General features: G+C 35.8%; 1 protein-coding gene across 1 annotated transcript; it reads left to right on the forward strand.

Annotated features, from left to right (window-relative positions):
- The first annotated feature begins 2374 nt into the window (after positions 1-2374).
- Positions 2375-53081, forward strand: LOC130641600 (uncharacterized). Its single transcript, XM_057448470.1, has 3 exons — positions 2375-2777; positions 32044-32272; positions 52310-53081. Exons 1-3 carry the CDS (start codon positions 2479-2481, stop codon positions 52826-52828), a joined length of 1047 nt encoding a protein of 348 aa, XP_057304453.1. The 5' UTR covers positions 2375-2478; the 3' UTR covers positions 52829-53081.
- The last annotated feature ends 19008 nt before the right edge of the window (positions 53082-72089 follow it).

Raw genomic sequence — 72089 nt, forward strand, 5'->3', positions numbered from 1 at the left:
GAATGCATCCAAGGCCAACACTTTTTTACAATTTGGGCATCTCTTGTTTTCTTCCATGTTGATTTGTATTTGCCTCTGAGGACAAATATAAATTGTGGTCACTAATATTTCACGGAATGGAACCTACCGTCCAGGATATTTAATTGGGCATCCTGTAAGAGGTAGACGTAAGTCCTAAAATCACCGATTCCGTATGCTTTTTTAGTGATGTGCAGCGTGATACCATCCCTTGGACGTTGTAGAGGCCTTCCGCTACCATGTAGGGTATGATCGGGAGACGCCCGAAAGTCTACAAACAGGGCATACCTTTCATTGAAAAAACGTTCGAGTCGTGACTACCAAAGACGTTCACAATCTGTTCGAGGTAGTCCTTGGGGAGCATGGCATGAGAGTACAAATCATTGGGTCTCCCTCGACAGTAACGCTAATTTTTTCAATTTTTGGATTGTAAAAGACCTCGTTAACGCCGGTGTAAGCCTTCACTTTTCCAGGGTCTATGAAGAGTAGCAAGACACCTTTGAGACTCTTGGCCGGGTTATTTAGCTGGAGGTGATATGAGGTGTCAGCCTTTTCATCGTGATAACCTTGCTACGGAGTGTGCGTTCATATGGCAGGGCCAATCTTGCATACCTCGACATCATAGCCCTTGACAGACCTTCATGTGTAATCTTGTCATATTCTAGCCTAATGTTGTTAATCTTATAGGCTGCATCGGCTGCCTTGGTTACCGTAGACCCCGAGGCTGCCGTCCCTGCATCTTTGATGACATCACTGTAGGACGCGAAATGCAGGACAAACTGCAACCTGTCGTATAAACCCGCTGCATAAAAGGGTAAATCTCTCGTAAACTCAAACATTTTTCCCAGGGGTATGCAGAAGGTGTTACCATACGCCGCCACGATTGCCTTCTCCTTATCTGTCCCGACGTGGTCGGTGGCCTTGACTTGCTGGGCCCGGATAGTCCTGTCGTTGGGATTGATGCCGTCTAGGATAAGGTTGTTGTCCCTGTCAAACTTTGGCAGCCAGAGGTCCCGGTATACTGCCAATCCCAAGTCTTTTTTAACAGGTTCTGTCGTCAGTTGCTCGGAAATAAGCTCTTCGATTTTTTGCCATATTTGTCGATACTTTGCAACCCAATCGGGGTATTCCTCAAAATTGATGCTCATTGCCTGTACTGCATTGGCGTTATACCGTGTCACCCCATGTGCGGACCAGATTTTAGGTGTTTTCACCCTCAACTCTTTCATCAGCTATGACGTCGTCGACTATGAAGAGACTCTCTTCGCCTGCCAATAACGACGACAATTTCTGAATCCATTCAAACAGTTGGTCCTTGGGGTCTGTTAGGAACACGTAAGGGTCTTTCCAGAGCGATGCCCTCTCAAGGTATGTTTTATTTCATTTCAGGGTAGGGCACAGTATGACAATATTGTGGAAGTGTCCCCTATACTCATTTTCCAGTAGGTTCAATACACCGCCGTGATTGTTTACCAGGGAACCCAGACAGGCAGGGCAGATCTTGGTATTTTGGGTCTTATATTCCATGGGTAGCGGAGTTAGCTGCGCAATAGCGAGAAGCACGCAATGCAGTATAAAGAGGACGGGCGAACCCGTGGATTTTCCACGGGCTAACGACTTGTTATATAGATACTCCTTCACTAATTCGGCGATTCGGTTCAGCTTTGTTGCCGTAGTGATGATTGACATTTTCCTTAATTGACGAATCACATTTGTGCTACATCCGCCATTTTTTAAAATTTCGCAGGGTGAAAAACAAACCAAAGTGGTGCCCCCCCCCCTGGCGTGAGGCGAGGATCGCCAAGACGCAAAGTTCTAGACGCTAAAAAAAAGTTTAGGTCTTTTTCTATCAAATAAGCCTGAAGTGAGCATCTAGTTCCTTTTTGTTCTTGAGTTATAGTCAATTAAAGTAGGAATAAAAAAGGTTCTGTCAAAATTGGGCTTTTTGACAAATGGACCGCACTCTGAGGGTTAGGGTGCCTGCCCCTGCCTTGCCGTTCCCTTGCCAGCATTTACCGTGCCTTTGCCTACCCTTCCTAAGCCTACCCTTCCTAAGCCTACCCTTCCTATGCCTTTTCTGGTGCCTGCCTACTATGCCCTTGCCTCCCACGCCTTGCCAACCTCTGCTTTGCTGATTCCTCATCCTGTTTGCCGGCCCGCCTTTGCCGTGCCCTGTCCTTGCCATGCTTAATGCCTTTGCCTTGCAACCTTTCCGCAACACTTTCTATTTTGATTACGACGATAGTCATCAATACTCGAATCTGATTGGGTCGCGATTTTCGTCAAAAATCGTTGCGAATATCGTCCAGCGGAGATTCGGCCACGCTGACTCGATTTTTATTTATTCATGATTTGTAACTGGGCTATCGAGCGTATCAACAATTCGTTTTTTTTAAATGGCGTGCAAAGTGTAGCGTAGGTTTCGTGGGTGAGAAGAGAAATCTGAACGACTATCTGACAATGCTCAAAATGGAGACTCCCTGTATTTCATACGTAGCGTTATATTTAGTAAGTGCAGTGATTTGGAGTAGCCACACGAAATGTGCAACTCATTGGCGTTTTGAACATGGTAAAGTGCATGTAGTTGCTGGTGAGGAAGAATTGATTTGGGACAACGATCCATTGTTCCGAATTTTGGCTTCAATTTCATGGCAAAAATCGAAAAACGTAAAAGAGAATATGTCCGTTGATGTTATTCCTGTTGATTCTAATTCCAAAGAAAATCCTTCTAGTGCTAAAGAAGAAAATATTAATAATAGGTAAAGTTGACTTTCTTTTAGGCAGAGTAACCATCCGTTTTACATAATTATCTATAGATGGATTCCGGCGTGGCTTTATTTGTTTACTTTTCAGCGGTAAGCTCCTTGGCTCCGGCATTTGCGTGGCAGGAAAAAAGATGCTAGGATTTGGTGAATAGAGGTCTTTGTGGATTTCTTCTAATAGGAACGTCACTGGGGGTTATATATATGAACTATTATTAAGTGTAGGTTGATGCCTTCTGATTTATTTGAATTCATTAAAATTCCTAATAGATTTTAAAAAAGCGTTTGATACTGTAGATCATAAGATCCTACTTAAGAAATTATTTTAATATGGTTTTCGGAATGCTGCATTCTCCTGGCTATCTTTCGGATAGAAGAAAGATTATGTTAGTAATCAACTGCACATCAGACGTCATTGCTGAGGGATCATATATGGTGTCCCACAAAGATCTGTCCTTGGCCCTTTACTTTTTCTTGTGTACATTAATGACCTGAAATCGACCATACAACTTTCTTTTTTCCATCTTTATGCTGATGACACAATAATCATTTGCAGTTGTGACTTGACCCAAGAACTGAAATTGTCATTAGAGCAGGATGTGTAAGATATATAAGTAACTGGCTCAACTTAAATAAACTCACTATAAATACTAGTAAGACAGAAGTTGTATTTTTTGGTAATAAGTCCAGATTAAAATCTTGCAATGATGTAGCTATTCATTATGATGGCATTCATTTGGTATCTAAAAGCAAAGTGGATATCTTGGTGTGGTTTTTGATAACAATTTGAGCTGGAAAAATCAGATGAAAAGTCTTGTTGGTAAATCTTATCACAAACTTAGTAAATCTATCTATAAGATTCATCAGTTCCAACTTGACATATGACACCAAAAAATTAGGATATTTCTATTTATGTCATTAATGAGCTCTTTCCATGGCATTTTTTTATCAAATATTACTCGAGATATTTACCTTTTTCACTCCTTACTACCCCAGAGTATTCCAATTTTGGTTACCCCTCACAATAATATGTCCTTCTGAAGTGGTTTCCAAGGCATCAACCAAATCTCTTCATGCATGAATTACATTCTCACTCTTCTATAGACATATTTCACTATGACGCGGTATGAGTGGCTCCCAGACTTCTGCGCATTTCGACAGGCAAAAGATGGCAGCAGAAATGGTAAACAACATGCAAAAAGAGCATAAAATATTACTATAATTACTCAAAAAACTGAAAAAGGAAAGTCGTTTCGCTTATCGATCTTATAATGTCTGCTTGCTCAACAAAAAAGTCCTTGCCCGTGGGGTATTTACTCGTTTATTATACATCCCTTCTGTTAGTATTTGAAAATCATGTTCATGAAAGCGAGAACAGCTGTCAATCATATTTTTTAAGCTATGGATGTCTATATACAACAAAGTTAAGCCGAGCCACAGACTACGTACGTTTCCGGTAAGACATAACAGTTTAAATAAACCAACATATAAACGTAGCCAAAAATGTACCGATTGTGTTTGAAGCATTTCCTCTTTGCTGATAAAAACAAACATTTAGAAGGCACGTGTGTTGAAAAATGATGACTATTTTCAAAATCTTTCAAATGCAGATAAATCCTACTATACTGGAAAACTTACACTCGCAGATAGGACTATGCTTACAGATCCTTACTCGCTGCAGACTAGCGATTGGAGCGATGACGTTTTACTACTTCCAGATATAACTTATGTTGATCTGTATGTGTATTTGGTTCACACTTCTAGCGAGTTCACACACCAGTCGCTTAAAGCACACAAATCCTTGGAAGCTTACAACTTTCATCTAACAGGGCACGTACAAAAAGTGTATTGTCACCACTTAAAAGAAGTAGATTTCTGTTACATAAAATTGTCTGTGTTACCAAGTCAAAGGCAGGGGAAAACGCAAAAATTACATGACACTTGGATTATAATGCATAAAACCGGTTGGATACATTCGGCAAATTGTACCTGTGTTGCAGGGTAAGTTTATTTATCGTCTTTTTATTATAGTGATCAAACAAATATTATAAATAATGACAATATTTTTTAGACTTGGTTCAGCTTGCAGTCATGTTGCTGCATTATTATTTAAATTAGTGGCATGTGCTACATTAGAGCTGAACAAAACAGCATGTACTAGTGTTTTATGCTCTTGGAATAAGGCAAGAAAAAGAGCTCATCCTGCACCCTTAAGTAAAATTGATTTTAGAAGACCAAAAAAGACAAAGACACTTCCAAAAGTTGATGATCCTTTTGGAGACACAATAAAAGGTTTTGTATCACCTGATCCAATAAAATTTATTACTGGAAAGGATCAATAACATCTTGATGAATTAAGGCAGATTGCTCCAGATGCGGTTATCTTTAAAAGCATCAGTTTATGGCATGAGGATGATCAAAACCGAAACAGTGACACAGATAGTGCGAACGAAAATGAACAAAACAGCCTTCCTGAACCTCTTACATTTATTTGTGAGCCAACAGCAATTAATAAAACTGATGCAGAGGTAAAAAATATTGCAGTAAAAAACTATGAAAAATATACAAAGTCGTGTTTTCAAAATCAATATGATAATTTAAAAAAAGTAACAGCACTCCAAAGTATCAGTAGCAAATGGATGTTGCACAGGGCTGGGCGTATCACAGCATCAGTTTCAAAATTTGCCTTCACATGTGATTTAGAACGGACAAAAACATTAGTGGACACAGTCATGCAATACAAGGATCAAGTCGATGTTGTTGCTACAAGATACGGAAAGAGAATGGAAACAAGAGCTCGGGATGTTTATACAAAGAAATTGGAGCAAATACACACTAACTTTCAAATTAAATGAACTGGTTTACACATTAATACAGATTTTCCATATCTTGATGCCAGCCCTCATGGCATAGTTCAATGTGACTGCCACAGTTTGGGCTTGGTAGAAATCAAATGTCCTTTTAAATTCAAAAAAACCCTTAAAAATTGGAGACAGAATAAGCTCTGTCCAATTAATTCAACTGGAGAATTTAAACAAAATCACGCCTACTACTTCCAAGTGCAACATCAATTGCTTGTAACTGATACAAAATATTGTAACTTTTTCGTTTTTTCACAAGGCAAACGTGCAGAGGATACATTTTTGCTAAGAGTTGAAAGAAATGATAAGTTTTGCCAATCACTATTACTGAAGCTTTCAGAAACTTTTCAGAAGGTAATACTACCAGAGCTTGTAACTAGAAAGAGTGATCCTAATTTACAAAACGAAGAAAAACTTTATTGTTTATGTTGTAGACCATCATTTCCCCCAATGTTTGGATGTGATAACTTTGGCACTTGTGACATTGAATGGTATCACTATTCATGCGTAAACATTACTAGAGCTCCTAAAAAGTGGTTATGTCCAAATTGTTCCAAAAAGATTTAAAAACCTATTGATTTTTAGTAGATGTATATAATATACGTTTGTGTTATGTTTATGTATGTATCATGAAAAGTTTGCCTTATGAGGAAAAATTTCTGTGTTAAAAAAAAGCCAGATTTGTGAGAATATGCAAAATTAAAGCCACATCAAATTTATTCTTATAAGGCAATATAAAAGATATATATAAAAAGTTAGTAAAACAAAGTCAGTAAAATATATATAAAGTTTTTAAAAAAATTATGTTTAAAGTTTGTAAAAAATGTTTAAGTTAGTAAAATGTACTACTAAAGTATATGCACTACATATAATTTATACAATGCCTTTGCTTATGTTGACTAGTGCACAAACAAGCACCATTACTTTATCCATTAGGTCGAATTGGGTTATCGGAATAGTGGTGTTCAGAATCAAGAATTTTCTTAATCGTCCAATCACTCTCTCAATATGTATTCGAACATTTGCAATTTGCCTCGATCGATCAACATCTGCAGCAGACATTTGGTCTTTTCCCCTAGTAAATTCAGGTATCCTCAAAAATGCTCCCCTTGTGGCTAATTCTTGTTCAATAAGAAAACCTCCATCTGCCAAAACCATATCACCATACTCTACAAAGTCTAGAAAGCCACTTTTGATCGTTATTTCTTTATCTGATACTCTTCCACCCCATCTTCTAGATAAAAAACTGACAGAATTGGATGGAGAACAAGCTATCAAATATTTTATTGTATTGGTATTTTTGTAATTGGACCAAGTCTGTGCCCTGGCATTCAAGTTTAATGGTCGCTGAATAAAAATTTCTGTGCAGTCAATTATACAGCAACAGCTTTTATAGCATCTAAAACATTTTGGCAATTTTTTTCTTAAGCTTGTTTTTCAGGCCATATCAGTGTAAACAATTATGACTTTGCTAGTAGTGGTAACAACTGTCGATAAATACGAGAAATCACAATGCAATGTCCCTATTAAGAAGTCCAAGTTTTAATTTCATGAGGACTACAAGGACATGATCTTTTTGTGTCAACAATTTTGTTGCTGGCTTAATTTTATGTTTTACAATATTGACCACCCAATTAAATCTTCCTTTGTTTAAGCCAGTATAAAAATAAAGCATTTCAGGAGATTGTTTTAATGACTTATAACTAAATTTATTCAATTCAATGAAAGACTTTTGTTTCTAAGTCCATGAATTTCATTTAATCTATTCGCATACCGTATTTCCTCTAAAGAACGCTGCCCTCTAAAAAACGCCGCCCTCCAAAGAACGCCGCACTTCTATATGAAAATTTGTAATAAACGCCGCCCTCTAAAGAACGCCGCCCTCCAAAGAACGCCGCACCTTAGATGCAGCGTTTATTAGAAAAAAAACATTTTAATAGGGAAAGTAAAAAAAGTTGGTTATTTATATGAATTTGATCTGTTTTCTTTCACAAAATTCTTCTACATCTAATGACAAATACGAATATTTAGTTTTACGCTTTAACAGTTCACCGTGAAGAATTTTAGCATAACTTTTGCTAGATGTAAAACAAATGAACTTTGCAGGTACACTCAAACCAATCTCTCGTTTTCGTTTCCCAGTAACTGTCGCATTTACATGATTATCTCCAATTTCAATAAAAAACGATATCAGCTTTGACAACTCTATTGGCAAATGTCCCACTAAGGTTTCGTTGCCGTCCATGAGTTTGTACGTTCCAATTGCATTCTTGTCCAGTTCTTGAGCCTCTACTCTCTTGTCTTCTTTGCAAACCAAAGATTCTCCTATAATGGGTGTCCATATATTTTTATAAACATGATGTCCGCGAATATTTGTAGAGAATTTAATGATGAAATACATTTCAAATGTTTTAGGAATCACTCGAGCCATGTTCTTCTCAAATCTCTGACTTCCACGTGTAGCTATCATATATTTCGTATGAGCGTGCAATCAACGATTGATAAAAATAGAACTTTTTCTTATAGAGAAAAAATTCTATTCAAAATCATTTTCCGCGCTTTTGATCTCGTCGAAAATAACACTCCCTTGGATTGTTAATAGTGTTTAAAGAAAAAGTTGACACCAGTAAACAATACTACAAGATAATTGCTCCCAATCTGTATATATCAACCTTACACACTTTTATGTTTGTAAGTGAAAGTTCATTAGAAAAATGTCGCACAACGAGGAGAAGCAGTTAATATCCCATAAAGGGGAAAAAAGAAGAAGCTTTACCTTTGAATTTAAGACAACAGTTGTTGATCACGCAATTAGTACATCAAATCGCGAAGCAGGAAGAAAGTACGGTGTCGATGAAAAAAGAGTAAGAGAATGGAGAGCTAATGTGGAGAAGTTGAAACAAGGAGCAGCGAAAAGATTTAAACTAGAAGGAGGAGGTTGCAAAATCAAGAATCTTGATTTAGAAGAAGATCTGCTCGAATGGATACATGATAGGAGAGCTAATTCTTTGCGTGTTTCGAGAAAATGCACGATGAAAAAGCTGGAGAGGACACTGTTGCAAAAAATAGTTTCCAGGCTAGTCGAGGTTGGTTGGAAAAGTTCATGAAACGAAATTGTCTTTTATTACGTCGTAGAACGACAACAGTTCAAAAGGATCCAGCGTATCTTGTGGACAGGTTGGTGCAGTATGTAGTACATGTCCGCCGAATGTCAAAGAAATACCAATTCAACGCCAGTTCGATTCTTGCAATGGACGAGACTGCTGTTTGGGCGGATATGACAGCACCTACAACGGTGTCACAGCGTGGCGAACGAGAAATTATGCTTAAATCGACTGGTCATGAAAAGGTCAGAATTTCTGTATGCTTGACAGCAAAGGCAGACGGAAGTAAATTTAAACCATTTATTGTTTTTAAATACTAAATACTAAATTAAATACTAAATACTGAATTCAAAAATAAATGCGTAGTTGTGTCCTCAAAAAATGCATGGATGAACGAGGAACTCACCTTACACTATGTGCAAACAGTTTTAGGAAAGTTTTCCTTTAATCGACGCTTGTTAGCTTGGGATTCATTTGAATGCCACATGATGGATTCCGTGAAACAAGAATTGTCAAAAGGCAGAATTGAGAATGTCATAATTCCCGGTGGCTGCACTAAATATATACAGGCACCAGATGTCTCATGGAATAAACCATTTAAGAGTCGGATGATCGATCTTTATAACGAATGGATGGTTGAAGGTGTTCAACAGTTCACAAAAGGAGGAAACCAGAAACCTCTATCGCGACGAAAGCTAGTGCAATGGGTTTTAGACGCATGGAATGGCTTGAGCACGGAAATGATTATCAAATCTTTCAAGTCGTGTGGTTTAAATTTAGCTCTTGATGGATCAGAGGATGGACAAATCCATTGTTTTAAAGAAGGATCGTCCTGTTCATCTGGTGCTACCTTAATGAAAAAAGCAACTGAGGCATTGGTAGAAGACCAATCTTCTGACAACCCATTTGAAATTTACGATTGTGATGTAAATGAAAGCTATGAGTCCTTTCATGTTATCGACGAAGACTCGGACGGAGATAGCGACATTGACATTGACATTGTTTAATAGACTTTTCATAGTTTAATTCTTTTGTTATCTATATTTAATCTTAAAGAAAATACTTAACGTCAACTTCTGCTTTTTGTCTCACTCATGGTTTTGTAATAAACGCCGCCCTCCAAAGAACGCCGCCCTCTAAAGAACGCCGCACCTAAAAATTGCATTTTGTAAAGAATGCCGCGGCGTTCTTTAGAGGAAATACGGTATTCGCTATTCAATCCAGTGTATTTGTTTGAAATGTTCTGTTTTTCATCCACCTCATTTTTTAAATCCTTTTCTAAGCATTTAACTTTCTCCTCAAGTTCTTGTACTTTCTGACATAATTCTGACATGGAAGGACTTTGATCTTCTGGGGGTTTAAAATCATTGTCAGATTCACTTTCAGCTACTAGTTCAGATGTTAATTTCCTTCGTTTTGTGAGTCGAGAATGTCTATCTTGCTTTTCAAGCTTTCTTTTCTCACTCACTCGTTTTCCACAACGTTCAAATACTGAGGGTACCCAGTCTGGATGAGAAGAATCTTTGGACTTTTTTCCTAAAAAAGCAAACAATAAAAAATCTATAAAATTTTAAAAATTCCAGAGAAAAAGTTCATGTGGGTGAGGGGACGCAAAACACAATATGGCTGACACTACTTTACAAAATAACTTTTAAAAATGAGTGAACAAAGTCACTTACCAGACACAAAATGTAAATAACACACTTTGGCATTCTTTATTAACTCTTCTGACCATTCAATTCTGCCAATTGCAGTCAGCCATCTCCCCCTCAACACAAGATGCTTCTTGTTAGGAATTTTGTAAAATCCACCTTCTTCACCCGTCTTCCGACGATTTGTACAATTAGGTACGCAACAGCTATCAGGCATTGTTATGAAAATAACAGTTTTTTAAAGTATTTAAAAAATAAATATATCAAAACAGTACAAAAACTTCCAATAATCTCTAACAAATGACACTGGGCGCCTGTTGATTTTTTCGCAAGTTTGCGCATGCGCAAAAGTGCCGTAAAACGTAAACATTGAAATACGTCTATTAACGAGATACATTTCCTTACTAATTCATTTATTTATCTATCACTAATTATGTAATTCATTAATTATTTAATTTATTATTTATTTATTTGATAATTTATTCTCGTGCATGAAGGATGTTTATTTTTATTTCCTCTTTAATCATGAAGGTACACTTTCACTTCACTATAAACAGATAATCACACACGGTGCCTTTCTGCATCCAATAAACATGTGCTATCAAATAAAAGGTAGCATGTGCAAGCTGGTCCAGTATTGGACCAGCACGTGTTACCATATAATAATAATATCAGGATTCATAAAAGGGTGTGCCTCACCGTAGTGATAATAAGTCATAATATTATCAAGTAACAATAAAATACACAAGCCTCACACACGCATCTGTCCAAATTTTTTGGTTGACGTAGGAATCCCGACATCCCCATCAGCAAAAGGCAAAGTGGGAATGGGAATGAACTGTTGCTCCCACCGCTGGACAAAACTTTTATCAAAGTAGATTGGTCACATCGACTTTCATTATATATATATATATATATATATATATATATATATATATATATATATATATATATATAGTTGATAGTTTTGTTGTCAACCTTTTTTACCTGGCTGTGGTTGCCGAAAAAGATTGTTTCCGTTCTGTTTGTATTAATAGTCATTTTGTTATTATTCAACCACTTTCGAAGTTCTAACTGGACCTGCAAGGCAAGGGTATCCAAACTTTTATGGGATGAAATAATTATTGTATCATCTGCGTATGGATGGTGGTAATTTTAATTGATGACAGATTTTAACTCATCAATATACTCAAGAAAAAGCAGGGTCCCCAACATAGATCCCTCTGGCCCCTGAAAGCGTCTTCATCAAGCAGATCTTATTTTGTGTCGTGTACAAGAGTCAGGTGCATTTGGCCTATTAAGTATGACTTGAACCAGTGAAAGGCACCATCTCTGATGCTAAAACACCATAGTTTTTTTAACAAAATTTTATGATCAACAGTGTCAAAGGCTTTTTTAAGGTCAATGAGCACAGCACAAACAAAGTTTTGTTGGTGGAGCTCAACATACAAATTCTTAGCTACGATTTTTAAATCATCCATACGTACATATTATAATAAAAATTTGTTTGTTTGTTTCACTAAAAAGAAAGATTTAAAAAATCCCCTACATAAACTCTCTTCCACATTCTTACTAGCTATGGAGAACTCTACAAACATGAAAAATATTGGTGTTAAAGCAGCGTAGCTACTCGTAGATTTAAGCGTAAAAAAAAAATTATCTAAATTTTTAATAGTTTCAAGTACATTTTTTATCAGTAAATAACAAACTAAATCGAATTAGCTTTGGACCCTTTTTAAAAAAGAAAAGATAAAAGGTGACTAGCGGATCATGTTAGAAAGTGATTTTTTTTATTGCCTTTTATTTAAAATTTTTAGTGGTAAAACTATATGTAATAATATATCACTTAAGTGAAACAATTGTATAGTGACAAACACAATTTTAATTTATTTTTTCATATGATTGTGTGAAACCATGATGCATCCTGACGCGATAGATCGCGTCCTTTACAATGGCATTATTTCACCTTTGAGCACAAAGATCGTGGATCGTTGATGTTAGGCAGTACTGTACATGCTTCTTCTCTTGTTTTAAATTAATAAAGTAACTACCTGTCAAGGTGAAAAACAAAAAAAATTTGCATGTTCAAAAACTCCTTTTTTGAGTTTTACAGCAGGAAGTTTGCTGGTGCCGTTTTGAAAGTTAAACAGCAAGAATTATTCTTGTCTTGTGTGAAAGTTATATATACAGAATATACTCCTGTTTCTTAGAAAGTGATCCAGCAAGTTTACTTATGCTGTTTAGTAATTTATACAGCAAGTTATTCTCCTCTCACTTCAAATAATAAAAAAAACAGAAACTTATTTTTATAAGAAAATCTAAATCTAAGTGAAAAATCTTTTTAGGGGTTTTTATTAAGTTGGCAATATTTAAAATCTATTGTAGCATTTTATTTATTTAGACATGGGCTTATCCGGAAAGTTATTTTAGGAGTTGATAGCCTGGGTAACGGCGCAGGCGAAATTTTATTTTGCGGCTTTGCGGGGGGTCTCTGGATAGGCTGAAACAGCCTGATTGGCTTACACAGCTAAAATAGCCTCACCTGGAAATTAGAAACTCAAAATGGAATTTAACTATGCTTGTTCCCACATCAAAACAGCAACCTCTGCGCGGTGCACGGAGGATGCTGTTTTGCCTTGCGAAAGACATTTACGCCTGTTTAAGCCAGAGTAAACGATAAACACATTTGAAAATGGATTATTTTTTTTCAAATAATCAACTAAAGCGCAAAAAAATTTGTTTCAGAATGTAAATGTGGTGATTGCCGATAATGAAAGATTAACTATGAGTGGCCTTATATCAGGGCTGCTTTAATCATTATTGACTGTTATAGCCAAAACAAATGCCTTCTCACCACAACGTGAAAAAAATGTTCTCTAGGAACAATTTTTTTTAAAAAAAATAATAATTTTGCATCAATGTTTTCACATAGCTGAACAATTAAATTGAAAATTAAATACATGTTCATGATTTTTATTTCAAAAGGACTTAAGACGTGGATTTGAACTGACTTTGTTGAAAAGTTGTTTGTTCTTACTGTAACTGAGTGTGTAGCGCTTTTTCTGACATTTTTATTTATATATGTAAATTCATGTTTCTGTCTGTCAAAACCTATTAAAAATCATTTGAAGTTGACAATGTCAAAATTTTCAAAATTGTCAACGTTCAAAAATTGGTGAGACTTATCTATGCATATGACATATCCAAAAAAATTCTATTTTATAGTAAGCTTTCGCCAACACCAAGGCTGGCATGTTCACACTAATTCTAAATTTTTAACATTCGAGATGAAATACTAAACATAACAATAAGAATAAAATTGTGACAATAAGACTTTCAAAATAATTCTAAAGGCCTAAACTTAACTGTGTTATTTAAATTAGAACGGTCACGATCAATTGATAAACTTTCCATCAGAGTGAGTTTGAAATCATCAATCATCTAACTCTAAGGACACTGATTCCTTTCGTTTGTAATTTCTGCTCTTAAAAATTCTGAGACAGAATTCAAAAACCTTCAAAGGGTATTGGGTCCTTCCAAGAATAATTTTTAATCGAGATACTTCTATATAAAATTTATTGAGATCTGAGAACAGATGGTAACAATGATAAAGTAAAGAAAAAATCTAGCCATGTTTATTCTATCAGCGCCCGCGGCGCGATTTGTAAAGTGGTCGGGCCACATAATATAGTGACTAAGGAGGCGGCACCTTGGTTGGCGCCGACGAGCCGAGAAAATTTTTACTATAAAGACCCTTCAGATTGGCTAAAACAAGCATCTTTAGCTATAAGCTACAGCAGATATGTATGTCAAAATAAACTCTTTGCAGAGGAATAATTATTTTTTCTCACAGAATATCAATAAAAATCTATTTTACATTTTTCATAAAAAGTAATAAAAACGTTACAAATCGCTTTCTGTAAAAATACCAAAAACATTTTGCCTAGATGGATGAGCCCTTACAAACTCATTGGCAATATCTATTAAAGAAATCGTATCTAAGATTTCCTTGTGTATGTTCAACAATGACAAATCGTTGAACCCTTTCTGATTCATGTTAGTATGTATCCAGGTTTTCAACCGTCTCATCGTAGAAAATGATCGTTCCGGAGTAGCGGATGTAGCTCCCATTGTTAAAACCAATCGTATGATGATGACGACATTTTTTATCAATTTTCGTTTTTCGGTTGATAACGACTGTACAACATCTACAACATCGCTGAAGTTGACAGGACTGGATTCACGAAAGATAGTTGGTAGCAACTCCAAGTCACACAACAACGATTGATCGTCAAAGTCATCACAGAAACTTGCATTAACGGTCTTCATTTCTTCTTCGGCTGGCGTTTTACTTATTGACTTCAACAACAGTTGTTCCACTTCTGTAAATACTTTGAAGGCAGGTTGCTCAAACCTCTCTTTGATGGCGCTGACAATTACGTCAATTGCTTCGAAATAGATGGCCTTATAGTGGGCATGAGCAGTTTCTGGATAGTAGGCTTCTCCAGTGCTGCTTGGATTTCCTTCCACAAATTCCAAGATGTCGTACTTTGGTCTTTTGCGTTTTCTTGGCGCTGTTGGCGAAGAAACGAAATCCATCGAACTTGCTGACTTGGTGACTGTCTCGTAGAATATATCAAAGTCTCTCTCGTTTCTCATGCCTTGCATCGTCTTGTTCGTAAGTTCAGCCAATTCTTTACCGCTGATTGCTGACATTTTTTCTTTCTGAAGTGTTATGGACAGATTATCTGTGTGAGCATAAAGCTTGCGTCCTAGATTCAGACCAAAATAGAATGAAAATGACTCCATCTGCTTTTTACACCCATTAATCCTTGACTTCGTTTCAGCGTCTAGCTTCTCATTTAAACTCTCGTTCCACAACGCCATCAGTGGTTCGTAGTTTTCGATGATCTTCTTGAAACAGTTCGCCCGAATTGTCCACCTTGTTGTACTCAGCTTATCCAGCTTTCCTGCATGTTTATCAGTTCCTAGGGTTCCTTCAACATTTGCAGTCAGCTTACCCAGCATGTTCTCCCGTTTCGGTGAATACTTCACTAAAACACAAATTTCACCGGCAGTTCCCATTGTATCTCGGAGGATCTGACACTCTTTAGTCATCGATTTGACAGCAAGGCTTAAGGAATGTCCTTGGCAATGGGTCGCGATGGCTTTTGGCTGCTCCTCTTTGATAATGGCAGAAACACCTGAACGTTTTCCCATCATGTTGCTTGCCCCGTCATAGGTTTGGCCTCGACAATCAGATAGGTTCAATGAGCACCTCAGCAAAATATCTTTGATGGCCTTGATGATAGTTGCGCTTCGAGTATTGTCAACTTTATAAAAGCCCAAGAAATCTTCATTCACATTTAAATCGTCATTCGCTGATCGTACACAAAACGAAAGTTGTTCGGCATTACTTACATCAGTGCCTTCATCTGCCATCATAGAATAAAACCTGCGCTCTCGAACGGTATCTAACTTTTTCCGCAATACTTGAGAAGCCATCAAATTCAAGAGTTCATTTTGCACATCATGGTGATTGTACTTATGTCCAATTTTTCCATTGATATGATCCATTACGCTTAAATCTCTACTTCCGAGGAGATAAAGAAGTTGGGTGAAGTTGTCATTGTTATCGTCTTCTTGAAGAGCAATGCCTTGTCGGCCAAGGTAGCGTAAACATCTAATGACATCAAGGAGGTACTTTCGTTCAACCTGTCTCTGGTCGGTGAGAATGTTGTCCATCAACTCGCCAACGTCTGCACAGTGTGGTAGAACCAAGTGGTACGAGGAAGCGGTTTTGTGGCATGATGAGCTTTGTTGACCTCGGAAACTATCAAGAGCATTCTTCCAATTTGAAAATCCTTTTGAGGTGAAGGCTGTGTCCTTGTTTGTTTGATCCTTCAAGTTTCCACGCTTTTCTTGCGTATGGCAATAGAAACACACCACAGCATGTGCGCTAAAACAATAAAAAAGATATTTAGTTGGATGCATTATCAAAAAAATAAATTTAATGATTGAAATGATAGTCCGTTTAATTTATGTAATTTATGTTCGTTTACATATTGATACATCCTATGTTGATAGTGGTAGTTTAATTTAATGCCTTCATATCCCACCCTCTAATATCCTAATTTAAAGGATTACAAGGATTTAAATAAAAAAGATGCATGTTGGAGAGATAAGTATTATTCATTAGTATTATTCATTCCATGAAGTATTATTCATTCCATTTTAATAATAGAGGGTTTTTTTGCTACAAGATTGGTAAAAGCTAGCTAGTTAATATATTTATTTATATTTTATTCTTAGTGGACACCTTGAAAAAAGAATGGAACAGACCCAGAGATAATTATTGAAAAAAAATTGTCAAAAAGGGAGAAAGCATCAAGATCTGGTTCTGCTAAAAAAACATTACCAACTTGCAACAGCGTTACCAATAGAACACAACTGACAAAAAATTGAGTTACTACCAACCCCTTTCCTGCAAACTTCACAAGGCCACTTTCCAACTACAAGGTCACACTTGGCTGCAATGCTACTAATCATGACTTTAGACTTTGCTGTGTTTACCTTTATCCCTTTCTCTTCTAGTCCTTTCTTCCACTTCTCAAACTTTTAACAAATTCTTCCATCGACTCTGCTATGAGAACCAAATCATCTGCATACAATAACTCCCATGGACAACCTGTTCTGAACTCCATCGACAGCGCTTCCAAGACTAGAATAAACAACAAAGGACTAAGTACAGAACCCTGATGTACACCAACATTTACACTAAATTCATCACTAAGTGAATCGTTAATCCTGACACGACTTCTAGCATTGCTGTACATAGACTGTACCATCGTAACTAGCCACTCATCCACACCTAATTTTCTCATAGCCCACCAAATAACTTTACGTGGCACTCTATCAAAAGCTTTCTCTAAATCTACAAGAGCAAAATAGAGATTCTTTCTTTTTCCTAAATACTTTTCCTGAAGCTGTCTGAGTAAAAATATTGCATCTGTAGTGCCACGCCCTGGAACAAAACCAAATTGCATCTTATCTATATCAATTCTTTCTCTAAGTAACTTATCAATCACTCTTTCAATAACTTTCATTACTTAATCAACCAACTTCAAACCTCTATAGATACCCCTTTCTAATGCATCACCCTTGCCCTTGAAACAATTCACTATTACACTCGACTGCCACTCACTCGGAATAGCACCATCCTTTATAATCTGGTTAGCAAGACTTGTAATAAGCTCAACTCCAATATATCCAGATGCTTTTACCATCTCTGCAACAATACCTGATACTCCTGCAGCCTTTCCAATCTTCAATTCCCTAATAGCCTCCACTACCCATTCTGTCTTGATCTGCATAGCTGGCCCTTCTACAACATCATCATCAGACAAATTATCCTCGTCCCAATCAAACTCAGTGTTAAGCAACCTCTGATAATGATTCTTCCAAGCTACCCTTTTCTCCTCTTCTGTGCTAGCCAAAACACCTTCATCATTACGTATACACTTTTCACCTACAACATCTTGATTAGTCTTCTTCATTTGCTTTGCTATCTTGAATACCTCATTGCGCTGGTCTTCCCTTCTTAACACATCTGCAAATCTGTTTCTCTCTGCTTCTGATTTTGCCTTATACACTGATGTACGAGCGCGACACTTAGCTTCTAAGTAAATATTTTTACTACCACCTGACTTCCACTGTTTCCAAAGTTTCCTCTTTTCCTTTATACACTGGTCAACCTCATTATTCCACCACCAGGTCTGTCTATGTCTAGCTGGTCCTTTCGTCCACCCACAGGTATCATCAGAAGCTTCTAGAAGACAATTCTTCAAAGTAGTCCAAGTACTTTCAACATTGTCACTATCGCATTGACCATTGTGGGCTAACTGGTGAACTTTTGCACTAAATTGTCTTGCTACAATCTCTTCCTTCAACTTCCAGACTTTTCGACGGGGCCTGTACTTTCCCTTGGCTTCTTTAACACTCTTCAAGATAATATCACATACATCACAAACATATCAAAATAATATCATAAACGAGAGATAATAAAAAATGCGCATGCAAATTCTCTGAAATAGATTTACGTGTGTGATTGTAGGACGTATGTTATTTTCTTGTGGAATTCCTTGTGAATTAGACAACAACCATCACAAAAAGAGAAGCCAGTGGAAGACGGAAATAAATTATTTTGTTTAAATTTACTAGATAAGAGGTATAGACGAGAGAAAAAATACGTTGGCACAAATTAAAATCCAACATGTGTTGTTTGATATAAAATTGGAAAAGTAAAAACAATATATGTAATATATACTGCAACTGTTCTTCAAAATTTTGTTAATATAAGTATGACTTGTTTGTTATATAAAAAAGACAAAGTTTCTTAAACATAACATTTGAGTAAGATACCACTCAAGTCTTACGAAAGAAAAGCCTTTTTCATATTTAAACAAAACAAAAGAACAAAATCAGAAGAGCATTGTTTGGTTATAAAATATAAAAAGGTTCAGGAATTATTGAGAACTGTGTGCATTGTTTTTAATGTAGACTGTGCTCTACGAGAAAGATATTTTATGCTACTTTGTATTTTCTAAATATAAATGTAAAAAATATTTACTAATGAGTCAAGTATGCCTACCGTGGAATTCACTACATTTTCTTGCCAGGAAACACATCCAACGTTTGTCATAAAACACTTAATGTCATAAAAACTATCACGAACTTCCTTAGCCTCCAAAGTAAAATTGTTTGAAGACACTCTTTCAATTTCTAATAACGCTCTTTGAAAATTCTCTTCATCTCTCCAACTACCCTCTTTTAGCATCCTATTTGTAACAAAATCACCAAAGCCAGATAGGCAATAAATTTTCCCATCATCCATTAAAGTTATGCAAGGCTACTGTTGCTTTTGTTATTTCTGTAATGTCTTTTACAGTGCCAATCATGATTTGCGAAAGATTCAAAATCTGGATGCGCATATGCCAAATGTATTTTCTATTACTCGCCTATAGCTCTTGATAGCCTGTAGTTAAATATACGCCTTCCATCATTTAATAAATTATGGATTAAGGTTTAGCTAAGTTGATCTTTAAAGGAAATGCTTCATCTTTAACGAAAACTTAAGGAAAATTCACCTTATCATATCCACGAAAATATCTTGGTTGGGGGAGCTCAAATAGATTTTCATTAATTGCATACTCAATATTTCTGCTTGAAAATACACCCAAGTCACTTTGGCGGCCACGCCAGCACAGTTAGGGAACTACCAAAGTTTCTCGAATTTTGTAGCTATTTTTTTTCCATTCCATTGATGGACATTACAACTGTCCCGCTCCAAACAACTTTTCCCATATGGCATTGCATGTTTCGCTTATAATTCTACCAACTGTTGTACGTTCCACGCGATAACTGCTTGCTATGGTAAATTTTGCATCTTCAGTCACTGGATATCTTAAAGTTATGCACAAACGTTGATCAGCAAATATGCTTTCACGTCTTAGATTCGATTTAGAAATCAATGGCGTAACATAAGATAGAAGTTTTTCGTATTTTCCAGGTAAGATGCGAAATTGTTTAAAGAAATACTCGTGATCAAAGAAACGTAGATCTTTAATTAATGGATGGTATTCTCCCTTCTGTTTTCTTTCTTGGAAAATTTTTCTTAGCCACCATCTTTTTTTGTATTTATTTCTTAACTTTCTTCTTTGAATGCACCTTTTTAAAATTATCAAAACCAGCAGGGTTCTAATGTTTATTGCAGCCATATTTATTTACATTTTTTTAAATGAAAATTCCTGCTCTTTTTTTACATGGATCTGGACCACATTATAATTTGATCTCGGTCTGATCCGGTCCGATCCAAACAAGTTAAAACCAGCCTTTAGTGAGACTTACAAGCTTAGGTACAAAAAAAACTTTGCAAGGCTGTACATGGGAGTATCAATAGCAGAAACAATAGGAAGAATCTTTACACCATTAACACAGGATGTACTTTGACTAGACCATACAGAATACCAGGACAAATACAAAACACTAGGACCCACTGGGACAAAATTTCTTGTATGTAGTTTTATTGATATAATTATAAGCTCGCGAGCTTGTATTAAAACGCAAATGTGCCCTACAAGAATGGAAATTTTTGCCTCTCTGAGCACCGACATGGGAGTAGTCGGGTGTTCGAATCTCATCTTGGTAACTATTTTTACTTTTTAAATTTATTTATTTTATTTTTAAAAAGATAAGATGAGTGTTCCAAAGCTTTATTTAACTAACTGGTAAAGTTGAGGTGGTTTCCACCAAAGTTTTCAAAAGTGAATGTAGGCAGCATTAAGGTCTCCCCAAATGCCTGGAAAATAGTCTGCGAAAAATAAAATTTCCACAACAATACGTGAGAGAAGAACAAAGACGCTCCACCATATATAAATAATGACAAGAACAAAATTATTTTCGCTTCGCCAATGACATGCCAACATAGAGAAATATTATTTTGGAAACACTTCGAAAGAACGTAAATTTTCGATTCCGTTCTTGTTATTTGTCTCTGCGCCATAAGTGCAGAGGATTCTGGTAATATATTTTTTAACTACAGACTTAGATTTAACTACATTTTTTAACTAACTCTTTTTTCGAACAATTAAGATTTACTCGTATATATTTTTTTTTTGCTTTTTCTCACTCAGTGACTTTCTTATACTTTTTTTTTTTGGGTTACTGAATTACTGAAAATTTTAGGTGAGGCTTGTGGTCTTTCTTCTTCCTGTCAGTCAGTTTACTCCAGACTGACCCAACGAAAATTGAAATTTCGAGGAACTTTTCGTTCAAGAAGATTTCACAAATCAATTTGTGTAACTGCGCAGTGCGTAACAAATATTATTGCATATCGTCTTGTTATTATTAAACAAAGATCTATAAGAATTTCTCAACTTATTTTCCGTATTAATTACATATAATTAGTGTCCTTACCAGTAGGAATGTTCAATTTAGCGAATTTTGTTTCAACATTGAGAATGGATTCAACGGCTACAATGTAACTATCTTTGTTCAACAATACTATTGTGTTTTCTTTATCAGCTTTCTGTATTATATTATCATCACAATTCATAAGATCTCCTAAACCTCCTAGATCTCTTAAACTTATTAGCAGGAAGATCCTCAGGCTTCTCTGGCTTATTGTTGCAGGAATATTAAGATGAAAAGGCAGCATTTTTCAGTTTTGTTTTTATGTAGTTTTTGTTTTCGTTAAACAGGTTGTCTTTGTTGATACCTCCCATCAAGAGTTCGAGGGATACGGGTATAAACATGCCAACCTGTTGGCAAATATATCTGGCATATCCAGTTAAAATACATACACGAGTACACCCTTCTTGTAGTACTTTAGGAGAAGTGTAAAACCTACACAAGACAGTATCTTATTAGTTCATAATATATTTAGGTCTAGTCTAAACAAACAGAAATACACGTTAGAGTGTTACACATGCACATTGCTTGTACATGTCCGAAGAAAACAGAAAGAAGAAAAAAAGATCTATAAGTATCTATAAGTTCATGTCGGCGAATCTCTGGGGGCCATTTCATGGTCTGGTTGATTGTTGGACAAAATCAGTTTGTTCTGGACTGGTGGGCGCAGGTGCTACCTGATTTGCAGGGGCTGGTGCAGGTACCGCTGGAACTGGTGACGGAAGGGTTTCGATACATGCTTGGTGTTCTGTTGCAGCGGCTGGTGTCACCACATCTGTGTCTTTCAACTCCCATTGGTGTGGGCAGCAGTGGATTTTTGGTTGTTGTAGGTTGGTTTTTTTCGTCTTGAAAAGGCCTTCCACTTTTGTGCATCTTGTGTAACATATTTTCCTTGTCGTGTAGCAGTTATTTGGTGATCGTTTACATTGGTGAAGATGTAAAGCTCTGGATCGTATGGTGGTTTCGACTTATTGCTTTGTTGTTTTAACAGGACGACATCATTAACGTGGAATGCGTGTGGTTTCACATATCGTTTGTCATCTTTACGCGATTGTTTGGACTTCATCGTTTGGTCTTGTTGCTTTGCCTCTTCTATGTCCTTTCATTTGACGATCTTGGTTGCGCGAGGGAGGCGGGTATGAAATTGTCTACCAAAGAGTAGCTCAGCTGGTGCTTTTCCTGTGGTTGGATGCGGAGTTGCTCGATACAGTTGCAATGTCTTGTTGAGTTCTGCTCTTAGATTTTTTTGTTCAATGATGGCTGTATGCCATACCTTGCGGCATACCTTCATAAATGCCTCTGCCAGGCTGTTCGCCTCTGGGTCTTCTGCACTGATGGTAGGTTCGTGTTTGATTCCTGCCCATTTAAAGTATTCTTGGAGGAGATGGTGTTCTTTTCCATTGAATGGAGGCCTGTTGTCTGTCTTCAGGCGTTGACAGTATCCATGTCTTGAGAATATGTCGTCAAACGCTTGGATGTTATGTTCTGCTCCCGTTCCCTTGACAACAGCCACCTCAGGGTATCGTGATGGCTCGTCGATTACTACCAGGAGGTGGAAGCCGTCTGCAGTTAGTGCCCAATGATCTGCTGAGAGCTTCTGCCATAGCTCCTCTGCTACTGGTGAAGGGGTATTCGGGTCTCTATGTTTTGTTTCTGTGGAGGCTTGGCAAGCCAGACATCCGCGCACAACTTCCTTGATGTCCTTATCCATTCAGGGAACCACACTTGTGATCGCATAAATCGTTTCATCATCGTCTCTCCAGGGTGTCCTTCGTGTGCTATGTCGAGAAGCTTTGTTCTGATATTGGGTACTCCTGGTTCCTCCGATGCGTCTGGTATGTATATTCTTTCGCCTCTCATTGTTAATCTTCCGGATGTGCTAAGCTCGTATATTCCCCGGTTGATTTGCGAGCTCAGTGGTGCTTTTCCATTGTTCAACGAGTCAAACAGCTCCTGGTATTTCGGGTCGTTGTTTGCAACTTTCTGTATCATAGTGATGTCAACTGCATTGGGGAGTTGCTCAGATTGGTTATTTTGCGGACAAGGGTGGTGTTGCCAATATCAAATCCCAGATGGGGTTAGGGTGTCGTCTGCTCCCGTAATTGCATGGCATTTCCTTTCCTTTAAGGTATCTCATCCTGAAGCATAAATCCTGGATTCTATCCCTGTAGTTGCCGATGGGGCGGGATGCAGGTTTCTGTGGATTGTTGTAGATGGACATAAGTGGCTGGTGGTCTGTCCAGGCTGTGAATTCGCTTTCAACGACGTAGTAACGTAGCTGCTTCATCGCCCAACATAGACCCAGACTTTCTCTTTCAATTGGGCTATACTTTCGCTCAACGTCTGTGAGGGTACGGCTAATTTGGTCAGTTGGTGCCCATAAATTGTCTTCTGGTCTCTCTTGGTAGAGGCTTGCCTGTATTCCTACCTCGGATGACTCAGCCACGATGTGGGTATTCCGCTTGGGATCATATGGTTGGAGTGTGGCTGGGTTGTTCAGTATCTGTATGAGCTGATGATAGGAGGTGTCTTCTATTTCTGTCCATCTAAACTTTTCCCCTTTCTTCAGTAACTTTCTGAGTGGTGCTGTTACCTCCTCGTATGTGCGGTGGAGTTCGTTGTGAAAGGTAAACTTGGCGTTGTATTGACAGACCATTTGGAATGATCTCACATCTCCACCGTCTTTGATTTTCTGAATTTTATGGGCGTCTGCGCTAACTTTGTTTGAATGGAAATCTCGACCAAACCATTTGACCCGTGGCTGGCCGAATGTAGATTTTTCAGGTTTTCAGTACTGCCCGTTCTCTTTACAGCGCTCAAGGAATGCTCTGGGATTTTGAAAAAGATCCTCTAATCTCTGCCAAATACTACGATGTTGTCTTGTATGGTGGCGACTCCCCAAAGTCCTGCGAACGCCTTCCTGACCTCGTTGTGCAAGATGCCACTTGCTGCCGTTGGTCCAAAGTAGAGGCGTTCCATTCGGTGTAGGCCTTCATGGGTTTGGAAGACACTCTTCTCCTTTGACTCCTCATCTAGGTTTAGCTGGTGGTATCCCCATCCCATGTCCATTTCGCTAAAGACCTTTGCTTTCTTTAGGTTATGGTGGATTTCCTGCGGCGTCTGAACGTGGAATCGTGTGCGTGTCATTCCTGGGTTTCAAGGGGTGTTATCAATGTTCATCCGAGTTTGGATGAACATTGTTTTTTTGTCTGTAATGACCACGTTCATGACACAATCATAGCTTTTGAGGGTCAACATCGGTGATCACCCCTTGTGCCCTCAAGAAGCTGAGGAGTTTGCTAACTTCCTCTTGATAATGGATGTGGACATTGTAAAAAGGTGGTTGTCTGGGTTCATAATCCTCTCTGTATTTCAGATGGATTGGGTCTGTGTTAAGGCATCCCACTTTGTGGACGTCGAAGACTAGACCTCTCTATCGTCGACGAGTTTCTGTATCTTCTCAATCTCTTTAGAATCTGGTTGTGTTTCTGGTGGGTGTGTCTCAACTTGTATTCCCATGTTTTCTCTGATCAGATGTGGGATTCGTCTGACCGGGGTGGCAGGCGGGACACCTCCGTCCTTGTTGAAGGTGATGAACCTTAAACGTTCGGCGTCCCTGTCACCGAGTAGTGGCTCCGGTTTGAATCCGTCCACAATGTATACCTTGCTGTTAACAATGGTTCCTTTGTCATTCTCGATAGTTGTGTTTACCATACCTGTGATGTTGAGATCTTCAGGTGAGCCCCAAGCATGAAGGATGATGTCAGCTTCCTCCAGTGCTCCCATGGCGGCTGTATAGTGTTTGGGGGTGATGATGGTGTATTCGTTGCCAGTGTCTGCATACAGTGTTTGAGGCGTTCCCCCAATTTTCACATTTACCCATCTGCCTGGTGGGGTTTGTATCTTCCTGACTGGTTTCGCTTCCTCTGGTTCCAGACTTGTTTCTCCCTATAGTGTTGCAATGTAGTCAGATGAGATCTTTTTGACTAACCTTTTGTTCGGACATGCTGGTGCCCTAGCAAAATGGTTCTTTCCCCCACAATTTAAACATGTTTTCCCATTTTCTGGGCATCTTCCTGTTTGATGTTCTGCGCTGCATCTGTTGCAGGGCTTTGTTTCGTTTTTTCGATTGCTGTATCGCCCCGCTTTCCTGAGTTTCATGACTTGAAGTGTTTCAATCATTTCATCTATCTCACTTTGGCTCATCTGGTCATGTTGGTTCGCGTTCTCCAACCATTGCCGGTCTGGCGTTTAGGTTGGATTTCTCTGTACGGATGAGTTCCACCGTTTCTGGCCCTCCCCGTGTTTTCAGGAGGATGATCTTTTCTTTGTCCTGTGTGACTCCAATATAGCCCATCCTGTTTTCTGCATCTTCCACCCATTCGTTGAATAAGTTGAGTTTCCGCATTTTATCTGTTCCTATGGTGCATTGTCGAATCGGTCCTAGGACTGCAGGATCATTTTTAGGTGTTGGTGTGGAGGGAGCCGGTGTATCTGGCGCAGCTGGTGGATTGCCACCCTTTAAAGTGGCTATCAGTGTGTTGAATTGTTCTTCACTAAAGTTCATGTTCACAGAAACTTGAGAACAAGAAGAAACTGGAGTGGTTTCACCTAACATGTGTTATTCACTTTAGTGAGACAATGTCTCCGCTTGAATTTTCAGACTAGTTGGCACTGTTGGTCACTTGAAACCCACGCTTGAAGTAAGGGAAGGAAAATGCCTCTTACCTTGGTCAACCAGGGCCGACCTGGTGTGATGATAGCGACCAAGTCTCTGGTGAGGAAGTGATGAAGGTGTCTGTTGCCCCACACGCTGTGTGACGTTTGATGTGAACCTGTGTATCTTCAGTTTCAAAATTACTTTGTGTCGAGTATCGATCTATTTCGAGTATCAATCAGTGTCTTTGAACTGGAAGTATCAATCGTCGCCAGTGTAAAACCGGCACAAGACAGTATCTTTTAATTGATAATATATTTAGGTCTAGTCTAAACAAACAGAAATACACGTTAGAGTGTTATAAGAAGAAACTTCTGCAGAAGACTTTCATGATATCAAAACAGCTGCAAGGAATTTTAGAGGGAATAAACGTTAGCAGTTAAGCAACTTAGGCAGAAGTAACATGAAAAATGAGGTTAAAATTATTGCACAAGTATTGTTTTTAAATGCGATAATCATCGGCTTATGATATTGTTCAAAATAAGTATCAGTGTATTAACCAGCCCAAAATAGAAGTGACACTATTAAGGGGGGTTGGGAATTATGTTTCAAGCATATGTTTGAAAGCTTTTACTATGGAAATACAGCACATTTGGGAAGCAAAAGGCGAGGTTAGCGTGCTGTAAATTTAAAACTGGTTACCTTATTCTTTTTGTATCTAAACGTTGTTTGCGCTACATATTGGAATAATATCACAAGAAAAGAAACTTTAAATCATGCAATAATTTCTATCTCTTACTGTATCGTAGTATGCATTGCCACATTATATGTCAAAATGCTTCAAACTTGCTTTGGCAGTTCTTTTCTATTGATTTTTTTAATCCGTCTACACCTTTTTGTGAGAGCTGTGCGATTGCATATGCCAACCCCATCAGAAATGTAGACTTATTTAGGCATTTGAATAATTTCACGCGCAAATCAATGTTTTATTTTGTCAGTGAAAGCTTTTCTAAATAAACCTATTTCTATATTCATTTTGTTCAGCGAAATATGCATGCGAAAATGCAGAATAACATGAAAACGAGATTAGTTATGAGCAAATTTCGGGATGCTGGGTGTTTACATGCAAGTTTGAAGAATGAATCAACAAAATGTTGACTTTTTACAGCTTTTTACTAGCAGTGTCATAAAATCGTAGCTAACACAGTTATAAAGAATGGTATTGGGAGTGGTAGTGTGACAAAAAAGTTAAAATATTGCTTATTTTTGGCATGTCTTTTGGTATAAATGTTAGCCAGCTGAACCTAAAGCATAGCCACATTTTTAGAATGTTGTGAATTCCTTTTTTATATTACTGTTTCCTAGTAAATTTAGAACTTCATATTACTCTGACCTTTTTAAATAAAATAAAATTAACTTACTGATAGCCAGTCAGCATAACTGTCATGCAAAACAAATTGAATATTGAATATGCTTTGCTGATGCTAACAGAAGTACTTCAATAACCTGGAGTACTTGAGATGAGTAAGATTGAAAGTGAATGAAGTGAATGAAGTTTATAAACAAATATTTTATTACAAAATGTTTTTTTTATCTATTTTATCTTGTCTTTTTGATATATTTTAGTTTTTTTATGCAAATAATAAGAAAGATAACATTGATTTCCATGTGAGATGAATTGATATTGCTCAGCCAGACAAAATTTTGTGGAATTTGGTGAGCCTTTGCGTGAGCAAGTGCAATCGCTCTGCCCTTATTGATAGGCCTGCTGTCAATAAGCATACATTCGTATCAAGCATTGTGATGGTTAACCTCAATAAATTTCAACAAGTATTTTGTAGACAAAATTTTACAAAAATTTCTTTTTTTCTAGGCAGTACGTCAGAGCCGTGTGAGTAACCATTTTGTGTTTTTTTAATGAACAATTTTTAAATTGCTTTTTGAAGTGATCCTCTCAAGGAAAAATTTGTTTTTGACCAAGCAAAATCACTAAAAAATCAAATTTGCCTGAAAAAATACAAATATTTTAACTCTCTCAATACAAAATTTAAGAATTAGGATAAGCGAAATGTGAAGTCAGAGAACGATATAAGAAAGCTTTATACCACTTATCATTGACTTAATATTGTTTCGTGAGCCGATTTAATCAATTGTTTTTATTTGGGGCTGCACTAATTATTATAAATATTGATAAAATAATATATGGCAATATTTATGTTCCGTTGAGTAACGTTTTTGTAATTTTTTAATTTAAGCTTTATATAATATAAAAACAATATTTTTATAGTCATCTTTTGTGGAAATAAATTTAAAATATAACTAAAATGAAACAATACCCCATTGACATCTAATAAAACTAGTTTAATTTAAATTATTGTTACCTAAACTGGTTTTCATTAAAACTCGGTTATACATGTACACCTAAAGTTCACACCTAAACTTTCAAAATACATTTGACACAATCAAAAATAGAATTCATTATGCTCAAAATTTCTGACTTAAAGCCTCTTTAAAGGGTGTGAGAAATATTCTCTGGTCAGAACAAGTCTTACTGTGGTATGAACGGGTAGATATAAAGCATGGTCTTTTAAAACGACTTTTAAACATGTTTTAACGTTAGGTGTGAATGGGAACAAGAAGCCCAGGGGCTTGAAGATTTTCGCCATTAGCCTAAAAGATTTTAAAATTTGAAGTTGTTGAACGGAGAATTATGGGGTAAACAAATCATTGAGTATTCTCAATTATTATTGTAAAGGGCCTGATACACTTGTACAATATCACTGAAATATAACTTATAATATCAATATAATTTCTTAAAATATGTTTAAAATAGAGTTATAATTTCTTATAATTTCTTATAATATAGCTATAATATGTATAATTTCAACACCTTACATGTGCGTCATAACCTCATAATTTGCTGCATGGCTATAATATTTGAATAAAATCAAACGAGTTTGATTTTAATAATATTGTTGGTGATCTGGTTTTGAATGCCTTTTGTTTGTGTGACAATAGATCTATTATCTGCTAGCGTTGTTGTGGCAACAATGTTATGAAATTAAATGAAATTATAACGATATTTTAACAAATTATTAGTATATTGTAGAAAAATTATAACTGTATTATAGAATATATTTAATGGTATTATACAAGTGTATCCTGGCCTTAACTAACCTGCAATGTTAAAATACAACTCAAAAAATAAAAATAAATACATGAATAATTAATTAGTTCTGCTGAATATAGCTTTAGTCTACGTGCTTGAAAAATTGTACAGAAAGAAATGACGTAACATCAAAGATGGCGCATTATAAGACGATCTTCATTATGCTACACTGCACGAGCTTTAACTTTCGATAGCAAATAAACTTTAAAATAAAGTATTGTTCATTGGATAATAAAACAACCTGTTGCACTGTTAGGATTCTTATTACTTAAAACTCATTTTAGCCTCGTTCTCAGAAAAAAATCTTTAGCCTGGATAAGTTTCTGGCGTCCAGCCTAGCTGCGCTGTCTCTATCTATCTATCTCTCTATCTCCCTATCTCTCTATCTCCTCAGGCGATTTTAAAGATTCCGCCTTCGCTGGCGGAAATTAATAAGTAAAAAATTTGTTTGTCAAACTTTGACAGTTATGGAATATTATTTTAAATATATAATGGTTTTTATTATCCATCATTAGCGTTGTTAATGTTGTAAGGTCAAGTATCGTTATTAGTAACCGTTCAACTTTTCGTAATTTAATTTGCATTAAATATTGTTTGTGCCACCACTAGTTACAATATTTAATTAATGACTTCTTTCACGATTTTCATGTATTTGGTTTAAATTCCAGGCAGTGAACTGTGATGGAACTTGCTTCTAAGAATTTTCCAATGTGTGGAATTAAGCCTGTTTCCCGCTGGTACCAATGTTGTATTTTCTTCTTGTTCGTTACCATTATCCAAACAAGCGCTTTACTAGTGGCCAGACAGCGCTGTATGAAAGCTGGTAATAATTCAAAAATGCCTTGGTTCTAACCTTTTAAAAAGATATTTCCATGACGTATACCAAAAATTCCATAAAGCATACCAAAAATGAATATTTCAATTTATACAAAAGATCTATTTATATCAGTAGTTTTTGATACAAAATATACAAATTGCATATACAAATATTTTATGGTTCCTTACCACAGCTTTTGTTCTCTTTTGTGATACTAGAAAATCATGTCACATGGATTTTGCAAACCATTCTGCAAGCAAAGTCATGTCTTTCTTTAAGTGCTACCCCTCCTTGGTGCAGAAAAGGGTTCAGTCATTGGTGAGAAAATGCTAAAAATAACTGCGAAATGGTTTATTGTAAATAAAATGAATTTTTTTAAAATGATGAAAATTTTGGAAATAATGAACTTTTTTACACCAATCCACAAACATTTACCGACAGTGAATGAGAAACTGCAATGCAACTTTTTCTGCTGTAACAATCACATGTTCTTGCTTGCACCATTCCGAAGCAACCTTCTTTAACTTTCTTTTTGCGAAACTAATTTTTATAATAAGCAAGGCCTAGAAAAGTCTTTAGTTTTTAAAGAATTTGACCCTCATAAAAAACCTGTGTGTAGTTCTGTTTACATTTTTATTTTGTGGTTTCTTATTCTTAACTTGCTGAATTGGTAATTGCAGCAAGCGCGTAGAACCCTTTCCTTACTCAAATCGATTTTTTTATAAGTTTTTGAAAATTGCTGGGAAGTAGATTAAGAACACAATCTCAAAGTAGCATGCATAATATCAGTAATGAAAGCCCTGGAACTGGAACCATTTTAAAAAAAAAAATTTAAAACATCTTTTTGTAGTATTTTGTCATACTTTAGCAAATACTAACTACGAAAATAACACAAATACCTTTATTATTGAATTTGACTTGAATTCATTGTGGGCAGGAAGCAAAAAAAACACATCTTAAATGAACACTTTTACATCAATAAAACACACAACTATAAGAAAACACACAATAATTACAGTGTTAGGTAAGATGATAAATCAGAAAATGTGTAAGATCCCATGGGATAAAAGTCCATATGCGCAACCAACAACTTACATCTGCTTCGAAAATAATATGAATGTAGTGAAGCTTTGAACATTACACAACAGTATCATTGACATCAAAGTAAATTTTACTGTCAGAAATTTATGAAAGGATTAACAACTTCAGAATTTAATGTAGAGTATAATTTTGATGGTGATAGTTATACCTTAGTGTTGTAGCTGATATTGGATAAAGATAGTAGCTTTTGCAGTATTATGTAGTAGTTTTTGAGTCCTTGTAATGGTGTTAAAAATAATAGTCCTTAGAAAACATTTAATTTTTCTTCACTGGCATTAGCTCTGTTGTTATACTGGTCATGTTTTTTTTAGTTTTAAGCCATGTGCAAGTACTCTCTGTGCAAAAATACACAGACGGAACTACTTTCTAAATTTTAAGCTGAAGCTCTGTGGCATAGTCCACCTTAAATGATCTTTTGACCACTTGAATAATTTCTGCACTTGTAAATTATTATTTTTTATCCCTTAATGTTTTTTGCAACCTTTAGCTAATGATTTTCTTCCAATGTCTGCAATATGAATGGTTATATGGAAACTAAATGTGTTGTGACCTTAAATTTGAGTCACTTTCCTTAATTATGAATGATTCTCCTTCTCCTTGAGTATGAATGTTTATTTACTTTCTTGATTTTTGCTTTTATATAATTTATGTTCTATTAAATTTACATGTTAAAGATGTAAGTTGATAGAAATAATATAATTAATAGAACAGAGTAAAAAATCATTTAAGAACCTTTATTATTAACCAGAAACAGCTGCAAAAATAAAGGAGATGTCAGAAAATTTAGTCAAAAAGTGTCAGGAAAATGGAAGGAATGTGAGAAAAGTAGGAAGTTAAATTGAGTGGACAGTAAATTAGGTGGTTTCTTTTTTAAGGTACTGTCACTCAAATCTTTCCTAATAAAATGTATATATAGCTTTGTTTTTTGAAATAGTTCCCTGGATCAGTCAAATGTTATTGCTATGAAGAAATTTCTAGCTGCTGCACTAACTTGTGGAGAACCAGTAATTGAGACTCCGATTGATCACCTGGAAGGAATAGCTGAAAGGTTCTCTCACCCAGTTTCTTCAGAGCCAGAAGTTGCACTATTATTTCGAAAAAACGAGTTTGACAATGTACAAACAGACGTCATCGAAGTGAACTTGATAGATGCTTTAAAATCAGTAAGTTTCTCTTTTTTGTTTGTTTTTATACTAAATCTTAGAATTTTTGACTTTCAGTATTAAATATACTAAATCCTAAAAAAAAAATATGTTTTTTACGCACACATTTTCATCGGTCACTGAACCCTGAGGCTCATCCCATGTTTTTTTTATGTTTGTTGCCAAATCACAATCAAATGGACAGATACTCTCTTTGTATTTTTAATCAGATGAATATTGAGAATCCAATCCTTTGTTTAATATACCTTTCATGATGAATTGCAACAGGGTACAAGTTACAAAGAAAAACAGTAAGAAATTTATGTTATATACCCGTTTTTCGGATTCGCAAACGTTAAAAAAACCCTATATTTTTGTGTCATAATGATGACAAACTTTGTTACACAACATTGAGACATTGGAGGACCGGTAGCTACCTACAACGTGACAATTGCCACAAATCTTTAGCTAACTAATTTTTTTGAAAAATCGATCAAAACGTGGTTAGGGTGAGAGTCAGGAAGTAAATTATTTGTAAGAGAATAATGCTACTTTTGACTTTTGGGTGCTTAGGTAAGGAAAGACGCTTCTCTTGCTAACATGTGTGACATATGCAGGTGAATAAGCCATATCTATAAAATACCCAAATGCGTCTGTCACGCAAAATGTAACTGCAGTAGCGAGAGACACAATCTGCGGTAAATAAGGGACGGGCAAACCGACTATTTTTTTATTCAAAGTCTTTTGAAATTGTAATTTTTGATAGGTAAATTTATTGGAAAATGCATTTATAGGTGGCTATAAATGCATTTTCCAATTCTTAACCACTCCGTTCACGCTGAGATAGACGTATCAAATAAAAGAGTTTATTGGTAAATTGTCTCCAGATACAATAAAACTATCATAAAAAGTATATTAAAAAAATTAAAATGGAATTATCCGAAAGACTTACTTTGTTAAAAATTCTTTTGAGAAAGAATTTAAAGATAGTGTCTGCTAAAAAAATAAAACTTCATTATCAAACAATATTGTAGAAAAAGCAAACAAACCTGTCTTCAAAGTTCGCCAGCTTTATCTTGTGTCAACATAACAGAAATATATTCTTGGCCATGTTGAAACACAGCGCTCAACTTTTTAAATAACATGCACATAAAAAAGACTGGGTAAATAATTTAATATGCGTAATTATGCATTTGACGTAGACATTTGAATAGAAACCCAGACGCGCAAGGCGAGTAAAAACACTACACCCCCAGATTCTTAGTAGATGCTTTCGAAACTTATTTCCTAACATTTTTAATTGGATTTTAAGAATAATTCAGCTTTTTTTAAGAACATCTAAGTTTTAGCATACCTTAAATGTGTTTTTATTTTTACATAATTCAGGACAAAATTGTTCTTATTACGTTTGAACATCTTTAAATTTAACTTGATTTTTGAAGTGTTTTTTATTAAATCAAATTATCAAGTTATAGGCTTTTGCTGTGAAATAAAAACGAGTTATATTTCACAATTCTATATTCTTATATTTTAGCGCTCTCTAGTGAATTTCGTCGCGAGAAGGCCTTTCTTCTGGTGCAACTTTAAGTTCCAGCTGACGCTTTTGTCGGTCCTTCTTGCTTTCTTCTTTTTTTCGTTAGCGCGGGCAGTAATGTGTTTTATAATGTTCGATAAGTAGTTGTAATTTTTCTCTTCTTTTACCACCTTGGCCACAAATCGTTTTGTTGGCTTTGAATATGCCACAAAGTATAATGGTTTTATCTCCCCTTCTTCACCTATAGCGCATTTCTAGGAAAGAAAATTTAAGACAACCAACTTCCTTTGACTTCCTTGATTTAAGCTTGGTTTCCAATAAAGACCATAACTGTTGTGGAACAAAATATAAGTTATTGGGAACCAAGTTTGAAAAAATGTAAAATTAAACTTGTCTGACCACGATTAATATTGTGATTATGATCGAGTGCGGCAAACTGTGTTCCGGCTAACATTTTCTGCATATGGTAAAAGGTGCTTTTTGGAAGATATTGGATTTTGAGAGAATGGTATACCTCAAGCGTAGTTGTATGAACTGGTTCAGTTATTTTCTCAGGATCTTTCATCGATTCTGGCTCGGTAACTATTTTTATTAACTTTGGGTGTGCCTGCGAGCCAATGATAAGCCATTCTTTTCTTCGCACGTCATCGTCAGGCAATGTATCATGGTCACACTTTTTATAGTATTTATTATGCGGGAAAGAGTGCTTATTTACGCAATGATGTACTAATGACTGGAACCTTTCTACCAGCGCCTGGCCATTCCCCCTGCATGTTGCTATGGACAAGTAAAGGTGATTAACGATAGCTGGTGCCCATTTTCCTAGGACGTTTGAATCTAAGAAAAAAATTAAATTAAAAACTCAACATAAACCGTATCACCGAAAAAAACTAGCTGATTTAGGCACCTTTTGTTTTGTATTCCTTTACAAGTTTTTTAAGAATTCCTTTTCCAATATGCCATGGATCGAATTGATGATGAATTTTGTTGAACCTGGGTTTATTAATAAAGAATTGTTAGAATTTTGACATTGACAAAGTGTTTTAACCGCGACGCACCTTAACAAAACATAACAAATTACCGTGGATCTGTCCTCATGACCTTAATTGACGCGTGCTTATCTGTTGATACTAGGGAACTTTGCAGATTGAAACAGTTTTGAATGGTATTAATGCAACGGATAAATGCTTCTTTTTCCATTGCCTGAGAACTAGAAACTTCCTAAAAGAGATATTATACTATAATATAATATAATTTCCTAGACATTCGTTACTGTAGCACTCACATACTAACCTTAACGTGGACAATGTTGAAATTTACTATTTTGTTGCTGTCAACATGCATAGCAGACACAGTGTTGTATGTGGCATTATGCCCAGACGAATCGCACTGACCATCAACAGCAAGCTTTAAATCTTTTCCTGAATCTTTAATAATTTTAACAAGTCCGTTCTGTTCCTTCGTCCATGCATGGTCGAGTTCAGGAAAAATAAAATTTGAGCGATATAGAAAGTACATTGGTTTTTATATGAACTTTAGATTTAGTAAATTAGCAAATTTCGAGATTTTGTTGAATGATATTGAAGATAACTATGCAGCAGCAGCAGCAGCGATCAAAAGATTACCAGCATCTCTGGTGCAGTTCAGCGAAGGCTGTGTAGACCAGTTTATTCACATCCTGAGAAGTTAAGAGCAGAATTTAGGTGCTGGACCTTGCAGAATGATCTCTATGATTCACTACTTTACAATAATAAATTAAATCCATACCTTTTGAACAAATAAACGTTAGAGTTAATTGACTTTCTGTGTTTTGAACTTCAGATGTACAAGATTGATCTAAGCAAGCACCACATTTTATGCAATAATGCATCAACTGTTGAAGTTTCCCTTCGTAAACCAAAAGCACCTTTTCCTCGTGCAAGGGTTTATTTGTTGATAGAGGTGCGCTATTTTCACTTGCACAATCTGATTCGGTATCTTCTGTTTCCCTGTCAGAACAATCGGAAAAGTGGAAGCTGAAATCGGGGTATCTTTTTTCTGATCTAAATATAAAGACGTTTTAAGTGCAGATTAGACCAGATAAAATTCCAGACTATTTGACCAAGTTACCACTCATTCTCATCGCTGATATCATTTTCAACAAAGGTTTTGTCGTGAATGTCTATCATGGAAGATTGACCTTTGGAGTTTAACTTAAAAGTTGTTTTAACACCCAGGCAGCTGAGAAAGTCTTCTACTTCCCTTGGGTTGTTTAACACGATGGAACTGTTGACTACAGGATTAAGCATATGTTCCTCCTCTGCTTCATCATCGTCCTTTGTGTAATCATCACTATCATCACTATCGTCGTGGCCTTCTGCAGGAAGTAACAAGTAAAACGAATAGCTCTCTACTTTTAATAGTATAGAACGTTAACAAAAAAAAAAAAAAGATTTGACCCCACCTGTAGAAAAAACACTTTCTGTTTGGCACACAGAATCCTGAAAAACCAACGATGTTACTTTTTGTTCTGTTTGACACAAGGAATTAACAACCTCAGGCTCAGCTTGAACACCAATGTTACGTAATAACGGGTTTTTATATTGACTTCCGCGACCTTTTGTTGATACTTTTTCTTTTTTGTTTGCACGCCTAACGAAAATCTTTCATTCATGCTGTCAAAGTTGACAGCTAAGGAATTGCTAGTCTCTTCATTTATAGAAGTCTCTTGAAACGCTGCTTCAACAACCTTTAAAACAAGCATTGCAAAAAAAATGAAACAGTCGTAACAACAGCATCCACTCCATATTCTTTTGTCGTTTCGAAGAACGCGGAAAAAGAAAGATATGTTAATACTAGGAGTAATAACAATATACCTCGTTTTGAATCCTTTTTTCAGCTCTCTTCTTTGAAGTTGGTCGCGCCTTTTCTTTTTGTTGCTTGTGGGGGAAACGCGATGGTACCGCGCCTTTTAGGAGACGTCGTTTAACAGGTCTATTTGTGTAGTACAGTCTGTTCTGCATTTCTCAACTTAGGTCAAAATTTTTCTCCTCGTCAAAATGACCAGAACATAAGAATTCATTATTTGGAAGATTTTTCCTGCTGATTGCCCAACCCAAGCAATTCTTACGCTTGGTTCAGTAGGAAGCGAGAAAAGCTTTTGTCTTTGTTCTTTTTACTGTTATTCTCACAACTAACGGCAGCACACCAAGACATTGTAAAATCACGAAATGAAGAAACATATCTGTTTCGGTAAACACTGTATAAAAAATCTCCCGCGCAAATTTTGCCTTAAGGCCTATTCTCACGATCGATTTTGAAACACGTTTACTCAGCATGCGAAACGAAGAAAACTTTGCTATGTTCGTTTCATTTAGCAAACTGTTTAAAATTAATTTTCCTTCTTGGAGGAAAAAATAATAAACAATATTCTTATTTTATTCTTCTTGCTTTTTTTCATTCATTTTTCATTTTTTTATTTTTTGACACGCACTAAGTCATTACAATGTACAGAGGTCTTTAAAAAATTTCCAGACTTGGTGGCACTTGCGCGTATAAACAATTTGTTTAGTTTTTGTCTCGTTTGTAAATGGGGGTAAAATTATTACTTCGGTTAATTTTGTGCTTGGATTAAAAAAAACATCAGATTTAATTTTTTCTGTACAAATCTCTACGTCATGGGGTACATATTATAACAGCCTCGTATTCGTTTTGAAGATCGTAAATAAAAAGTAGCGTGCGTTGAAGGTGAGCAAGCAGGAAAGTTTGAACTTTATTAAATAATATTGTTAGCTCTGATAGTTATTTAAAGGATTAAGACAGCAAATTTGTACTTCATATACTTTTATGCTCAACTAAGTAAACTATTAGCAAGTGTCTTTACCACAGCAAGTGTCTTAACCACAGCTACCGGTCAACCCATGCCACGTGAGAGAAATCGGGTAGGTATTGCTGGTGTATACTTAATGTATACATTCCGAACACAGGACCCACATTGATAACAGTGTTTCCAACACTGAAGTGGCTATATCCTGTATAAATATTCAGAATAATAATAATAATAATAATAATAATAATAATAATAATAATAATAATAATAATAATAATAATAATAATAATAATAATAATAATAATAAAATAATATTAATAATAATAATATTAATAATAATAATATTAATAATAATAATATTAATAATAATAATATTAATAATAATAATATTAATAATAATAATATTAATAATAATAATATTAATAATAATAATATTAATAATAACAAGAAGCCCTGGGGGCTCTAAGAATTTCCGCGCGCTACCAAAATATTTGATGAAAACCTGCTAATTCGTTGTGTTATTGTGCTAAACATTTGAAGGGGTTTGGTGCATGAACCTCTGAAGATAAAGCCCATCAGTGACATTATATCTTAGAACAAACGCAAACAAAATGAAACGTGTCATAATAAACTCACATTTTAAAAGAAATTGCTAACAAAAAATACAGCCTATTATTCATGGTTGAAAGTCTTGCGATTGAAACGTTTATGGTCTTAAACGGCATTAGTTGACAAAAAATCAAAATTTTGATGTGACCATCATTTTCAGCATACTTTTTTTATTAACTGTGTCAATTTTTGTCGAAAATAAAGCAGTTTTAATTTTTGGATAAATTTTGGCCTGAAATGACATTTAGGTGACAAAAACCAAACTTTTGTACCATCATATCATTTTCAGCATACTTTATTTGTTAACTGTGCCAGATTTAGCCGAAAATGAAGTGGTTTTAATTTTTGGACCAATTTTGGCCTAAAATAGCATTTAGGTGACAAAAATCAAAATTTTGATGTCACCATTATGTTCAGCATACTTTTTTTGTTAACTTTGCCAATTTTTGTTGAAAATAAAGTAGTTTTAATTTTTGGACCAATTTTGGCCTAAAATGACATTTAAGGTGGCAAAAATCAAAATTATTATGTCACCATTATGTTCAGCATACTTTTTTTGTTAACTGTGTCAAATTTTGTCGAAAACAAATACCAATTTTGGCCTGAAGCGTCAACAGTAGTTAAGGAGCTTGGGTACGAAGTTTACATCCGTGACGGACCAACGTGAAATCCCAGGGTCGATTTTTTCTCAAAAAATGCTCCGAAAGAAAAAACGACGGTTTTAAAGAATTTCCTACGCCTTCGGGCGCGGAAATTCAATAATAATAATTAATAATAATAATAAATAAGTAGTTCAGGTACTGGTCAGTTAGATTAAATTTTATTGAAACCTTAATATTGCCAGTAGATAAACAATTGCTTTAGGACAAGTTAATCATTCTTTAATGAAACGTTTTAAAATTTTCTGATAATTACTCTGCTTTTGTTTCACTGCATGTTTGGAAAGCGTGATGCTGGTAAAAATTGGGTTAGATAGACTACCATGTCAAGTTCATAATGTCTCAAAGGTTTCACGCAAAGAAGGAAAAGTATTAAATTTTCCATATCCAGTTAACACGGAAGTGCACTGCATGAAGAACTTGTTGTGCAATATTTGTGTGTTTCTTTTGTAAACAGACAAAAGACAAGCCTCTCTTATGTCTGTTTGCAAAAAAAAGCCTTATACTTGTCCACTACTGTATGTCTAAGATTGAACTTATCTTTACTTTAATAATTGGAACTAAAAATTAATTAAAGATAATTAACTCCTATATATACGGAGGTGTGGCACCCGAGGGCCAAAATATGCTGATATCAGCAGCAAATATCTGAAAATCATAAGGCAGAACCACATTTTTTCAAAATTACCCAGAGTTCCTCGACGTTGTCCGTCATTTTGGTTAGCGCTGAAACTTGTGACTGAGACGCGGTTGGAAGCTCAGGGATCGTGGCTTGAAACTAAAGACATGCAAAAAAATGCCATGAGTAGTCCAAGGGAAAGAAGAGGAATTCTTATTTAATTTTTTTTCATTGGATTTACAAGAATTTGAGGTACCCCACAATGAGAAGTAAAGAACAGAAACGCCTTTCCGATGTCTGATGATGAGGGATGGTCACATCTGGATAATATTTATTTTGTGATTTTAAGCTACCTAGCCAGTACCATGCCAGCACTCCAGGGCGCATTTTGTTATTAAATAATTAAGTGATAGAGTACAAAAGCTAAATATATTACTTTAATGTAGCGAGCTGCACAAAAGATTTTCCAAGGCATTCTGTCATTTTAAATAAGAATAGCTAGGTAGTTATTTGGACCTCCCATAACAGTGAACATTCAAGACTTGAGTATATAGCTAGTTAGGTATGCAAGACATCGCATGTTGGTAAACATGTTTCCACAACAAACTGAAACCTATATTTCATAAATAAATTTCTGCATATATATATAAATAATTTTGTAGATTTTCAGTTTTCTTTTATGAAATAACAAAATTTGGGAAAGTATAGCCAGAAGTAATATTCTCTTGAAGTGGGAAGACCTACTCGTCAGGTTAAGACTTAGTAAAGTGTAAACTGTTTCACATGGAGGACACTTAGTGTAATGTGTTACAAATCCAGTGGAGCACTTATAGCATTAAGGGTATAATATCTTTTTCATAAACCAACATTCACAGGATTTATGATAAAGATAAAGCCTATTGTTACTTCTGCAAAGCAAATAGATAAGGTATTTGGTCCTAAACCTAGGACACATTTTATCTGTTTGAATTATTTTTAATCCTGAGAATCACTTGAATGTTTTCTGTACACATGGCTTGTCAAAATTGATATGCTGTCAAAAAATGGCGAAAATTAAGAACTCAGAAACTATGAAAGTAGTACAAAAAAAATTTTGGGTTCATTTCATCAAACTGGTCTAAAAACATGTAATACTAAGTTTCAAGTCATTATTTCAATTTTTGCTGAAGTAATAGGACTTTTACTTGGTATAGTTTTAGCATAGTTTTTCATACCGCTGACACCAAAATGACTGCAGGGACTAATCGGTTTGAAACTAATCTATATTATAATACCCGTATACGTCTGTCTGTCTGTCATGCAAAATGGTAGCTTAGCTGTGCAATAGCGAAAAGCACGCAATGCGGTATAAAAAGGATGGGCGAACCCGTGGATTTTCCACAGGCTAACGACTAGTTTATAATATTTTATTAACAAACTTTTTCTCTTGATGTGTTTTTATTTTCCTGCAAAAGTTGTTGCATAGCTTATGTATTAACATTAGGATAAGAACGAAAAAGTTACTGTGAGACATGGGTTTTAAACCTTAAAAATTTCCAGCGAAAAATTTGAAAACTAATGAATGACAAAATCGCAAAAGTTTATCTTCAAATTTTTAATTTCTGTTAATGTAAAAGTAATCCACATGAAAAAAGTTTCTGATGCTTTTTATGAAGAAATCTTCCATATTAGACATATATGCAGGGGCGGATCCAGACTTTTTCAAGACTTAGTTAAAATATTGCTGCTGCGCAGCAATATTTTGAATTAGTCTTGAATTTAGCAGCTGGGGGCCTGGGGGTGCTGTAAGCGGGTACAAAAATCGCTGAAAATTGTCTTCCGATTTATCTAGTTATTAATAAAATTGGCAAAAAGAAACGCTAAGCTATAAGAAAATCTCCTCAGAACATTTTTTATAAGAATCAACTCCCCGTCTTACACATCTTATTTTAGATAGATAAAAGCACTAAAATTAACAGGGATTAACTACAATAAAGTGAGACAATTGTGAATATATTTCAATATTTATAAACTCTTGCTGTTTCTGCCAATATCAGGCTTCATCAGCATGACTAGGTGATTCAAATGATCACACCGGCCATGGACAGCAAAATAAAACACAATCATAACAAAAACAATAAGAATATGGAAAGATCAGAATAATGAAGATGAAATGTACATACATGTGACATGATATATACACCTCAACCCATGTATTTGTTCAGATATATTTGTTTATTCAAAGGGCTAAACTCAAGTTTCGTTTGAACTTTAAAAGAAGAATTACGAAGGGCAGTTTTCTGCTTTTTGCATGCTGAAATACGAAAATGCAACTTTCGCTTAAGAAAGTTGCAACCTGGAACAAGGGGAACGTAATGATTTGGCTTGAAGTCTACACCAGACTTAACAATACCTTCATAACAAAATAAAATTTTTAACTGATTTTCATCAGGTAAAATAGATGGGCGTGGCAATATACACTGTGTAAAGAGAGTTCGAAACCGTAACAAGCGAACTGTGGGTAAAACGTATTAATTTTTCTCTTTATTACTGTTGACAAGGCAAGTATTGATAGAAAAGGAGACCATGTCTTGGGGGTACAGCTTCTGCTTTAACTGCCTCCTCAGGAGAAAGAGTCATATCACAAACAATATGGGAAAGGGAAAATCTGAATAAACTTTTTTCAGATATAAAAATATTTGCCTTTTGGTTTTTAAAAGCAAATTGAAAACAAGGATGATTGGAATAAAAGGAAGGATGCAAGAAAAGTTCTGTGGATGTCATGATTATCAAAACATCAACAAGAGAATTATCACCTACCAATACCAACGATGCTGAGCTGTATAGACAGTCTCCTGATGGATTGGATCTAAAAATAATATATTTTGCCATGACCTTTCACTCAAACTTTGTTACCTAATAGCCATTCGAAGAGTTTTTTTCATCACCAACCTTAGCTACTAATCCAGTTCTTGTTTCTAATAACAACAAAAATATTAATTGAGAAAGAACTCCTCCACAATGCTGAAAATTCTGTTCAAAGCTCATGTTACAAAAACAATTAGCCAGCTAGCTAGCTATAGCTAATTAAGTATTTTTGTATTTGTTTTTAATAGTCTGTTGTAAAAAGCTCTCCCTCAACTAGCTTTTTGTAGCAAATATACTGAAAACCTTTAAATAAATGCAAGGTGTGTTATAGAGTAAAAAACATACTTCTCACCTTAAATCAATAATTCCTTTATCTTCACACCTCGCCTCAGATGGAATGTATATATCTGCACCTGAATTCCGATGAAAACTTTTACCAAACAAGGGATAAATATCCCCAGATAACAAAAATGTCCGAGAATAAACACTTTCTGAAAGTTCTTTTTGCATTTTACGAACAGATTCAACATTATCACACTTTAAATCAGTAAGCACCCGCGTCAAGATGTCTGCAGCAGCCATGATAGTACGGAAGGAATCCAAGCCAAAAGGCGTGAGTCTTTGACTAATCCTGACGGATGGGAGTTAAAACTATAGCCTAACAGGTTATAGTAACCACGCAGTACGGAACCTAAATTTTCTACGCTGGCCGCGAGCTACATATTGTTGGACTACGCATAGAGTGTGAAAATTACGTCACGATTTTGACCACACATGCCCCTTAGGTGAGATGGGGAGGGTTGCGGGCCATAGCTATTTGATTTTTGACTGACTGAGTGACTGATTAGTCAAAATGAATCAGTCAAAATCTGTAAGCTATAATTTGCAACCCTCTCAGTCTATATGGTAGCGACGTCACAACTTTGACGTCAACATCGCCATAGGCGAAATGGAGAGGGCTGTGAACCATGGCTTTTCGCCGAAAATAAATTACAATCTGATTTTTTAACGCGCTCCGTCTGCAACACCTGGATCGTCGACATCATTCGCTTGGCTAACATTTTTCGTCAAATTTACACTTAGTCACGCGACTTATCTGACTAACCCTGGATCCGCGCCTGATATGGTAACTTGATGAACAATGCATTTTCCTGCAAGTGTTCTCAAATATGTGTAGTATAATCTTAAAAAAATGTGATGTATCTTTCCTCTTAAGTTTTGACTTTTAACCCAGCTAAAAATCTCAGCCTTGTCCTTTCATGCTTAGTCTAGCTAGCTATAGCGAAAAAGTTTAATATTCAAACTTGACCTATTTTACTGAGTATTAGTAATAAATGCTAGTTTAATCCTAAATGTAACTATAGTAGCTAAGCCACCTGTAAGAACAACATCAAACAACATCGAGACTGTTCTCTTTGTAAACAAACCCATTGGTATTTTTGTAATAAGTAACAAATTTTATGTGTTCATTTCTTGCGCTTATGAGTGTAACCAAAGTGCCCTGTATGTAAGTCCTAAAAATTTATGTCATTGGCTCACTCTTTACGAATGACACCACGTAACAAAGGAAAACCATGCTTTGCTATTTCCCGTAACCTATACCGAGATTTGGTTGTGATATATATCAGAATTAATTGTCTTTAAGTGGTTCTTGTAATCGTGTTTTGGGCAGTAGTGTTGTTTTTCTTTTCTTTTTTTATATTTCCTTTTTCATACTCATTCTTAGGCATTTTAGTGGTAAAGTGGTAAAGACTTTCGCTCAAGTAGCTGACTTGGTTGACCAGTACTAATTATTTTTTGTGTTGTTTAAAGGTAGAGTTTCTAAGATAAAGTTTCTAAAAGTTAATACCTTCATCATTGGGTATGTTGTAATACTACATCACCAGTTAATAAAATAGAAGAAGAAGATTCAGTTTGAGAATATTTATTACAAAATGTTCGGTATCTTTTCTGTAAGAAGGTAGTGACATTATCATCGTTGGGTTGACATGTTTTGGCAATCCATAAAAAGTGTTGTATTTCGGAGAGTAGTGAGTAAAAGATTAGAAACTTGTTTTGTTATTCTGGAATATAAAAAGCGAATGAATAAATGTTGATCATTTGCAATCTAATTAGTAGGATCAAAAGGTAATTTTTTGTAGTATTTTGCGATATCAAGTTTGCTGTTGACTTTAGAAATATAATCAATTTTATTCATAATAACAAGACTGTGGTCAGCTGATTTAAGTATGATATCAAGGTTATTTATTCTAATTTTTAGACTTTATGTTTTTTGTATGAGAGAGTTGTAAATGGTTGTGGATGGGAGGAATAATTTAATGTGGTTTTAATATTGCATTTTATTCTTTTGATATGTCCCTGAAGATTCTGATTTTGGGCATGGTGGGGGTCCAGTTGAAAGGTTGAGCTTTGATATCCTTGACTTTCATGAGTGATGCTGATAAACAAGGCTCATAGACCTGATAAATTTTTTAAGGGATTTGGAATGGTCAATTATAAAAGTTGAAGTAGTTGGCATAAATCCTAATCCTTTGATAAGGATATTTTTGAACATTTGATAATGTAAGAGGATAAACTTGTTGTCAATCAATTTTTTGTTTTTTTGTTAAGATTTATCTTTATACTTTGTTACATGGACTAGTACTTCTTGCGTTTCTAATTGTCATGTGTTTTAAATCGTTCTGTGTTGTTTGACCGTTAGGTTTAGAAATATTTTTATTCAAAGAATTGTTGTCTTGTTGTTTCTATTGTAATTATTGTAATTGTCTATTGCAATTGTAATTGTTGCTCAACAGTCAATTTCATCCTTTTTCTTATGTCTGGTAAAGGTCATGGTGTGGTAGCTAGAAATGCGTTTTACTATATTTTTTTTGATAAGTGGTTTGGTCTTGCAGAGGCTAGTGGTCATTTTTAAGTTACTTTTTTTAACTTTGTTGCGAAGGCATATTAATTGATGTTGGCTATGAAAGTCAGAATTTCTAGTGGATGAAAGTCTTAATTTGAGCGGAGCCGTGAATCTTACATAATAGTAAAAATTTTAACTAAGAAGAAGACATGTAATGTTAATAAAAAGTAGATATGTCATTGGGAATTTCTCATGCAAATCTTACAAGTTAGTCCAACTTGTGAAAGTACCTCGGGAGCTCTGCCTTAAATAAAATTACTAAACCTGCAAAATGCCGTATTTTGAAAACAGTTATTCGCAAAAATACCTTCTTTATTTCAGGTAAAAAGTTACCACAAGCAATAACAATAAATTAATTGATATACTCAAATGTCTTTTCTGTCTTGTTTTCTACACTATAATGTTGTGTGCGCCTTACTCGATTTGCGACATACTGCATACCTATACTAAAGCGCTCCACCTGACCGTGTGGCACAATTTACGGCTCTTATGGAGTGCTTCACAGAGTGTTCAACACTAGGTCACACCTTTACTTGTGGCTTAACCCGGCGTTTTGACGCCAGGTCTTCTGGCTATCTCTATAATAATAGCCGTCGTCTGTCTGTCTCTGCGCGGAACCCATTGCTGAGTTAGAAAATCATGCTACGGAAACACGAATATCAAATGCGATATATTTTATCCACTTTGTTGCGACGGGTAAATTTAAAGGACGGGTGAACCTGTGGATTTATCCATGGTCCACGGACTAGTCTCTTTAATAATAGCCGGTGTCTATCTCTTTGTTCAAAAGGGTTACCGATATTCCTTTGATCTTTTCGTGATTTTTTAGAAACCAGGGGGTTGTTTACCCGAAAACCTCATTATTGGTTAAAATAAATTAAATTAATTAATTTATTTCCTAATTAATTAAATTATTTTAATTTAAAAACTTTGTCACGATAAATAAATTAGGGGTTAAAATAAATGTATTATTATCCTATTATCCTATCCTATTATGAATAACAGGCTGTTTTTCCTGGTATTTGCAATTGTTTGCTTAGAAAATTTTATTTTTTTAAATAAAATTGGTCTTGGGTTCCATTTAAGCACTGTAAATTATTTTAACGAATAGTTTCCTCAAAAAATTATTCTTATTTCCAATAGAAGCAGAATACAAAAAAGCAGATCAACATCAACAACTTTTTATTAGCGTGACTTCCATTTTAGACTAAATATTTCCTGTTCGCTAAAATTGCAGAATTGGGTGCTTCACTATTGTTGATGTTACATAGTTGTGCATTTTGTGATAGCGAGGTAGTTTATGCAGCGTTTAAAATTTAAAACCCTTTGAAAGCAATATATTAGAGTACTATAATTTAATATTAGTTGTTCCCCGTGAAAAAATCCACTGTATTTCTCATTTCCATCAAACAAACAAACAATACAGCAGTGCGAATCTTACAATTTGCATTATTTTATAAATGACCAAAAAAATTGAAGGTGTCCAACAACTGCAGTATATATGTTATATGATATATTAAAATCTAAACTAAAATTACTTATTCTGACCCTCTGAAAATGCGTTTACCAAAGCATTTCAAAATACATTTCACCCATAAAATTTAAATCACTCAAAATGTCATATACAAAAAAGCTGATTGATGTCAAACACAAATCTCTCTCAATGTATATGTTAAAATCAGTTAGTTTATTGCACACCCTGCCAAAGGTTGACACAAAATGTGAAAAATAAACAATAAATTGTGCCTCTGGCAGAAATTTTTATCTAAGGTGTAAAAAAATGGATTGCATGGATAAATTATAATGCGACAAAACGTTTTTTGATATATTGCATGCGGTCCTTTCTCACTAAACTTCAGACAAAATGTAAAAAGAAGACATTAAAATAATTAATAAAAATAAGTCCCCTTAGCAACTTGCATGCTGTTCTACCATCAATAAAGTCTTGCACAAAATTTAAAATATGTTGTTTCGGGTTTCTTCGGCGAAATTTTAAGTTTTTTTGAAAACGTTGGAAGTCGTCTGACAGTCCCCGTGGTTTTTGCGGCGTTTCCGGCGAGTCGGCACCTTCGTGAAATCAGTCTCGCATCAATAGTATCATCTGAAAAAAACTAAACAAATCTTACAGAAACCTTGTTATGACTAATGTATATAACCATGCTCCTTTTGAATGTTTTTTTAAAGATTTATTTTGAACAAAAGAGTAGAAAATACTAAAAAAGAACAGCCATCTTTTTTGTAAACACAGTTTCCCTTTTTTTATGCTAGGAACTTCATTTAACAGTCCGTGTAGTCTGTGGAAATCTAAGCCTGTTAATTCATACGTAGCATATACCTATATATGTATTCCTAAGGTATTTTATCATGTGGTATATATATTTATATCGTACATTTACGCGGTTATATAGTTATAACTTATATGTGATTTCAATGAAGTAACGGTCTAACTATTATGGTAAAATTTTAACGTAACGCCACGCTTTAGGGGGCAATCCATGAGCCGTAAGAAAGTTACTGTTAATTTTTATTCCTTGGCCTCACTGTGCTATGTACTAAAATGATCTCAATTTATTTGAACATATTTCCATATCTTTTCCGGTAAAAGTCCTAGGTAGTGTGTGAGGCATATCGGAAATGTGGGACTCGATACTCGAGACTCAATATTTGCAAATGTGTACTCTGGCATCATTGAGTGATTTTTGACCAATATATGGCCAGATTATGCGAACGCGTGATAAGGAATAAGTTATTTTATGCGATCAAAAAATGGCGGCGGTTAGAAAATTTATGTTCCAGCAACAGAAAACGTACTGACAATTGTAGCTATTGTCTCACGCGTTATCTTGGTAACTGCAACAAGACGTATGATATACGCAAACAACCTCGCGAATAAAGTTAAAAGCTGTCTATCAAATTGTGATTTCTGTTACGAAGTTAGACAAGACATATTTTGCTATTCGGATAGGCAATAATATTTGTTACGCATTACGCAGTTATTTTTCAAAATTGATTTGTGAGATCTTCTTGAACGGGAAATTCCTCGAAATTTCAATTTTTGTTAGGTCAGTCTGGAGTAAACTGACTGGCAGAAAGAAGAAAGACACAAGCTTCACCTAAAATTTTCGAAATTCAGTAATTCAGTAAATACAGCCTATCATTCATGGTTGAAAGTCGCGCGATTGAAACGTTTATGGTCTTAAACAGCATTTATAGTTGACAAAAAATTAACATTTTGTTGTCACTATCATGTTCAGCGTACATTTTTTGTTAACTTTTCCAAATTTTGTCGAAAATAAAGTAATTTTAATTTTTGGACCAATTTTGGCCTAAAATAACATTTAGGTGACAAAAAATAAAAATTTTGATGTCACCATCATGTTCAGCATACTTTTTTTGTTAACTGTGCTAAATTTTGTCGAAAATAAAGTAGTTTTTATTTTCGGACCAATTTTGGCCTAAAATGACATTTAAGTGACAAAAATCAAAATTATGATGTCACTATTATGTTCGGCATATTTTTTTTGTTAACTGTGCCAAATTTTGTCGAAAACAAATACCAATTTTTGCCTGAAACGTCATTTAGATGACTTCTTAGTACTTAGAGAGTTTAGGTACGAAGTTTAAATCTGTGACGTTGCAATTGACCATTTGGTTACTTTAATGGGATAAATTTTCGCGGGGAATAAATTTCGCGCATTTCGCGGATTTGGGTGCTATCCGCAAAAATATGTCCCTTCGAAAATTTGGAATTAGGCAATCCGCGAAAATTTGTACCCGCGAAAATTTTGAAAAATTGCTCGATCGAAGATTTAATTTTTTAAAAAAATTTTTCTTTGTCTTTCAATCGAGTACTGAAGTTGAAAAGATAAGAGAAAATTGACAAAGGTCTCGAATCAGTTGACCCTTTCAAGGATATCGATCCTTTGCTCCCAGCTTCTAATGTAGATGATCAACCGAAATTGAGTTCTCTTTCCAGCCTCACGGATGAACAATTGAAAGTTCCTTACATCCCCCACGAAGTGAAATAGTAGTAGTCGATGTAACGGGTGAAAAATCAGCTTTTTTGAATTCAATCGTTTCGTTTTTTATCTAGTTGTGTTTATTCTACCCATAGTTGATATGTTCTACCTGACGTTATAGTTATGTTGAAAGAACTTTGAGCTAAAATGCAAAACTACATTTATCTCGGTCCGTTTAGAAATGACAGGTGTAACGAGGGTCGATGAGACAGTGCCATTCGGCCCCGAACCCTTTTGAAAACTTATTTTTTCAAAAATTGCTTTTATGACCTCATCCGCAAAATTAAGTTCCCGCCAAAAATTAAAACATACCTCATCCGCGAAAATAAGTCCCCGCGAAATGCTAAAATTTCGCGGAAGAGCACAACCGCGAAATTTAATCCCCGCGAAATTTTATCCCATTAAAGTAGTTAGTTACGAGTTGGAAACACATCCTCGCAGGCGAGATAGTAAAAAGAAACAAGAAGCCCTGCGACTTTAAGATTTCCGTCATTAGCCTGAAAACGGAGAATTATGGGGTAAACAAATCACGAGTATCACAATTCTCAACTATTTTTGTAACTAACCTGCAATGTTAAAATACAACTCAATAAATAAAAAATAAAAATTTTACATAGCTATATGAAGTATTCTAAAATAACAGTTAAAACTTAACTGGATATTTTTAAAAGTGATCAGGAAAATTCTGGAAATTCCAGAATACAAATCTTGCCATGTAGAAACTTGACGACTAGAATATAATAACTTCTGAACGAGCTCAATTTGAATGATGAAGTAGTTCATTGTTTATTAATTCAGCAATAAATACATATTAGCATATGAATATTTCAGTATTTAGGCCTTTAAAATTTACTCTCTTGTTGAAAATTTTTTGAAAATGCTGATGGTGCATGGTTTCATAACAGTATATACTTCTCTGTTATCAAGATAAATCTTTCGTGGAGTTATGGGTCATAAATGAATTAGAAATGAAGTTTATAATATGGACCAAAACCTTTTATGATTGGTTTCAATAATGTTGAAGTTTGTGTTGAGCTAAAAGTTTTAGAAAAATTTTTTTTTACAAAAGGTTTAAAAAGTTTAAAATATCTTGTTTAAAATATCTCCCTAATTTGAACACATTACCAAGTTTGAGTCTATGTGCCGAAAGGGTTAAAGCTAAAAGTGCCCAGCAAAGTGGGCTATAAAAAATACTTCTCTTTCAAAACCATACTTTTGGCTAAACATAAAATTGAAATAAAGAAACTTGGTATGACATGTTTTTAGACTGGTTTTAAAAGAAAAATTGAGACACAAAATATATTCACTATCATCATAGTTCCTGAGTTCCTATTTTAACCATTTTTAGGGACACCAACGATTTTTGTGCCATGTTTGATTGGTACAACCCAGTTTTATATTTGCTAATTTTTTAAACGCACTATCTCACAATAAAAAAATATTCCATAATCGTGTTGGAAAATTCTGTTGCAGGAGGCCCATAAAAGAAAAGTCACCAAATGCCAGCTGCGGGTAGGTTAATTTTACCTGGCCCTGCATGAATACAGTTAAGGTAGTTATAAAATTCAGGGATATCTCAGAGACAATAGATCCCTCCTTCCCCAAGTGTTTTAATTACATTCTCTTTTCTTGAATAAATTTTTCATTTTTAAGGTAATATTTAATAAATTTTTGCAAATAGGGTCCCCCAGAAATCTACGAATTTTTGGGATTTATTTTTGTAAGTCCGACATTAAAGAAATATGGCAAGTCCTTAGGAGAAATTTAATCGAGAAACACAGAAACAAAGTTTTTTATCCGCTCTAATGTTGCAAATTTTACTATGAAAAAGTTAAGCTGGCTAGCTAGCTAATAGCTAAATGTAAACAAAATACCAAGCTAAAATATATAAAACTGTCATCAACACGTCTACATTAGGTTTTTGATCACCTACTACATGTTAAATATAATAAAAGCCTTGTTAGCTAGCTAGCTACACATACTCTACTTTTTTTATACTGCTATCTTTTTTTTAATGTACAACGCGACACCATAAACTAGCCAGTGATATTTTCAAAATTCCAACAAAGTAAAACCAAACGTTTTTTATAAATTTAACTAGCTTTATAACAAAGTTTTGTTGTTTACAAATATCCACGACTCAATGCGCCATTTTAATCTTGACCTAAAAAAAGGCCGACTAGGAAAAAAAGTCGTAATATTTATGCGAAAATGTAAAAGCCAATAATATTTCAATATCCGGTCAACGATACCAGGGTATTTTCGACGTCATCTCTCATATCAAGAAGGCAAAAAACCCTAGGGACGAGGGTGAGACGATCCTCTTCCAATTTCTTGTTTCCGGTAAATTTCATTTACGTCAAATTTGGGTAGACTGTTTGCACTTGGTGGTATTGCTGGAATCTTTAAAAGACCATATGTTATAAAAATACACCGAAACTCACAATACTTACTTACTAATACTATTGTAGAGCTATCTGAACAGATGAACCTTTACTTCTTCCAAGGTATAAAAGATAAGGATGCTGTAATTGCGCATAATAAAAAATGTTTATAATAATAATTATCCACAAACAATACCTGCAATTACCTTTATCGTAACTCTCTGTTGTAACTCTATAATAGCAACAAGGTGACAAAAACATCAAGAAAATAGTTCGGTCTGTATTTTACATATTGCAAATTTAAGGGTCCGAATCCCATATCTCGTGTCTTGAGTCCCGGGTTCCGAGTGGTCAAAGTCCCTGATCCCGAGTCCCACTTTTCCGATATACCACTGTGTGGTGGGGTGCGAGTGACGTAAAATCTTTAATAATACAAACCATTTTGTTTTACCTTTACATTCACCAAGATGCAACTGTTACTGACATCAAGAGTATACAAAGATTGTTTACGCTCGCCGTTGTGTCTTTTTGCCGCAACGTCGATACCAAAAAACAGCGTTCCCTTTAAATTCATAATAAGACTTGTTGAATAAAATGCAGTTATTTTAACCCTACGTTTCTCAAACGGTATTTTTTATTTTGTTTTGTTTTTATTCCTTTTTTTGTGTTTTTAGAGTGAAAACAAATTGATCTTGTTCAACCAGATTGGAAACTTTTTACGAATCAAGGGAGACACCTATCACGCCATTGAATGTTTTCGCAGCGCACTAGTGATTTCCTATAACAACGCAGATATACTCCTGAATTTGGCAAGACTCTTGTTAAATTTGAATTACATAAAGGACGCCCTTTATTTAGTTGAACATTCTCTGGATCAGCAATCGGCCGAACAGAGTACATGGCTGCAACATTTTACGCTGGGAGAGATTCTCGAAAAGAATGGAGAACTTGAACGAGCCTTGTCGCACTTTCAAATGGCATTGGACGAAAACCCTGCTTTCCATCCAGCAAAAATAAACATAAAAAATTTAGGCAATGTGTCCACACCAGTATCAGCAAATGTGTATACGTTTTGCATAATTTCAGTGTTGTGTTTCTTTATCTTGACATACGTTTATTTCACGATCATCAAAGAACCCGATGAAGAAAATAACAACAAAGATAGAAGGTCTTTTATCTTTAAAAACACTTAACAGATCACGAAACAGTGGAAATGTTTATGTATTTAGATTTTTTTGCAGTTTTTTCCCTCTTTCTTTTTCCTTTTTTTTAATTGCAAGTCTTTAAACAGCAATGTTGTATATTTATAAAAAAACTAAGATTGTAAAAAAGATTTTTAGCATGCATTTATACTTTGTTTGTTTAACGGTTTTTATGTATTTATATATTCAATTCTTTTTTTCATTTTGGATAATGTTTTTCACTAAAGAAGTAGGCCAAATCAAACCCGTTTTGCTTTTTTTTAACTGCTTTAAAGTGTATTATATGACAGGGAGAATTAGCAGCATCATTAAGGTGTATTATTCTTCGGCGAAATCAAGAAGGTGAAATATATGTTGCATACTATCCTCACATGGTCAGTGCACACCATATGACGACCAAGAAAAAAAAGTCAACCAGAGATATTTAATGTAAAACACCTATCCATGGACGCTTACTTTGTTATTCTTAGACATGGATGGCAGACTACGGCCACAGTCATTTTCCTAGGGGACTTTTAAGTTTCTTGACATGTTGACTGGTAGGAGAAAACTGATAACATAACCTTTTTTTTTCAGCCATGTAGTCGAGAGGCTACGTACCACGAAAATCCATGTACCTTAAATATGTTTTCGCATATCGGGAAAAATACATCGGGAAGAAGAAGCCTTGCGGCCTGAACATTTCCGTCATTAGCCTTGAATATTCTGAAATTTGAAGTAGACCTTACTTACTTCTTACTTCTGATACATTAAGAACTAAAATTTTTAGCAGTTCGGACACAATTTTTTATCTCAGCGGAAAAATTTTCGGACAAAATTTATAAATTCAAAAAATGTATGGGTAAGTCTTGTTGACTGAATTTTAACTAAATTTCAGAAAAGTAACGATTACGGGATATGACACAAAAAAAGGGTAGAAGCATTTATAGTGTACATGTATTGAATTAGATCTAAAAAAAGGGTCTTCAGGATCCAACTTTATAGATAGAGCCTCAGGCAAATGTACCTCGTTCAACCTCGTTCCCAGGGCATCTTGTATCTTTTCTGACTCCGGGACGGCGATACAAACATAGCCCTGCAGAAGGCTGGTCCATGAAACCTGATTGGCGCGGATATGACACATAATTATTGCGTCATACAAAACATTTTGGCGAGGCGGCGCGTCTGTGACGAACAGGAGGAATTTTAAATGTATTTTAAAATGGCGGAGGACCTGTATCAGTATCATGTTTTTTTTCAAAGTAAAAAATTTAATAAAATGCATTGCTAAGCAAGGAGAGTATAAAATAAGGCATCATAAAGTAATACACCAGTCCGACATGCTGGGCTTACCATTTTGTATTGCAGCGCTGTCTTGAGACTGGGTGAAAAATTAGTTGAGAGACGAGCAAACAGAGTTAAAAGAAAGCTTCATACAAAGTAAATATAGCCATAAACAAACTGTTATTTTTAAAACAAATGCTCAGCGTAAATTGTGCTGTTATTGGTTGTACGAATAGCAAGTATAAAATTCAAAAGTGGAAAAAAGAATTGTGTGATACTAGTCGGTTGCCTGTGGAAAAATCCACGGGTTCATCCGTCCTTTTTTACCGCATTGTGTGCGTCTCAGTACTTGCGCTAGCTATCTAAGCTACCATTTTGCGTCACGCAAAATGGTAGCTTAGATAGCTACCATTTTGCGTGACAGACAGACGTATACGGGTATTACAATATAAACTAGTCGTTACCCGTGGAAAAATCCACGGGGTCGTTCGTCTTTATATTACACGCTGTTTTTGTGTGCCTGTTACACTACACTTTTCTTGCGGACAGACAGACAAAATACGGCTATTATTAAAGAGACTAGTCGTTGCCCGTGGTAAAATCCACGGGTTCGCCCGTCCATTATATTTACCCGTCACAACAAAGTGGATAAAAATATATCGCATTTGATATTCGTGTTTCCGTAACGTTGTAAAACAAACAAAAAATGTTATAAAAATTCCACTAATGCATATATTTAACCTTTCCCTGCTGCAAGGATATTTTCCTGACAAACTTAAAATTGCAAGAGTTTTACCAGTATATAAAACAGGCGAAATGACTAATGTATCTAATTATAGACCAATATCAGTTCTTCCATGTTTCTCAAAAATACTAGAACGCATAATGTACAATAGATTTTACTCTTTTTTAACTGCCAATAATATTTTATACGACAATCAATTTTGCTTTCAAGCAGGTCATTCTACTGATCATGCAATAGTTAAACTTGTTAATGAAATATCAAAAGCATTTGACGAAAACAAGTACGTGCTAGGAATTTTTATAGATCTAAGCAAAGCATTTAACATCGTAGATCACAAAATTCTACGAGAAAAACTCAAAAACTATGGTATCCACAATTTCAACATTCGCTGGTTTGAAAGTTATTTATCCAATAGAGAACAGTACATTTCCTTTGACGGTGGAAGTACAAATTACAAAACAATCATCTGTGGAGTTCCACAAGGTTCCATATTAGGACCACTCTTATTCCTTATATATGTATAATGATTTAAACAAAGCTTCGAATATTTTACATTCAATTTTATTTGCAGATGATACAAATCTGTTTTATGCACATAAAGATATAAAAACATTATCTCGCACAGTCAATTATGAACTCTTTAAGCTGGCAGATTGGTTTAAGGCAAACAGACTGTCCCTAAATATTTCTAAAACAAATTACACACTTTTTTACAGGCAAAATAAAAAAGATGATATGCCATTGAAGTTTCCTGATTTATCTATTAATAATATAAGTATAAAAAGAGCACAATCCATGAAATTTTTAGGAGTTATTCTTGATGAAAATGTTACTTGGAGAGAACATATAAATAATTTAGAAGAAAAGGTCGCAAAGAATATTGGCATCCTATTTAAAGCAAAATTTGTTCTAGATCAGAATTGTTTAAAAAACATATATTCTTCTTTCATTCACTGCTATCTAAATTATGCTAATATTGCGTGGTGCAGCACCAACGCTACAAAATTGACAAAATTACAAAATAAACAAAAACATGCAATCAGAATTATTTTAAATGTTGACAGGTACACTCACTCCAGAGAGTTATTAAAAAAGATCAGTGTACTAAATGTATACCAACTAAACATTTATCAAACTCTTATTTTTATGTTTAAGCTTGAAAACAATATGTTACCAAGAGTATTTAATAATACCTTTCAGAAGATACAACATAAATATCCATCCAGATTTTCAATTAACAGTTTTTTTCAACCTAGGATTAATTATACAATCACAAAGTTCTCTATAACTAGCAGAGGACCTAAATTGTGGAATACATTTCTTGATAACGACATGAAAACTATTACATCACTTAACGAATTCAAACATAAACTAAAACATAAACTATTGACTACTGACAATCTATATTTATTTTAGAACACACAACTGTTACAACGTAAGACACATATAACACAACTCCTCATCATCTTCAATGCTAACCTTTTATATAGGTTGGGGGGTTGGTGATAAGGCTATTATAGCCTTCTTCTCGCTCCTGCCATTTTTTACCTCTCTAGCTAATATTTTTAGCATATGCAATCCTATCCTTAGATTATACGATATAATAGCTTAAGATTTGTATTTTATTCTTACGGAAAACTGTAAATTCTTCAACGGCAAAATAAAAAAAGTAAAAAAAAATTCTAACTCAGCGGGGGGTCCGCGCAGAGACAGACAGACGACGGCTATTATTATAGAGACTACTCGTTGCCCGTGGAAAAATCCACGGGTTCGCCCGTCCCTTATATTTACCCTTCGCAGCAAAGTGGATAAAAATATATCGAATTGGATATTCGTGTTTCCGCAACATAATTTTCTAACTCAGCGGGGTACCCACTGCTGCCAATCCAGATTCAACTTTGAACATGGGTTACGAACTCTTACAAAAACGACCAAGAAGAGAATTATTTTGTTCAGGTGTTGTTGAAGAGAATTATTTCGTTCAGGTGTTGTACCTAACTGTAAGAAAAAAAATTTGTCAAATGGAGAAGTTGACGAAGTAGTTGTTAATGATAATGTTTTTAATGATAATGTTAATAATGAAGAATTACCATGCCAATCATCATCATTCTTTTCACCAGTATCGGAACATTCCTATTTTTCATCATCATTAACTCACCAATGTGAGGGATGTAGCTACAAGAAATATGTTATCGATTCTCTTGTATCAAAAATAACATGTTAACATTGCAAGTTAAAACTGCCAACAGAGTAAAAGTCTTTAATACTAAAACAAGAAGCCCTGTGGCTTAAAGTTTTCCGCCATTAGCAATAATCTGAAAAAGTACTGAACTTTGAAGAGGACTGCACTGAGTTATATGGGGGAACAAAATCATTGAATCAGGGGCGGATCCAGTGTACGTCAGCGCCGTAATTATGTCAATTATGTCAGTCGCGTGACGTCACGCGACTGACATAATTTTTACTAAGAATTGTAAAAAATAATAGGGTACTGTGATCCTGCAGTCCCTGCGACCATTGACTTTTATTTTACGGACCTTCCTCTTGTTGTGTGACTGTTTGACGGATACGGCAAAAAGCGACTAACATCTGAAGAATTTTCATGCAATGTGATTGGCTTGCCGGTCGAAATAAGGTAATCTGATTGGTTTACAAAAAACTGATGACTTTGACCCATATTTACGGCATTCGAAATGTGACACAGCATATTTTTCAATAATCATTGAATTTTTTTGTAACCGATGCCGTGTAATTTGAATTTCGGACCAAACGAAAGCAATTAGGAGGGTTTTTCGGACCAAACGAAAGCAATAAATGACTTTTCGGACCAAATGAAAGCAATCAAGAGCTTTTCGGACCAAACGAAAGCATGGAAGGCTAATAAGTAACCAGGCATGATGACTCACCATGTGTGCTGCAATGAGATGCAATAATTTTTTAAATGTGCAAGAAAGATACTTAAAGTTATTACATTAAATCAAGTCTTTATGTCAAAAATATAATTACAGTTGCGTAGCTAGCTAGCTAGCTATAGATATTGGAACATATGTAGCTAGCTAGCTAGAAATTTCAATGCAGAGTAGCTTATTTTTTAAAGTTGTTGTTGTTGATCAAAAACTTAGAGAGTTCTGCAATTGCTTTATGTTAAGAAGATAATGCTTTATTATTCTTCTTATCTTAAACACTTGTAATATATAGCTAATAAAAGCCTGCAGGATCTAACTTTCATATGAAAAATCCTTTTTATACTTAATTTTTAATTTTCACGAAATAGGTCCAGAGAACCTGTAGACTGATAATAACTTCCTGCAGATGTTAATAGCTTACTACTAGGATATATCATCTGAGGAATTTGGATATTAGTAGCTACAAGTCTGTGAATTTTTTTTAAAAAGTAATAATTCCTAACCAATTAGTCAAAGTGGCAATTTTATGAGTGGGTAGTATAAAATAGAATGTTAATACCCCAGCTGTTTTGGCCACAGCAAATTGCTGCGCTTTTTTTGCTTCGCAAAAAGTGTGACTGACATGTTAAAAATGTTGGATCCGCCCCTGTGAATATTCTAAAATAACTTAACTTGCATAAACTTCATTTCTCTATAAGAACAATTTTAAAAGAAAAATAATAAACCTAAAAACAAAATAACGGCAAGGCTGAAAATTTGTCTATTTTCTCTTTTTCTCTGAAAAACAACTTGGAAAATATCTTTAAAGGTGGCAGCAATTTTTTTTACATAATCAGTTACGAAAGGTTATTTTCAGACTACATATTCTTATTTTTTCTTTTATAACACACTTGTCACGATTTTATAGCTATAATACATTATCTTTCACCAAAAATATTCAGCCTCAACAATTCCTATTTAAATTAAAATTCATCAATTATTAATTAGTTCTGCTGAATTACGTGCTTGCAAAATTGTTCAGAAAGAAATGACGTATCGAAATCCATTCTTAAATACAAATATTGATGGTTTTTGTTAGTGAATGGTGTTTATACTTCGTTTGCTCAAGTTAAAATGGCCTACGGCTTTGGATTTTTTTACCCCATCATGGATTCCAGGCCTCCATATTGAACGCAGTCACGGCAGTGTCGGATTGGTTTATATTGTTTACATGAAAATATTTCAATAGCTGGGAAAGTTTAATAAAACTAGAAAAGTAGCTAGCTAGCACACTATACCTAGCAAACTATCAAGTTTTCCAAGTGGCCAGGTTTAATTTGCAGCTTTATACAAAGAATGACGTTACATAAAATTACTAGCTGAGAGACCTAGTGCCGCCCATTTCCAAAATAATTTTTAAGTTTTAAGTTATATCAGGTTGTTATTAATGGGCATGTTTTATTATTTTATATGCTTTGGTTACAATAAAAAATATAAAAAGCCAGTAGGTTAACCGTCAGAGCCATTTTATTACTGCACATTTACCCGGCCTAATTCAAGAAAGTTCAAAGTGCAATAACTTCGGTAAAAAAGTAAAGTTATTGAATTGAAACTTAGTATGGAGTACTTTTAGACCAACCCGATAAAATATAATATTGCACGAGGCCATTTTAGGGAACAGAAAAGGTAGAAAGAATTTCTTAAACTGATTCTTGCTAGGCCTTTTTTAACACACTATAAAGAAATTTCAGAAAATCGAACTCAATCAAATTTTAAGTCACACTTTGATTAACCGCTCAATCTGGTATATGGTTAAATCGTAGTCACAAGAATAGTCTGGAGACTCCAACGCGCTCTGCTCCCGGCAAATAACTCGAGTTCCTGCATTTTCTAGTACCTAGACTATTTTAGGGGCACTAAAATTTGAAAAACAAGTGGGAAACCTTAGCGAAGCTTATATTTTTTTAAAGCAATTTTTTATTTATGATGTAATTTGCTATGCCTGGTGCTAATTGTTCGATTTTTGGTTGCTTTACTTCGAGAAGAACTACTGCCATCTCAATAATTTGTATTCCACAAGGAAATGATGAGTACAACACATCTTGGAGACAGAAGCTTATTGAAGTGATCGTGTTGTTGATAATAAGTTGAGGACACAGATTAAAAAACGTAATTTACAAGTATGCGAAAAACACTTTCAACAGAGTCAGCTTATACAACGTAGGTGCTATTTTATGTATTTTTAGCTATGTAAACATTGAAAACACTATTAATAAAGCTTTTTTTATACCTGTTGTTTATTTAAATAAAAAAAAAGAAGAACACTAATTCCAGGATCTATACCAACACTAAATTTACCAATAAAAAGTATTCCCTTTTCAAGGTATGACACCATATATTTGTTTGTACAGAAACGTATATAGCTAGCTATTTATAAACATTTATGCATATACAGAAAATATGACCACAGGAAAATATATTAAAGTAAATTTTATTTTTATTTAGCACATCAGTCAAGCCAAGACCTTCAGCTGAATAGATTGCTGTAAAAAAAACAGTACAATAACTGTTGATCAAAACCACCACATATTTTATCAATCCTTTGACAACTTCATCGACCGAGTAAAATCACTAAAGCTTCCAGAGAGTTGAAGTGTAGATATATCTCCAGACTCAGTAAAGGATTGGATGTGCGATGAAATTAATTCCAGTGCAGAGTTCGAAATATATGTTGACGATAGTTTGTCATTTACTATTCGAGGCTATACATAGAGTTTTCCTGATGATCACGAAATATACAGTACATATAAACGATCAGTCCGAAATATTACACTGTCAAATTTAACCCTATTTGGTATGGACTTTTTTGACCCTTGTAAGTATGGGGGGAAATAAAGTGCCCGCGGGCTGTAACTTTTGTTCTGTTTGGTTTTAAGTGACGAAACTTGGCACGAAGAAGCATCAATATGTTGTAACTTAATTAATGACAAAATATTTTGGTGGACATGTCATCACAGAAAGTGATGACGTCATAATGAGACAATGGTTGGCGAAAATATGTCATTAAAATATGTCATTAAAAAACCTAATATAAGAATGTAAGTCATTATTAGAAACATTTACAGGTGCTACCAAAGAATTTCTCTAGGGAGAAAATGGAAATCGATCAGAATTCAATTTTGTTAAAAAAAATCGATATTTGAGAACCGTGGTGTTAGTAGCTGTCATGGGATAAAACTTGGTATATCAATGCGCATTCATGTCAGTAAGTACTCAAACAAGGCAAATTGGATTGACATGTGACAAAATGACCTATGACGTCACCATATGTCGATATATATAAAAAATAGGAAAGTAGAAATATTCCGGTCTGTAAATTACCAATATTCCGGTCTGTAAATTACACAGTGTGTATGTCAATATTGTATGATGACTTTATGTCAGTATCACATGCATAATCACATATTCATACAACTGGTTAGTTTATAAAACATTTATTTTTAGCACTACAGCAAAAGTTGATATGACCACCTGTTAATAAAGGACAAAGTGACATTGACAGGACAATTTTTGTGAAAAAAAATTTAATTGTCCGAAAGACCTATAAAAGTTGGGAAAATTCCTAAAATTTCAAGGAATTTCATCCAGTAGTTAAAAAGTAATGGGACTTTGAAAATGCCGCGGGCACTTTATGCCCCCCCCCCCATACCAAATAGGATTAATAAATGTTGTATCCACCTACAAATTCTGTCCTGGAGTTATTGATTTGTCACTTGTACATTCACACCACTTAACGAAACATAACATCACGAAAAAATTTTGTCTTCATTCTGACGAAATACCCTCACAACAGTCAGAATATCATCAATCTTTGCATTGTTCACTGTTACAATTTAGCGATGAAAAAATGTGACAGTGCTGCTAAAAAAAAGCAAAAATCTGTAAAACGTTCATTAACAAACTTGACTGTTCCAGTAAAGTTAAATGCACCAATTGTGTTAACATCACCATAACGTGTTGTGCTAAGGCTTTGCAATGCACGTGAAGAGAACAAGTCCTTGAAAATTGAGAACATGTCATTAAAACATGAAATCAAATTGCTACAAGGGGAAATATCTTCTTCTTCAATCCCTGTTAGTTCAGAGCTAGGTTCAGATTTAAAAATCATTACGTCAAATACCAACACATCGACAATTTCTCCATTCATGAAATTCTTCTGGAAGGAGCAACAAAAGTATTCGTCGTCTACAAAAACTGTTGTCCGTTACCACCCAATGGTAATTAGATATTGATTGTCATTGGCAGCAAAGTCACCAGCTACTTATGATGATATCCGTTATGATAAAAAATCTGCTACTGGTTTTGTGATTCTACCTAATCGACGTAGATTGAGGGATTATAAGAACTACATCTATCCACAACGAGGATTCAATAAAAGTGTAGTTGAAGAATTAAAACTTAAAGTTGAGCATTTCAGTGGCATTGAAAAGTTTGTTGTCCTTTTATTCGACCAAATGAAAATCCAAGAAAATTTAGTCTGGGATAAACACACAGGTGAACTAATTGGATTTCTCGATCTCGGAGACATAAATATAAACTATGCAACATTACAAAAAGTAGATAAGTTAGCATCCCATGTTCTCGTTCGGAGTATCGTAAACCCTTTTAAGTTCAGTCTGGCTAATTTTGCAACAACTGGAGCTACAGCAAGTCAAATGTTTCCTTTATTTTGGAAAGCAGTTGGCATACGTGAACTACAGTACAATCTAAAAGTAGTTGCTGCAACATGTGATGGAGCATCACCAAACAGGAAGCTTTTTCGTATGCATTTCAACTTAACAAAAGCTGACGATATAAATCCAGATGTTGATGTTTCATATCGCACAGTAAATTATTTTAGTGCTGAAAAACGATACATCTACTTTCTCTCTGATCCACCTCATTTGATAAAAACTGCTCGTAATTGCTTGTCAAACTCTGGTGCTGGTAGATGCACAAGGTTTATGTGGAATGATGTAATGTTCCTCATTTGAAATCACATAGCTGATATATTTTATGAGGATCGTGAATGTGGATTACACCTTCTACCTAAATTATCCCATGCCCACATTAAATTATCATCTTTTTCTGTAATGAATGTTAAGCTAGCTGCACAAGTTTTAAATGATTATGGCCCTCCGGAAGCAGGTGGTACTGCTAAGTTTTGAGAGATGAAGGATGGGTTCTTCTGGAACATCCGAAACACTGAAGAATACAAGCAAAAGAGGAAACCATTTCTCGTTCTATTTTCATCAGTCGATGACGCACGCTTTGTTTGGTTACGTAAAGTTTTCCTTCAATATTTTGAAGATTGGTTACAGTCCATTGAGGAAGGACCAGGTGATTTTTCTCAAAACGCAAAGTCAAATATGTTTATATCTTGGCAGACATGTGAAGGCCTTAAAATAACTGTCAATTCTATTATAGAGTTGGTTCAGTTTTTAGTAAATAATAATGTGCCTTATATTGTTACTGGTCAAGATCCCTTAGAGAATTATTTTGGTCGTCAGAGATCCATGGGAGCACGAAAAGACAACCCTTCAATGCGTGATTTTGGCTATAATGATAACACTATCAGGAACCAAAAAATCTTTAGGCCTACTTCTGGAGGAAATGTATCTGTTAATGCTGTGGTGGATTTTAGTGATGAACCTGTTCTTTGCAGAAAAAAGAAAAAACTATGAAGAAAAACACTTAAAAAAAATGGCTATTTTCATAGCCACACATTCTCAAAAACATTATACTTGGCTTTAAAACAGTTACACTTATGCCTCTCACTAGCCTAGCCATATGCTAGTAAATAGCTATCCAACTATGTTTGTTTTAGCTAAATTTATTTAAACGTGGCTAGTGCACCGGTACCGGTTCTTTAAGCTCAAAATCGCTTAAAGAACCGGTAAATCTAAAAATGGCATGTGCGCAACGATATTTATTTGTTAACTGAATGAAGTATTACACCTTCTGGATCTCAACAATGCAGTTTTTTTTGCTAAATAAACGTGAATGGCGCATAAGAGCTACCGGTGCTTTAAGATAAAAGCGTTCTGAAGCTTAAAGTGCCGGGATTTTTCGTAAAATAAAGTAGACTTAGAGTGCTGGGTTTTTTGTGCGATTCAACAGGCTTAAAGCAGCGGGGTTTTTCAGAGATACTTAGAGTGCTGGTTAAAAGTTTTTTAAAGAAGACAAGTAATCAGTAACTTATGAAATAAAAGTGGATATTGGATGGAGTAATATTTGATCAAAAAATGCAATGAGAAGAGAACATTCAAAATTAGATTTATAAAAACTTAAATATATATTTATTCACTTGTCATGCCATATTTCCAAATACTGCTTTTGCACACTGTATCTACAAAAACAAAGTAGCATGACCAAAGAGAGGCATTACCTTTGGCCCTATTAACTCCTGCCAGGATTTGAACCTGTATCTCTTATGAAATTCTCCACAAGAATCTTACCTTTAGACCACAAGAGTTTTACACAATTCCTAACGAACTGTAAGAATTGCATTACTGTAAAAACTTATTCAAAAACAGTTAGTGCAATAACAGACCTAACTATTAAATTCTGTGGTGCGTTATTTGTCACGGTCATAAACCCCACCTCAAAACATCCAATGTTATGTAATGGCAACATGAGTACGAAAGAAACCCTCTTAGCTCGCTACCAGACTGACTAAAAACAAGGAAATATGCCTCTTGTTCCTTCTATTTAAACCTGAGGAAATTAAACAAAAGATCTTTTACTGCAGATGGATGGACATCTAATTGTTAAATGCAAAGGTTAACCAAGAAAAATCTAACAATTTGAATAGGTAGATGTGCATTGAATAAGGCATATTTACCCACTGACAGGATGGTTGTGATCCTCTATAAATGAATTTACATGCAAGTGTTTTCCATTCTTAGACACACTACAGCTATGGTAAAAGGGCATCCTTGTTGCATAGTTCTATGGAAAACATTATAAAATAAAAGAGCTGACAATTTAGAAGAATCTTCTTACAAAAAAGCAAAAATAAAAAATTACGTACGATGAAGTTCGCAATCCTGACCCACAAGATTTAAACGACCTTCCTCCGTTGTTAACACATGCATACTTTAACTCGTAATATTTCAAATCAGGATTTAATTCTGTTTTATCCCTTCCCTGTGCTGCTTTAATGGTTCTACAATCCCTTATCCACAATTCAGTAGAATTCTCTGCTTATACAAGCTAATTTTTTGTTGTAGTTTGAAGAGTACAACTGATCTTCTGTAATGAGAGCCATTTTGGAAAGAGCGCGCATGAGGGAATGCACGCCGTATAGCATGGTAAGTCCAGAAAATAGGCTGAAACACTATCATTTTTCAATGATCATTTTTCAATTATCATTGAGAAATGACAGTGTATAAGGAAAAAATGTCATTTTTTACACTCTCATTTCCAATGATACGGCCGGGGCAAATCGAGGCAACTTTTTAAGCAATATTACCCGTCAACATGTGTTGATGAACATGCTGATTCGATTTGCTATAGGTATCAACATGTTGATGAAGAAAAAAAACCTCTAAAAATGTTGATCAACATTTAATAACTTTTTTATAAATGTTGATCAACATTGTTGATGAGTTTTGTATGTTGCTACGATTTGCCATCAACATTTCTGGCAACATTTCTCAGTATTTTCGAATTATTTAATTGCAAATTCGAATGTTCTAGCACGAATTTGAATGTTTTTGTTCGAGTGTATACACGACTTGCATGAAAATAAGATCAAAACATAGAGATTATTCATTTTGAAAATGGCGGAAGTCACTGCTTCAGCTGATCCAGCAACTACCACTGCTAGTAAACAAAAATTTAAATGGAACGATGAATTATTGGAGAAACTGCTTGACCTGTACGAAGAAAGACCCCGTCCGCTTTCTTTTTTCATCGTCATCTATTACCAATGCCAGCAATAAACATGCTGCAGCTTCCTTCTCCGCCATTTTGAAAAGGGAGAATGAATGGCCAAGTTTCAGTAAAATGTTGACGAGAATGTTAACGAGGGTATAGCAAATCGTATCAACATGTTGCTCAAAATGTTGACGAGAATGTTGACCGAGAATGTCGATCGACTTGCCCCGGGCTTTAAAAATTAAAAGTTGAACATGTTCAACTTTTAATTTTTCAATGACATTCTTTTCTATTGTTTTAAATCGAATCTATTGTTTTCGCACACGTGTTTGTTGCACGGATTTAGATAGGCGTAAACATAGTTAAAAACAAAGATTTGAACAAGTAATTTACCCGAGAATGTAGACGAAAGAAGCGACCGAAAATTTTATTGAGATTTTGAGAAGCCAGCCCAGCTTGTGGGATGTTAAATCAAAGTTATGAGATATTCAAAGGTAGACTAGGAATGGAAGGTTTGTGTTATTTCGAATGCTTTGAATGAGAAAAGAAAAACACGCATGTTTTTATGATCTGTTTTTCTGTTTAGAGAATGAAATGAAAAGTAAAATAAATACACTGCGAAGTTATTTCGGCGCAGAATTGAAGAAAGTAAACAACAGCAACAAAAGTGGAGCAGGACGAGATGATGTGTACAAAAGTAAATGGCTAAACTTTCAGTCCTTGCTCGATGGTGGGTATAAATTTCAGACAAATTTTTCTTGCCATGGAACAGCACCTGTGGAGTTAAAGTACGCACAAAATTTATCCCTGATATCTTTCGCATCATTTCTGTATAGTTATTGCTTCCAGCGAAATTAATCGACTCCTTTGTATTTGTGAACGCCATTCACCACTGTGGACGGAACCATTTTCCAAATTTTCAACATCAAATGACCCTGGTGGTGAATACTCTGAGGGTGTTTTCTCACAAAGAAAATTGTGAAGTGCGCAACATGCTAGCGTGAATTTCTCTATATTTTCAGGTGATAGCAACATTGGTGACAAAAAAACGCGAAATCTATTTGCCAATATCCCAAAAGCATTTTCTACTATAAGGCGCGCCCTCCTTAATCGGTAGTTGAAAATTCGTTTCTCACGAGATAAGCCCCAAAAAGCATAGGGTTTCATGATATATTCTTTTAGCGGAAAAGCATCGTCTGCGACTATGACATGTAGTAAATATTTCCCGTTTCCTACTAACCTTTGGGGTGGAATATTGACAACGTTGTCGTGTATGGCTTTTGAAAGTGTAGAATTTTGATACACCCCTCCATCACTAATTCTGCAGTTGCAACCCACATCAACGTAAATAAAATTGTAATTTGCGTCGACCAGAGCGAGCAGAACAATGCTGAAAGTGCCTTTATAATTGAAATAAAAGATACACTATTTTTTGGCTGCTTTATGACAATGTGCTTGCCATCCATAAAACCAATACAGTTTGGAAAGTTCCAAAGTTGTCCATACTGCGACGCGATTTTCCGCCATTCCTCCTCTGTACGTGGTGTCTAAACAAATTTATTATAGTTTATATAATTTTATTATATTATTATTGACTACAATGAAAATACAGCTGACAAGGAGAGTGAGTCACTTCAAAATTCACCAATAATCCTCCAAGAATGGGACATGGAAGATGAAATTGACGTGTGTGCAACCGGTGTGATATCAACGAAGAAGCCTCTCCCCAAAAAACGAAAAGTTTCCCCGAAATCTTCAGAAGATCACATGTTGAAGCACGCGATATCAGTTCTGGAAGAAAAACGCGGAAAAACACTGAGTGCAGATGAACTCTACGGTCGCACTCTTGGAGAGAATCTAAAAGCCATTCCAGACAGAATGCAAAAAAAGTACTTTAAAGTAAAAAAAACAGGAGCTCCTTTTCAAGCTCAGATGGGATTACTCGCCGTACCCTTTCTCAAAACACCGTTCGTGCAATCTCCGATCCCAAGGAACTCTTTAACACATGCCACACAAAGTTACCCACCCTTCGTGTCTCCGCCGTTATCGCCTGTTTTACAGAATTTGTACCGACACCCAGTGAACATATATCAAAACACTTATCAGAGTCGAGAAAGTTTGTCAGATCTCAATCCAGAAAGTGAATGCTCACAAAGTACAAGAGATAGGAAAATGTTCGTTCTAGCGCAGTCGACGACGACGACAAGGGAAATTCCCCCAATTCCCGAAATCCGAAATCCCAATTCCGACAAATCCGAAATCAAATCCGATTCCGATAAAATCGAACGGATGCGCAATAGCGACTAACGGGGATAATGCTGACATAAACAAAAATAGAGATTGCGGGGAAAGTTCATAGAGTTGTGACTGCTAATTGATGCTAGGATGTAATAAAAAAATATGATCCTGTTCAAAAAAATTTATGACACCATATCAGCTCTACTATCAGCAACTCGCGATTATTTCATGACCCAGGAAATGTACGCGAGGGCGGTTCAAAGGAATCTCTTGAACCTCTGGTATGTTCCGGCCCATTTCAAGACCCAGGAAATGTGTACTCGGGCGGTTCAGGGGAATCCCTGGGCCCTCCAGTATGTTCCGGACCATTTCAAAACCCAGAAAATGTACGCTATGACGGTTCAAGAGGATCCGTTAGTATTTAGGGATGTTACGGACCATTTCAAGACCCAGGAAATGTGCAGCATGGCTGTTTAAGATAAACCCCAGTGGCTTGAGTTTGTTCCGGACTATTTCGTGACCCGTGAAATGTGCATGAGTAACAATGATCTGCTCGAAGCCTATCATCAGCGGAAAGCGGAGAAGTATAGGATTAACAAGGAATTGCTACCAGTGGCCTGGCATCCCGACAGAGCTATAGACTGGTGTTTTTCAGAGGATGAAAAGGCAGACCATGAGCTCTTGTGGAGTAAATAAACGATGAAGGAACAATGCGATGAGTGTGAACGAGTACTCGACACCTATGCTCCTGTGGACGAAGGTTCTTCATAAAAGCCAAGCTGCTGTGCCGGCACTGCTAGCAAGAGTATATCACGTATAATGGTGGTAGCTGTCCATGTGAGGTTTTGTTTTTCCACAAATAAAGAGACATGTCTGACAAAATGAACAAAACACTAAACATTTCCGGAATCGAAGTACCAACCACGAACATCTTATTCAATGTGGATTCGAAAATCATGAAACCTTCCGAAGTCGATGTGAACAAGGTCGTGATCTCGTCGATGGTCGACTTTTCAGTCAATGACAACACGATCAAGTTCAAGCGCATCTATGTGGGATACAAGGTGTCGGAAGACAAGATCACATCCCTCTGCATCCAGGCCCCTAAGCAGAACAGCTATGGTATCCAAAAATATAACGAGACCGCCAAGTGGAAAGTGTGCTTTATCATCGACCCAGAAAATACGAAGCAGGCCGCTTATATCGAGCGCATGCAAAAGATCGACGCCCTGATCTGTGAGCTCGCCAAGAACTACAAGCACCCCATGACCAAGCACATCTCGGATAACTTCCCGATCAAGGAGAGATCAATTCCCACCTTTTGTCACCAGAGCACAAATTATGAAGTCGGTAAGCAAATCAGGAAGATAACCACGCCATTCTTCAACAGGCACCGGAAGCAGGTGAATCCGGCGAATTGTGAAGGGAACAGGCTTTCCATGGTGGCAGCCATAACTTACAGAGATGTGTACCTTTCGTCTAACACCATCCCAGAAAGAAGCCTCGAGATTCGGCAAGCGATCATCACTGGGGCTCACGACATACCAAAGCAATCGCCGATGATTGATGTGGATGAAGGAGATTTTTCGGAAGATGAAGCCGACAACTTTGACTCTCTACCATCCGATGACTCTGTAGACCTCGAGTAAGAGACGACATTCAATCAGGTGAACCTTCGGGTTTAGCTGATCAGCGCCCAGAGCGTCACTGAGTTGTAAGTGGATTATCAAGGTTCTATGTTGAGATTCAACATAAACAAACATGAACGTTCCCGAACTGAAAAAGGAAGCGAAAGCACTGGAGATCCGTAACTACTCAACTATGAATAGGGGTCCTCTTCTCGAAGCGATTCGCAAGGTCAAGTACAAGGACGCTTCTACACAAACAGACGGCCCTTATTGCGAACCTTGCGTCACACTCGCTTGGGAGAAGAATATCGATGAATATTCAAGACAGCTCTCCGAAAAGCAGCGACGTGTCGTACATGATGGTGACCTCATCATCGATCAATATACTGGAGAAGTACTCTAAATCGTCTAGTATGTTGAACAACACACTAGATTTATGAATAAGCAGGCGGCTCCTCTAAGTACCGCTGAGATACTGCGCAGATTGAAGTTTTTTCAGAAGCTCGTTCTTCGCCTCCTCACGCCCTTTTGCGACAAGCTGCATACGTTCCCGTTCCTTGATAGAGTCCACTTTCTTCTTGACACACTGTCTGATCTACTCCTTCAGCACCATGTACTTTTGCTTTTCCTGCATGATTAGGCTGAACTCGTAGTCGTTGATCACACCATTCTCCACGGCTTTCGAAATCAAGTCAACGATAGAGTGCAACTTAGTCTCCGCTAGTAATCTGATGCGCTCATGCTTCCTACTCTTCGCACCCAACCTCTTCCCGGCGTTCCGCAGACCCGCTTGTCCCAACCCTACGGCAATCGTAATTCCACCAATAGCCACGGCCAGTGGTACACCGATTCCTGAGAGTATACTACCAATGCCAACACCGGAAGTTATCACACTTACCGCTAGTAGCCTGTGATCCATGTATCTAACCCACGTATCATGCCTTTTGAATTTTTTAGCGAGTTTGTCCCTCTCCCTAATCTAGGCTCGCAAGTATTTCTCCACTTCTTCGATTTTCTTCAGTCTGTAGACTTGTGAACTATCATCCTGCCTCTCTTCCGCAGGTGCACTCGGTACGCTTGGATAAACCTTAACAATGTCCGCCATTTATTCTATCCATCAATAGGTGCATAGTTATTCCCACGAACAAGACGTTCTTATCATGATGATGTTCATCCGTCAACATGAACTCCAGCCTGTCTGTTGAACCTTTAAGAGGAAGGTAAACAGGGTTATCGAAACTCCACGTCAACATATCTCCCCAGGCAGTTACCTCTGTGGTCGGTATGACAAGTGAGTCTCAGCCGCTGGTAGACGTCAGTCTTGTAGAAGCTGTCATGGTCTCCCTCGGTAAACATTGCTTCGATATGAAGATTATAACCCATAAGGTCCAACAGTGATTTATCGACTATTGCAAAGTACCCCTTGCTAACCCTAACCCTGCACACTCCATTTCGGAATACGAAGAACTTGATCCTGTTCCTTGCTTGGTCGTTGACTATGGCAGCGAGATCCTCGATCCTATATAGACCCTTCTCGATCGTGATGAGGGCTTCAAAAGCCCCAACATTAAAGTTCCCATCATCGGTCGACCCAGACACCCCTTTATGAATCTTGATATCGTTCTTTTTTTTGAAAAGATTCAGCCACGTAGGGCGGATACTGATCGATTTTAGAGCGATCGTCGTGTCCTGCCCTAGGTAGTCCCCAAATATCGTAAGGTTCTCTATATCTGTAATATACAGCTGTCTCATGTTTCTTTAAACAAACATAAACATTTACTCGTATAATCCGAGAGCAAAGTACAAGTCCAACAGAGGTGAGTGGCCTCTCGGTGTAACTAACTTGGAGCATCAAGACCTCTACGTGAGTACGACTCAGCATATTTCCGTGACCTTTCCACAGTTCACTAAGTACCCCATCAAAGTTCCCACTAACCTATCGACCGATCCTGTGAATGTAAATTGGGAGCCTTGGATTATTGGAACATCCAGGTGAATTTCGCTTGTCATTGCGCGACAACGGCGACAACGGTGTTGGGGATCTCTGACAAGCACATGAGTGGCTCCGTACCCCTTGTTCAATCCATTTTCAAATTCCACGTGTACTATTACATGAGACGTAATCTCGGGGTGTGCGCAAATATGTCGTGAGTACGGTGCGGACCCCAACGCTTTGTACAAATTCAAAGCCCTGGTGTCTTCGTTGACAAATAGTAGATGGTGGCCGCAGGTTGATGGGGATTGGGCCAAGTCTATCATCCCCACTATCCAGGGTCTGACATCAGAGGGGTTGATGAAGCTTAGCGAGAGTATTCGCGTTTACGTGATTTTGCTACTAGGATCCCAAGCGAGTGCCAAGCCCTCAATCTTGGGCTCTAACGCCGATAACTTCACGGCTAGACAGATCCTCCTGCAGAAATTCGAGTCCATGGTTAAGCGTGAGGAGAACGTAGGTCACGACATCAGGGAGTTTCTAAATGTGCTCCAGTATGCACGAACTCCGGTAAACTTCGTCGTGATGTCCAACGTGTACATGATCCCCTCTAACATGGACCTCCGCATTGGTAAAATCG

The sequence above is a fragment of the Hydractinia symbiolongicarpus genome, chromosome 4, assembly GCF_029227915.1.
Source record: "Hydractinia symbiolongicarpus strain clone_291-10 chromosome 4, HSymV2.1, whole genome shotgun sequence".
In the NCBI taxonomy this organism is placed as follows: Eukaryota; Metazoa; Cnidaria; class Hydrozoa; order Anthoathecata; family Hydractiniidae; genus Hydractinia; species Hydractinia symbiolongicarpus.

Coding starts and splice junctions, on each gene's coding strand:
- LOC130641600 (XM_057448470.1), top strand. CDS start 2,479: ATGCTCAAAATGGAGACTCCCTGTATTTCATACGTAGCGTTATATTTA. Junction 2,778..32,043: donor GAAGAAAATATTAATAATAG/GTAAAGTTGACT, acceptor TTTTTGAAATAG/TTCCCTGGATCAGTCAAATG. Junction 32,273..52,309: donor TGATAGATGCTTTAAAATCA/GTAAGTTTCTCT, acceptor TTGTGTTTTTAG/AGTGAAAACAAATTGATCTT.